General features: G+C 33.4%; 6 protein-coding genes and 2 pseudogenes across 7 annotated transcripts; 4 read left to right on the top strand and 4 right to left on the bottom strand.

The window, feature by feature from the left end:
- Positions 1–462: 462 nt before the first annotated feature.
- Positions 463–2,362, bottom strand: LOC107894463 (pectinesterase). Its single transcript, XM_016819735.1, has 2 exons — positions 1,387–2,362; positions 463–1,169 (listed from the first exon to the last, which is right to left on the bottom strand). Exons 1-2 carry the CDS (start codon positions 2,360–2,362, stop codon positions 463–465), a joined length of 1,683 nt encoding a protein of 560 aa, XP_016675224.1.
- A 4,200-nt stretch (positions 2,363–6,562) lies between these two features.
- LOC107893416 (potassium channel KAT3-like) lies at positions 6,563–18,174 on the top strand (annotated as a pseudogene).
- Positions 18,175–19,004: 830 nt separating this feature from the next.
- On the top strand, positions 19,005–23,643 carry LOC107893417 (DNA replication licensing factor MCM5). The gene is made up of 18 exons (XM_016818401.2): positions 19,005–19,400; positions 19,488–19,631; positions 19,720–19,899; positions 19,983–20,081; positions 20,165–20,301; positions 20,395–20,500; positions 20,769–20,903; positions 20,985–21,062; positions 21,262–21,366; positions 21,513–21,604; positions 21,682–21,814; positions 21,912–22,007; positions 22,206–22,297; positions 22,410–22,500; positions 22,668–22,777; positions 22,936–23,065; positions 23,146–23,247; positions 23,360–23,643. The coding sequence occupies exons 1-18, from the start codon at positions 19,110–19,112 to the stop codon at positions 23,441–23,443; spliced, it is 2,205 nt and encodes a 734-aa protein (XP_016673890.2). The 5' UTR covers positions 19,005–19,109; the 3' UTR covers positions 23,444–23,643.
- A 585-nt stretch (positions 23,644–24,228) lies between these two features.
- LOC107894464 (uncharacterized) lies at positions 24,229–27,135 on the top strand. Its single transcript, XM_041085597.1, has 9 exons — positions 24,229–24,574; positions 24,664–24,721; positions 24,820–24,928; positions 25,054–25,201; positions 25,303–25,354; positions 25,509–25,655; positions 25,749–25,860; positions 26,072–26,198; positions 26,662–27,135. Exons 1-9 carry the CDS (start codon positions 24,480–24,482, stop codon positions 27,122–27,124), a joined length of 1,311 nt encoding a protein of 436 aa, XP_040941531.1. The 5' UTR covers positions 24,229–24,479; the 3' UTR covers positions 27,125–27,135.
- Positions 27,136–27,149: 14 nt separating this feature from the next.
- LOC107893418 (ATPase 8, plasma membrane-type-like) lies at positions 27,150–31,582 on the bottom strand (annotated as a pseudogene).
- A 4,176-nt stretch (positions 31,583–35,758) lies between these two features.
- Positions 35,759–36,614, bottom strand: LOC107893420 (60S ribosomal protein L39-3). Its single transcript, XM_016818402.2, has 3 exons — positions 36,407–36,614; positions 36,123–36,226; positions 35,759–35,982 (listed from the first exon to the last, which is right to left on the bottom strand). The coding sequence occupies exons 1-3, from the start codon at positions 36,407–36,409 to the stop codon at positions 35,934–35,936; spliced, it is 156 nt and encodes a 51-aa protein (XP_016673891.1). The 5' UTR covers positions 36,410–36,614; the 3' UTR covers positions 35,759–35,933.
- Positions 36,615–39,273: 2,659 nt separating this feature from the next.
- On the top strand, positions 39,274–41,044 carry LOC107893421 (class V chitinase CHIT5). 2 transcript variants are annotated; one of them, XM_016818404.2, is made up of 3 exons: positions 39,286–39,538; positions 39,800–40,629; positions 40,759–41,044. In XM_016818404.2, the coding sequence occupies exons 2-3, from the start codon at positions 39,987–39,989 to the stop codon at positions 40,785–40,787; spliced, it is 672 nt and encodes a 223-aa protein (XP_016673893.1). In that variant the 5' UTR covers positions 39,286–39,538; positions 39,800–39,986; the 3' UTR covers positions 40,788–41,044. The 2 variants fall into 2 exon arrangements, with proteins under 2 accessions (XP_016673892.1, XP_016673893.1); XM_016818403.2 differs by having other exon boundaries at positions 39,274–40,629.
- A 1,241-nt stretch (positions 41,045–42,285) lies between these two features.
- On the bottom strand, positions 42,286–51,431 carry LOC107893422 (L-type lectin-domain containing receptor kinase I.8). Its single transcript, XM_041084820.1, has 9 exons — positions 50,213–51,431; positions 46,711–46,720; positions 44,613–44,890; positions 44,151–44,282; positions 43,895–44,073; positions 43,489–43,699; positions 43,134–43,371; positions 42,885–43,035; positions 42,286–42,798 (listed from the first exon to the last, which is right to left on the bottom strand). Exons 1-9 carry the CDS (start codon positions 51,084–51,086, stop codon positions 42,487–42,489), a joined length of 2,385 nt encoding a protein of 794 aa, XP_040940754.1. The 5' UTR covers positions 51,087–51,431; the 3' UTR covers positions 42,286–42,486.
- Positions 51,432–60,948: the final 9,517 nt, after the last annotated feature.

Raw genomic sequence — 60,948 nt, 5'->3', positions numbered from 1 at the left:
GCTATTGAAAGTTGTGGTGGGAAGTTAAAATGATCATTTTAGATATGATACTAAAAATTAAAAATAAATTAAATTAGACAATATTTAAATAATTTAATATAATTATACATAAAATATATATTTTAAATACTTTTTAATAATTAATAAATTATTTATAATTTTAATTATACATGAAATATTTTAGAATTTTAAATATAATATTCAATAATATTTAAATAATTTAATATAATGATACATAAAATATAAATTAATCCAAAATTTTAAATAGTTATACAATCAACATTAAATTTTACATCTTATTCAATGGTTGATGGCTATGCAATTTAACAATCTTTTATATATCCATGTGTGAAAAAGAATGTGGTATTATGTTTTATTTTTCCATTTGATTTTTATCATAAAGAGAACACTACAAAAGTTAATTTATCTTAATTTATCTTAATTTATTCAATTGTATGATGTTCAATATCTTAGCATGGCATTGAAAGGAATGTCAGTCAAAGGTAACCAATTTTCTTTGCTCGAAAGGAAGGATTGAATAGTGAATTTCATGGCAGTTGTCCTATTGATCTTGTGGTAACCTTTCCAGTTAACCCTTTCATTAATATTAGAACCAGGGCCATGGTTGTTGTACTCAGCATAGTAAAGAGTTTCTTCATAATTGTTTTTTTCAGGTCCTTCAAAACTTATCCATCCTTCAGGCCTAATGAAGTCTCCCAATTTAGACTCCATGATAATAGTTGTAGAGAATTTCTTCCATGGCCTTCCTAAGTATGTTGCAATTTTGAACCTATCGCTGAATAGTTTATTCTCAGGGACAATCTTGCAATTTTGGATCACGGTACCAGTGTTCTCATCAATGTAGTCCTTGCCTTGAGCTGTCACTGTGTTGAATTGATTATCCATTGGCCTCCTCACAATGATCAATGAGTTCTGGATTACGGTGGAGGAGTCACCAAATATGAAGTCAATAGTTCCAGAAATGACACAATTGCGAAAAAATTGGCGATTTACTTGATTATATAAGGTGTCTTGGTAGGCATCAATCCTACAATTGAAAAAGGCTGACTTATCTGATTGAATGCGAAGAGCCACAGCCTGGTGCTTTTCAGGACCAGCAGTGTTTTGGAATCCCATGGATTTGGCAATGAACCCATTTCCAATAGCAGCTACACCATTATGAAATCATATTATTATAAAACAATTATTATGGGAGAGAATTATGATAATTGATTGGCATGAGTTGTCTTCTACACAATTATGAAATTATAGTTTGTAATTGTATGTTACGTATATTGATTGTTTGTTATGCAAGGCCTTTTCTATTACCTAAATAATTATCCTAATTAAGCAAAAACAAGATGGTTTGAGTTATTGTAAACTTACAGAAAGTGGCAGTTTGCCAAGTGGTAATTCCGCCACCATCTTTGACACCCTTTCTACCAGTTACAATAGTTTTCCTTGGGCCGTCACCATACATGAGGATATTGGTGTATTGTTTGTCAACGGTGATGTATTCATTATAAATTCCAGCCTTGATATAGATCACATGTCGGACATTGGAGTTTTTAGGAGCAGCAACTAAAGCTGCACCAATGGTATTGAATTGGCCATTGCCATCTTTAGCCACAATAACATTTGGCTTCAAGTTGTTGTTATCAATCCTAGTCAAAAGTTGTCGATCTTTAGTTGAGAACCATGAAGGATAATTATTCCTTTCAATAGGAAGAAGTTTGCGAGCGTTAGTAATATTAAGCTGGAAGTCAAATTTGGAAAGAATGTTATGCAAATTTGTCACAATTGTCAAAGCATTTCTTGTGAGTTCACTAGCACCAATAATACCCTTTTGCATGATTTCTTTCATGTTGTTGTTGTGTTCAAAACCATCCAAGCATGATTGTTGGTATGATATACCAGCGCTTAGCCAAGTTCTAAGATCATTTATGCTGACATTGATGTTGTGCAATTCACTATCATAAACATTGGAGTATGAAGCCTTAAATGAATCAATTGCATAGTTCATCATATCTTTACAATCTTCCAAGGCCATCTTTGTGAGGCTATTGTTCTCGACCTGAATACTCAGGGAGTCAGAATAGTTGAAAAACTTATTGGTTGCTTCCTCAGCGGCCAAGATGGCTTTGGCAACGAACTCTTTAGGGCTAGTGCTATTAACAGAATTGAGAGTATGCCAACAAGATTCTTGATACAAAGTATATAAACAAAAGTTAGACACTATATTAAATTTTTTATGCAAATCGGTATTATCACCACGTTTACGATAAACTGTAACAATAGCGCTAGCGATGACTCCCACCACAAGAATAATTGAAACCACAGCTATAATCACTTTTTTCGACATATTTGTTAATTTTCTCCAACTAAATGAAAGGAATAAGGAAGTAGAAAACTTTATTCAGAAATGTAGCTTCCTTTTCCTTTACTTCGTCTTTGGTTTTATTGTTTGATGAAATTTATCATGTATGGTGGGTGGGTTTTATAGCAAGTAGGAGTCTTTAAAATTAGGGTTCTTTGCATGGAATGGAATAATGATGCCTTATCATATTGTTATAGATAAGTTACAACGCAATGGTTTTAAACAAAGCATTTAATTGTTTGGTGGTTATCATCAAATTTAAGAAGTTTGGAATTTCTCATCGTTAGAGTGACAAAATTTTGTTTGCCTTACCTTTGTGTTTAATTTGTTGTGGATGGTTTTATTTAGGCTTAATGGTATAAAAGACCTTTAAATAATTTCAAAATAATCAATTAAGTCTCTCCTAACTTTTTGCACCCAATTAAACCTTTGAACTAAATTTTTTTACTAGTGACACTTTGATCAATATTGACTATTAGAAACTAAAACAAAGTTGATGTGGTTGTTAATGGGAGTCACGTTAGCCAACAAAGGTTGACGCTAACATCGGTGGATACAAGAGGGCCGGTGGGAGCCACTGCCCCTCTAGCTTTTTAGAAATTTATATAGCACCCCTTTAAGATGAACTTTATAACATTAAACCCCCTAAAAATTTAAATTCTATCCCCCAATCCCCCAAAAAATATATATGTATACTTTAATTTTAGTCATATTTCAAATCATAAATATATATATGTATACTTTAATTATTGAATAATTCTAGGTGAAAATTAATAGTAAAAAATTATGTAGTCGATAATACTAATATAATTTTGTCCCCCTCTCCCTGAAGTCGTATTTCTAGATCCGCCACTAGATGCTAACCAACCATTTGTTGGCTGATATGGCATTCGTTAATGGTCATATTAATATTGTTATTAGTTTCTAATCGTTAATGTTGGTTAAATAGTCTTACTGGTCAAATTTGTTCAAAAAGGCAATTGTATGCAAAAACTTGGGAGTGACTTAATTGAATTTTTTTTAAATTCTTTAAGGCCTTTTATTCCACTAAAGTTTTTATTTATTAATATCTTTTGGTCTTAAAAAGGATAAAAATTCTCAAGAATCTCTATGCCTATGATAAGATGTACAAGAATTATGATTTTGCATCTTCTTGGTATTGATCATGAAAAGAAAAATATTTTTCCCGACAATTAAAACATAATCTAACACTGGACAAAAATATATAAATATAAAAAGTATATATATAAAGCCAATAATCAATATGTTAAATTTTATAAAAAATATAATATTTTAAATATATGAAAAAATAGCATGAACATAGTCAGAACATGAAATATTTTTTTCCTTTCAGTTAAACTACTATAATAAATGATGCAAATGTATGAAATGGATTTGAAACAAAATGCAACACAAACACAATAATTATTTATCACTATAATAACAACATACGATGCAACAAAAAATAATACATAATAATATAACATAAATATACCAATTATACATCAACAAATCATATCTACATAAAACAAATTATTAAAATGTAAAAATACATATTTATAAACCGTGAGAAAATAACATTACTATAAAAGAACTAACATGATACACAGGCATGCCAAAATTGAGAACATGCTTATTTGTCTGGCTTCAGATTAATTATTTAAACAAAATATAATGATTCAATTTCTAAATAAAAGAATTTAAAATTATATAGCGAATTTTCGATTGAGTTTTAATTAGTTCGATCGGTATTAACTCTTAATTGTTAAATAACTTGTCTTTGACTAATACAAAAGTTTTGACAATTTTCAAAATTACCAATTATCAATTATTGTGTTTAATTAATATAACATTTTTTATTAACAATTATTTTAAATATAAACCTTTAAAATCATTTACCCACATCAATATCTTATTTAATATATATTACAAATTATATATTAAATATTTTAACATTTTACCAAAACCCTCCCATCTTTAACCTCTAAATAGAAGAATAATATGACTCAACGTATTTGAACTCAAGTCCTCTTATATTGATAACACTATTAATACCGATTAAGTCAACGGAGTTAGCAAAACTTTTATATATTAAACAAATAGAATAGTTGACTATTCACCTTATTGGATAAAGTATTTTATGAATTTAAATAACAATTAAATATTATTTCTTAATAAAAAGTATTTATGATTTAAATCTGATTATATAATATTAATAAATGAATATTTAAATTTTAAAATAATGGAAAAAAGTCACCGTCCCTAATCCGTAGAGAGGGGTGATTATTTTTTTACAAGAAGTTGAGAAGGAAACTGCAAAATTCTACAAAACAATAGAGTCAACAATTAATTTGAAATTATAGGATTTCTAACTCCGAGAACTTAAATTTTTTTGGTTTTTTATATTTTTAAATAAATTAATATTTTATAAACTATAATTAGTAAAATATTTAATTTTATAAATAAGATTTAAATAATGTTATATCTTATTTTCAAATTTTAATTCGTTATTTTTTTATCATATGCTTGTGAAATTTAAGAGGTTAAAATATGTTATTAGGGTCCGTTTGTTTTGTAAAAAGTTTTACAAAAAATGTTTTCTATATTTTCCTGTGTTTGTTTCACAGAAAATAGTTTAGTCAACGGAAAATGACTTACAGGTCAATGTAAAATAAACTATTTTTCCTGTAACATGACTTACCATTTTGAAAAGTGTAAGTCATTTTTCGGAAAAGAGCTCATCAATCATTTTCCGGAAAAGAGCTCATCTGTAGATAATTTTATTTTTATATAAAAACTAACTTAAATCGAGCTTAATATTATTATATTGATAATAAATTTTATTTTTAAAATATTTAAAATATTATATTTTTGAATATTATTAAACATACATATTTAGTTATTTATATTTAGTAATATAATAAATTATTAATATAATAAATAAAATTCATTAAAATAATAAATTATTTAATATTTCAATTTTATTTTAATAATAAATTTTAAAAATAATAATTTTAAATAATATTATTCACATATTATTGAAAATATTCAATATTAATATTTTAATAATAAATATTTATTACAATTATAAATATATTAATAATAAATGGTTTGTAGTATAAAGGTTAAAATATGTCATAAGTCTATATACACTTCACAGATTTGTAATTTAGTCTTTGTACTTTTATTTTCAAGAATTTAGTCATTTTACTGTTCAAATTTGAAAATCATGCCCAATTGTTGACATCTTTAACTTTTTTTTTGTCAATTTTATTGATGTCACATTTTTAAATAAAAAATACTCACTTAGAAATCATGTAATTAAAAAACGACGTTGTAATGAATCTGGATTTAACATAATATTTTTAATATATGCAAAAACAATTTAAAATATAAAATTATAGATAAAAATAAATTTAATTAAATAATGAGAAAATAAGAAAATCTCAAATATATGTTTGTTAACTGAAAACAACTTTTATGAAATATTTTTAAGAAATCTACCAAATAACAGAAAATATTTTACATAGATCCCTCAAAACACCAGAAAATATTAGCTTTTCCAGAAAAGTAAATTATTTTTCAGAAATCATTTTCTGGAAGTCATTTTCAGTGAAACAAACGGAGCCTTCGTCTATAATTTGAAATTTAGTATTTATACTTTTAAAAATTGAATACTTTTATTTTTTTATTTAAAAATTATTGTCCAGTTATTATTGTTATTTGTAATTTTTGTCAGGATGTGTTAACATATTTATTTTGTGCAAATCATATACAAAGTAATATGAGGGTAATCTAATTAATATGTTGTCAAATTTTGTCATAAAATACTAACAATATTAATTAATGGACTTAAATATTTTTTAATTTTTTAAGTGTATGGACTAAATTTCAAATTTTGTCTAAATACAAATATTGCCAACATATTTTAACCAATTTAAAAACGAGGTAAAGCAAACTAATTTATTAGAATGTGAGTATTTGATATACGAGCAACATATTTTTTATTCTACAAATAATTTAAAAAAATAATATTTTAATATTTTACTCTAATTTATAGGATATTTGTTAGCTCTCACTTGTGTCACTTCTAGAGTCGTCACTTGTGGAGTCTTAAAAACTCGGGTGGTATGCGAAATATTTTTCCCTTTTGCATTACATTAATTTATGGAAAGCAATAAAATATGAATCTCAAAGTCAGAAAGCTGATTGCCACCTTTCCATAATATTGTAATGAACTTCGTCCAAGTCATTTTCTTCCTCTCCTCAGATCTTAATTATTTAAACTCCAAAACTTATCTCTTAATAAAACAAATCAACGAGCAGCTACCAAAGCCTTGTTTCGATCTCTCCAGAGTCTTAAGATGTCGCGTACAGTAATGGCGGATATAGGATCGTCTCCGTTACCGTTACTTTTTCGGCGACGATCGAGCGGTGAAATAAGGACTTTGGCCACCGTTTCGAGTAGTATCTTGCCGGCGTTTGGAACTGTCGTCGATGACGGTTACTCGCACCTCAACAAATATGTTATTGTTCCTTATGATCAGAGATACCGGTAAGTCATTAATTTCTTCTTAATTTATTCTCATATATATTGTTTCTGTTTCGATAATTAACAATACGGTAAAATAAAACCTTTTTTTTGAAAATTTCGTGTTTCTTGTTATTCTCCAAGGTTTCATGGCTTCGTTTTTTGTTTTTTGCTTTTCTAGGTTACCTCGACCGTTTCTTGCGTAAATGGTGAAATTAAAATAGTTTTGATTGAAATTAATAATTTGCAGGATTATGATGAGTTAAAAAAACATATTTGAATGATGGATTTAGATCTAGGAAACCTGTTAGTTCTTTGCAATCTGGAAAATTCTATCTTGAAAATTTAAAAACCGGTGCCAAAACTACCCGAAAACATCACAAAGTTATGTTGGAAAAAACGTAAACATACGTTCAAAAAAAGAAAAACAAAGCGTATAGATATGATATACTCAGTGTGGCTTCAAAATTAGAAATGATATACAATGCGTAGATAGTTTATAGCGTGCTTGCACACGCTGCCATTTGTATTTTTTAATGATTAAAGAATTTTATTTGTGACTCCCTCAAAAAAAATTATACAACAAATAGATTTAATTATAAATTCATATAAGAATAAAACCATACTTTATTGTTAAAAAATTATCATGCTTCGATTGAGTCTTAACTTTATTGGAATGAGCATTGTTGCTAATGCAAGAGTATGTAGATTTGAGTGTGCTGAAGCGCGTTATCCTCTTATTTAAGTATTAGGATGAGTTAGAGTAATTCTAGGCATTGTGTAAAAAAAAAAAGATTCTTGACCCTAAAAAATCATTATTCAAATTTGCCCCTTAAACTATATTCTAGCTTTTCCCTTCCATATACCTAAGTTCAAGTTCTACCATAGTACTATTTTATTGTATTAATATAAATATTAATATTTATTATTTTCTATATGAAAAGACATTTTTAATAATATCCCAATTGAATTGGTGTTCTCGTGATAATAGCTCAATTAAAATATTAATATAAGTATAGACATAAAATTTAGTATTTAATATATTATGCACAAAATATTTTAATTCCACGAATAATAAATAAATATGACATGTCCTTTTATGTAATTGTAATGACACCGTACACCCACATGTTACCTTATCAACCATATGAAGTTTTTAAACTCCCACTAGTAGGGAGTGAAATAATTTTTCATTTATATACGCTAAAATATATTATGAGTGGTTATCATTTTTAGTCTTTATTATTAAAATATATTAAAAATTAAGTTGCTTAAATTATTAATAGTGTTATTCAAATTTTGTCAACTTAACATATAATGTGGTATATGGTTAGTGAAAAATAATATAATTTTTTTTTAAGTTGATAAATTTTGAGTTGATAAAAATAATATTAATTAATAATTTAATTAAATTTTTTTAATCCAAAATATAAAAATATTTGTTTTTCAACTTTTAAAATATAATAATTAAACCTCAAATTCCATCAAAATACAGGATTAGGATCAAATTTCGACTACTATATATATGAAAATTACTTGGTCCATCGAATGGTGTTAAAAAACTCTAAAGTAAAACACAAGTATCATCATATTAATAAAAAACAATAACATCTAAATCATTATTTATAGGATTAATCATAATAAAATACAAATCCAACATAATCTAAATAATAACTTTACATAAAAACTCACGTGTAATAAAATTTAAATTAAAATAAATCTATACAAAAACTCATACATAATTTATGTGAAGTGTGAATCAAAGATGAAAACCAAAATCCTAAGAACTCAAAACTTAAGTTTGAATATCAACATCATTAGAATGCCTCGTTTATACCAATAAAAAACGATTTAAGATTGCGAAACAGTGGATCTTGTAATTAGGCTCTAGAATCTAGGCTATTAAAATACGTTCACATGCACCTCTAAGATTAATCAATTGGGTTAAATATGGCAGGGAATTGACAAGTGAGGGTTGAGTTTTTGCATTTACAGTGTATGTAGTCTTTTTATATGATCTCTGGATTTTTCAGTTTTGGAAAAAATATTTTATAGACCCGTTTTATCATATTATTTATATTTTGCGTTTTATCATATTATTTATAGTTTCTCAATTAAAATAAGATATATCATTTTTAATTTGAAAGTTTAGTTTAAATGTAGGTATAATGTGAGAAAAGAAAATGTTATGTTTTATTTTAATTAGAAGAGGTCATGAATGATGTGATGCGAAACATATATAAAATAATTTATCTAGAAAAATTTTAATTTCTTTGATAGTTGGGACTCCCGCACATGCTGCCTGCCTTGCTGTTAATTCCTCGTTCTGGCTCATAAAATTGTATTAAATCAGATTCAGTTATGTAAAAATATTATAGAAATTTTTGTACTAAAATTTATATTGTATTTTATTTTTTGTTAAAAATAGATAAATTAGTTTTATACATTAGATAAAAGAGTAATTTGATTATTTCTATTAAAATTTTTATCAATTTTTATTGTTAAAAATTGATGTGGCTAATAAAATAACCAGACAATGGCACATGGTGTGTCACATGTACCTCATATTGACGTACACGGACCAGTTTTTAATAGTACAAGTTAATGAGTTTTTTAGTAGAAAAATCAATTTGCTTTTAGATCTAATGTGTTTAAACTAATTTTTTTATTTTTTGAGTAAATAAAGTAAAATATAATCTAACTCTTACTAAAAGGACATTCATAATATTTTTACTGTTGAGCTACACTTATTTATTGATCAAATGACCTATTTGAAGCAAATTCAATTTAATTAATAAAAAATATTTTAATTTAAGTTTAAATTCAAAATTTTGATTTAATTTTATGTTATGTGAGATGAAGTAGTTAAAAAAAAAAAGAAATGTAATATGGTGCAGATAGTGTTGGTATTATACTCGGCATGGGCATCGGTATTCGAGTTAGCTTTCAACAAAACTGCAAGAGGACCGCTACTGATTGTGGATATGGTGGTGGATGTGTTCTTTGCCATCGATATCGTCCTCACCTTCTTCGTCGCTTACTTGGATAAATCAACCTATCTCCTTGTTGATGATCACAAAAAAATTGCTTTGCGGTAATTCTTTTATTCACTATCATATCTTATTTCCTTTCCTTTCAATTCGATTTTATGCTTTTATTTCTTAGAATTACTGAGGTAAAAATAATAAATAAAAGAAATTATTTAATATATTATCAGTGGAATAAGTAGGGTTAAAAGGTTATAATATTGTAATAAAATATTAAAAAATATTTAAATAAAAGAGGCTCATATCAATTTTTAAGATTACTTGTGAAAAAAAAATACTACCACTATACCAAATATTCCCCCAATATATAAACTCTTAAAATCAAAATCATCAATGAAGTATTTCAAAAAAAAAGGTAAATTCTCTAGTTGGTCACTCAACCTTTAGGTCGTTTTCATTTTGACCACCCAAAATGGAATCATTGCAATTTCAGTAGTCAACTTTTAAAACGTTTTCATTTTAGTCACCCAAGCGTTAAATCTTTAACGACGGTTGACTGTACACGCCATATCATGTTTAGATTTTCATTTTGGCCACCCAACTTCTAGGTTACTCTCATTTTGGTCACTCAAAAATATTATTTTTTAAGTATTAATCGGGGTAAAAAAATATTATGTATTAAAGTGAAAAAGGTAGAAACTAAATAAGTGCATTAAAAATTTGTCAAATTGTACTTGTTTATCCTTTCATCGAAAATTCTAAAAAAATTTTAATATTGAAATTTTAAATTTCAAAACATCAAAATCAATTAAATAAATTATTGAAAAAAATTACCCCTTGAGAGTGTCAACCAATTTGTTACTATAATATTAAAATTAGTTAAATAAATAATTAATTTAATCTCCTTATAAAATTTAAAATTTTTATTTTATGTTTCCAGATTATCCGAAATCAACTCAAATAACCCCTCTTTAATAATTATTTATGAAACTCAAATTTTGTTTGATTATATTATATTAAATCTTCTATGCTAAACTAAAAGAAAAAGAAAAGTTCTTGCACTTAATTAAATAATTTTATCTTTCATGCCAAACAAAACATATAATTTTTTTATTACTTCTTTACCCAAACGAAGAACAAGCAATTAATTAATTTATTGTAATGATTTTTCTTTACTTTTAGCTTAGTATAGAAGATCCAGGATTATATAATTAAAAATAAATTTAAAATTTGTAGATAATTATTAAATATGTTTTAATTGAGTTGATCTCAAATAATATGAAAATATAAAATAAAGACTTAAAATTTAGAAAGAGATTAAATTAATTAATTTCAACATTATGGTAACAAATCAGTTCATGTTATTAAGGGATAAAATTTTTTTGACAATTTATTTAAGGGTAAACTACACCATTAGTCACTAAACTATATGTAAGTTTTCATTTTGATCACTTAATAAGAAAAAAGTTACAATTTGATCACTGAACTATTCAAAGTTTTTATTTGAGTCGCTAAACTGTTAAGTTTTTTTTTTAAAGTTCCGCTAGTGAGTTCCAAGAGACGATTCGATTATCAGTATGGTGGATCAGTGTCCATCAACGAGTAGAAGAACATACCTTAAATATAAGTTGATTTGATGGTTAAAGTCAAAGATCAGAGAAAAACGGTTGAAGTTTGATTCACAGATACTTGAAGTCCAAAATTGTTTAATAAAAAGTTAAACTGTAGAAGAAAAGGGGAAAGAGGGCTTTCCATTGGTGCAGATAGTGCAAACAAATAAAGTAATATATAACATTGATTTTAACTATTCAGTGACTTAAATGAAAACTTTCGAATAGTTTAGTGATCAAATTGTAACTTTTTTTAGTTAAGTGACCAAAACGAAAACTAACCCATAGTTTAGTGGCTAACAATGTAGTTTACCCTTTATTTAATTGATTTTGATGTTTTGAAATTTAAAATTTTAATATTAAAAACTTTTAGAATTTTCGACAATGAGATAGTCAAGTGCAATTTAATAATTTTTAATGTATTATTTTAGTTTATACCGATTTTTCATTTTAATTCTTAACTTTTTTTATCCTGATTAATACTTAAAAAATGATTTTTTTTGGGTGGCTAAAATAAAAGTGTAAAAAACATGATGTGGCATGTATAGTTAACTGCTATTAAATATTTAAGGTTTGAGTGATTAAATGAAAATATTAAATGATAAAATTACAATAATTTTATTTTAAGTGACCAAAATAAAAACACCTTAAAAATTGAGCCACCAATTAAAAAATCTACCCAAAAAAAATCGTTGATTGATGCCTGATGAATTCATTTGACATAAGGGCATTTGGATGCCCTTCCTCCTCCTCCTTCTTCTTTTTTTTTTTTTTCAAAATAATCTATAATATAAATAAATTATATTATTCAATTTAAGAGTAAACCTATCACTTTATATTTATCCCTCGTATATTCCTTAGCAACAATACAATAAGCTAAACAATGCAGTATCAGTTACAAGTCTATCACATCTAACTCAACCCAACTATTATTTTACTTATTTTATTCTTTTATAACTCTATTCTATCACAATAAATTAAATATATTGTAAATTCTATCAAGTATATATATAATCTGCACAAACTAATGTCACTTGTATAGTACAAGATATAAATTATTTAATCTCTCATCCCTTAAAAGATTTATATACATTAGTTGTTAAAAAAAAGATTTATATATGTATGCATAGATTAATGTTGTAACATTTAAATAAAATTTGTGATTCTATTCTTCAAATATGTGACAAGAGTGTGGTTCTTTATGGATATAGCATCAACTCTACCATATCAGTTTATATTTAGAATTTTTACCGGTACTTGGCACGATGGTGAAGTTTTTGGTTTCCTCAACTAGCTTCGTCTATGGCGTCTTTGGCGTGTTAGTGAATTCTTCAAAAGGTAAAATCATGTCCAACTGAACAATTATAACATATATTATTCTAAACTACATTATCCATATAATTTATATATATATTCTGTATATAAATATTGTCTTTCAAATATATACAATATACATTTCATTTTTTTTTAATCATACACTTCTTAAATAGATATTTTATCCAAGACTCACTTAAATTCGAATAACATTTTCAATTAGGTTAGAAAAGGACACAAGGTTTAGCTACTTTTGGACAAGACTTCTTAAACTACTCGGTGTGAGTTTTCCTTTCCTTTCTTTTTCTTTTAATTCTCCGGTGTTCATCAAACCGGTTAAAGTATAGGTAATCTTTGTATTATAGTTAGATTTGTAATTTAATTCCATACTAGAGAACCAAGTAATTTAATCTTTATATGCTTAATATTGGTGCAAATGAACTATTGAACTTTTAAGATCTAAATATATATCGAGATAAAATTTATATATGTTTTGTTGAATTTTCAATATATATCACTAAAATTTAATTAGAATAGTGATTAAAATTTTGGTTTGACATTCAATGGCACGGATCTTTCTCCTTCACTCAATATTATATAATAAAAATTTGTCAACATTTAATATTTTATTATCAATTTTACTTGTTTGCACCAATAACATAGGTATAAAGATTGAATTAGTTCATTCTGAATTAGTTCATTCTATAGTATATTTAACTAAATTATAATTTTTAACTATGGCACAAAAACTGCCTAATTACTTTAACCCCATCTAACCATACATTTTACAACTAAATTTCAATCTACTAACAGGTCATAGTATTTGCGGTGCACTCAGCTGGTTGCTTCTATTACTGGCTAGCCAGACACCACAAAACACCAGCTAATACATGGATTGGAACTGCAGTTGAAGATTTTAAGCATAGAAGTGTGTGGTTATGCTACACTTATTCCATTTACTGGTCAATTGTCACTCTCACCACAGTCGGTTATGGAGATTTGCATGCAGTGAACACAGGAGAAAAGATATTTAACATGATTTATATGCTATTCAACATTGGTCTTACAGCCTACACAATCGGTAACATGACTAACCTGGTCGTTCATGCTGCTGTCAGAACCTTTGCCATGGTATTTCCCTCTTCCGCTTTCCCTGCATTTACAGACAACATTAACATAATATTAGACTATATCACTTGGGTATGGTCAGATTCTTCCAAGGTTTTTCATGTATTTGGAAGATTCTTAGATGTTATAATTCCATATTCGTGTGTAGGACACGAGTGTTAAGAAATAAATATTTTAAGGAAAATGAAGAGTCTCATCTATATAGCAATAGATTAACAGAAAAAAAGTAAGTTCATTCCGGCTCACAACTCATCACCGATATGAACTTGAAGTTTCCATCTTAGTCCTCGGAGCTCATAATGGCTTGCTTTCTTGCCTCATTTCATAGGGGGCTATAAGAGATGTGGGTTCTTTTTCTATATAAATTTAGTATCATATAATAATCCAGAAATATAAATAAAAAATAAATAAGAGGTTAATGATGATTTTATGTGGGAATCTATTAGCTTTATGCAATGCAGACTCTATAACCATAACACTACTGCTGTCATTTTTATGCAAACATATCATAAATGAGGGAATAAACTAAGATTATGTTTTGACAGAGAGATTCTCTGAATGAGTTATTGCGTTATGCAAGCAAAAATAGACTCCCAGAAGGGTTGAGAGAACAAATGATGGCACACATGCAGCTCAAGTTCAAGACAGCAGACTTACAACAAGAAGAAGTGCTACAGGACCTGCCTAAGGCTATAAGATCCAGCATTGCCCAACACCTTTTCCGTAGAACTGTCGAGAAAAGCTACCTATTCAATGGAGTCTCTGAGGACCTTGTTTCTCAACTGGTACCGATATTTCCATTTCTTTTATATGTTGTCACGCAGAGGATCCAAATTTAGAGCCTTCCATTATATCTTAGGGTGAAGCGGGACAAATTCATTTTATCCGTCTTCAATCCAACTCAGCAAACTTTAATGAAAAAAATTCACTCATCCCCAACCTTAATATATTTCAAAAAAGGAAAAAAAAACTGCCCTATGACATTGAGTCAGATCAAACTCTGATTCTAGTTGTTTTGTTCAACACACATCGGGTTAGCAATAGCATAGAGGCCAATGCCTCATCGACCTAGAAAATATCTTTCACCATGATAAAATTATATTCCAATATTAACAGTGGATGTCAGTCATGAAATGGTAATCGAAAGTTGTCCACCTTACTATCGAAAAACTATGATGATACCAAACAGCTATGGCATTTTCTGCTTTCAGGTGTCTGACATGAAAGCAGAATACTTTCCTCCAAAGGTGGAAATTATATTACAAAATGAAATACCTACAGATTTCTACATTCTAGTCTCAGGAGCAGTGGTATGTTATCATTATTTTTCGAATGTTTATGCCTACTATTTAACCTGAGATACAAAACCTAAACTTTCTGAAACTGTAGGATTTGCTCACATACAAGAACGGAACGGAACAGGTATGTCTTTTGCTAAGTGTATAACTTCATAAGGATTGCATTTATAGACTTGGAGCATAATATTCTCTATATTACTCATACTCGGGTGTAAATGTTAAATACAAGAATGTAACTAATGCGAGTATGTTCAATTCTTTTTGAAGTTTTTCCATGCCTTTCGAAGGTCATTGGAGGGTTAATGGTTATCTTGTTTAAGATGTAAAACATGAATACTTCCAGAAAAAAAGGAGAGTCAGAAAAACAAATAATATTCCTATTGACTTAGAAAAAATGTGAAGGAAACTACAATTACAGATTTTCCTTTTGCTTTTGGTCTTTCTAATGTTTCTGGAGGCGGGAGTGGGGTAGGCTCTATCAAAGTACGATTTTCTGCATGTACCAGAGATACTGTTGAAAGATGAACAAAGTGAAGGATGCTTTGTTTTAATATCAACCTGGAACTAGAAACAAAGCAAGTCAATTATCGACATCTTTTACTAATAGCCTAAAAAAATGCACATGATGAATTGCTGCATACACCATAGATCAGAAAGACAGCATATGATCATGAAGAAACATTATGATGGTTGGTCAAGAGACCCAAATGCATGTTGATAATAAGAAATTACTTTCTTGAGACCATAAGAGTGAAAAAGACATTACAGGTCATACATGTGATGTTAAAAGTAAAGCATGTTTCTTTCTTTCTTTCCATATCTTGTCTGAACTAAGTTCCTGCCTTTCCTTTTTTCAAGTTTTTGTCAAAGCTAGGAGCTGCAGATATGGCAGGAGAAATTGGCGTAATTTTCAATATTCCCCAACCTTTTACAGTGAGAACGAAGAGGCTCTCCCAGGTTGTTCGGATAAGTCATCACCATTTCAAACAAATGATTCAACCACAGGGTGAAGATGGAAAGATTATTATTGCTAACTTCATGAAGGTTTGTAAACTTCATCTCTCTCTATATATAGACAGTTTATAGTCAGGTTTACAGTATCAGGGGAAAAAAATTACAAAAGCAAAAGGGATTCAAGATGTGACCTATAAGTGAAAGCAATTTTTTAGAGGAAATCATCTACATAGGGCCTAAAGCTGTTAAAGAAAACGTTTTAGTTAAGAGATATATAAATTTGAATAAATGGTTCCATGATTAGTTTGGGGGTAAAAGTAAGCAATGAAACCTCACAACAATTCAAAGCACAATACACAGTCTTGTCACTCTTGTCCATAAATTCAAGAGTAGTTCTTTACTCTGACTCCTTTATTCACAGTACTTGCAAGGTTTAAAAGAAGATGTCCTACAGGAGATTCCTTTCCTAACAGAATTGTTGGCAGACCAGAATCAAAAGGTATATTTTCATCCTAAAGTTGAACCTATTAGAGAAATGTAAGAAGATGAGATTTTATTATGTTCCTTTGCAGCCTACGGAACAAAATGAGGAGCAACAAAACAGAGAAACATTGGAATCCCAAGATGCAAATCCAGAAGGTAAATAAAGAGCACCATCATTAAGAATGTATAATAGAAGTAAGAAATTTCAAGCATATACCATCTAGATCATATGATAAGCCCACACAATAAGTGGATGCATAGCCAAAGAACCATAAAACTGATAATTAATAGAACCTATGGTAGCTGCAACTGACTATTATAATATAATAAGCTGTCGACACATTCACTTGTTTTCCCTAGTATTATTGACTCTTGACTAGCATATTTGAGCATATGAACCAATCTGAAATTCTGAGAGGAAGATATTGAGTCTATCATATACCTTGAATGATAGAAATGATCTTAAAATGATGTCAATAGTTTTCTCTATCTAGTCAATCTAAAAGTTCAAGCTCATCGATTGCACGACAGGCTATACCTATACCGAACAATTCGTCAGATAAATCCAGATATATGTTCGTTTCATAAATCATAATATGTAGATATTTCTAACTTACTGATTCCACTGTTTTGCAGGAAGAACAGGCACTTCCAGTCTTCCTGGTGAAAGCACAATCCGGGTGATAATTCATGGGCATCATCCAAGCGAAGGAACGTCTAGTGACAGATTGGGAAAGCTCGTGTATTTGCCTGACTCACTTCAAGACCTCTTCAATCTAGCAGGTATTATAGTATGACAAGCTTCTTAAAAAGCGAACATTTGTTTACTGAACTTCTAGTTGACATGCTAACCCAATTAAAACTCATTCCTTAGAGAAGGTGATCAATAACATGACTGCATGCTGAAAGATTTGATCTTGAGGCCTCGAACATGAAGCTAACTAGCTAAACCTACTAAACCAATAGAAAACACTTCCATATCACTTCACACCATAGACTAAAAACACTTAACATATAGTATAAAAAAATTTAGAAAGCTAATTTCATTGATTCACATGATTGAAAAGTTAACAAACTTAGTAATGCAGGATACTGAATTTGGTTATATTTGGTTAATGCAGAGAAGAAATTTGGAAAGAGAGGGAGCACTATTCTTATGGCTGATGGCTCAAAAGTTGAAGAACTGAATGTTCTGAGAGAGAATGATCACTTATTCGTTGTTTAAAGATTAAAGTAAATTTTGGGTTGGTATCCACACATTGATCTGTTTAAGTGATGATGCTAAATGTCTAATAAGTTATGCGTCAATGTTAATGGTAGTATAGGGGTGTACTTATTTCCCAATATTAATCCATCTTCAGTTATTAGGTTATCCATGAAAATAACGGGAAGGTGGTCATGGAAACTATATAGAGCTTAAAATTTTCAGTATCCGTGTCATCAAGCATGTCCAAAACAGTCTATGCAGCTTACTGAAACTGTTCCTTCTCTTCCTCCAAGCTTATCTTCCACTATTCCCCTAGAGTTTTAATCAATTTTTCGAGGATGATCTCAAGAAATTAACTATATATTTATATAACACCATAAATTTTGATTCATAATTTTGATTTTGTGCATTTTTATATATCAAATTTTGACTTAATTCAATTTTCATAAATCATTTACAATATTATTAAATTAGTACCATTTTATGTAGATTTATTGTATACATAAATAATTATATTAATCAAATATAAAAATAAATATTTGTACTCATTTCTTTAAAGGTATATAATTGAATCAAAATCAAAATTTTTTTTAACAAGTAAGATTTCCATTTCATCGAATAAAGCAAATGTTTGCTACCATTTTCAACAGAAAATGCTACTAACAGCAATTAAAGACCAGACTCAACTAACCCCTACCAAAATCTTTCATGTATTCATATTCATCAAGTTTCATGCAATAAATTAATATATATTTATCAAGTTACACGTCGTATTATGTATTTATGTTTAATTGATCAGTAAAATTAATAACAACCAATTAAATTTTAAAATAAAAATTATTATTTTATTTGTATTTTTATATAAAATCTAAAAAAGAAAAATACACAATAAATTTAACTTAAAATAATATGATTTTTACTATTTTAAGTTTAGCATTTCAACAAAAATCATAGTTTGTCGGGCCTCGTGGAATGGTACAAGGAAGACAGGCCCAAGCCCATAAAATGTACTCAACATCAGCCTAATCTACATTCACGCATGTCTTATGCACGTGCTGAGGCATTTCCCCGCCAAAAACACCATACCTTTCCCGCCAAGAAGAACCCTGGTGGGTAATAAACATAGAGGGAAAAAGTGGCCTCTGAGTAAACGATATTTGCTTCTTTTTCAGCGAGAGTGAGAGAAGATAATCGAAGGGGAAAAACAAAGAAGAAACAAAATGTCGGGATGGGACGAAGGAGCCGTTTACTACAGCAATCAGGCTCAATTCACGGAAGCCTCCTCGGAAGCGGAAGCGGCTGCAGCATCCACCACGGCGAGCCGCCACTCCGTTCTCCTTAAATTCAAGGAGTTCATCAGAAATTTTGAGAAGGAGAAGAACGTGTTCCCGTACAGGGAGAGCCTCGTCAATAATCCTAAATTCCTAATGGTCCATCTTGAGGACCTTCTTTCCTTCGACTCCGATCTGCCTTCCCTCCTTCGTTCCTCTCCCTCCGATTACCTGCCTCTGGTAAAACATTCTCACGAATCTCACTATCAATTTTATCAAAATATATCCTATTAGCTTAACGTTTTTGCTTCTTAACAATTGGTGCAGTTTGAGACGGCGGCTGCGGAGGTTTTAGCGGGTTTGAAGATGAAAGTAGCAGGAGATTCAGGGGAAATGGTGGAGCCACAGACAGGCGAGGTTCAAATATTGCTTACGTCAAAGGAGGATCCGGTTTCAATGCGTTCACTCGGGGTAAGTTTGAGAGTTTGTTTGATATATTAGTATGAAATGAATGGGTTATTTTCAGTTATTGACTGATTTTTTTGTTCAATTTTCTTAGGCTCAATATATATCAAAACTAGTTAAGATATCAGGAATTACCATTGCTGCTTCAAGGATTAAAGCAAAGGCTACTTACGTGCATTTAATCTGTAAGAACTGTAAAAGTGCAAGGGCAGTTCCCTGCCGTCCAGGTCTTGGCGGGGCAATTGTTCCACGATCATGTGACCATGTTCCACAGGTTTATTCTTTAATCAAAATTTGAGTTGTTGATAATACTTATTTCATATTATAGCTTTGACAGCAGTTATGAAATGTTTGTAGCCTGGAGAAGAACCTTGCCCTATTGATCCATGGCTCATTGTTCCTGATAAGAGCAAATATGTTGATCAACAAACTTTGAAACTGCAAGAGAACCCAGAGGTAATGCTCTTGATTTTAAGAGAACAAGGTACGAAAAAAAGTTATAGAATTGACTGGATTATGCATTCATGTTGAATTTGAAGGATGTACCTACTGGTGAGCTTCCTAGAAACATGTTGCTTTCGGTGGACCGTCATTTGGTTCAAACAATTGTACCTGGCTCGAGGTTGACAATAATGGGAATTTATAGTATCTTTCAAGCTTCTAATTCATCCACCAAGTAAGTCACTTTATCTTCAATTGACTGTTTCCTGTATATCTAGTCTCATCTTTCTCTTCTAATAGGGATTTTGATTCTGTGTGATTTATGTAGCCATAAAGGCGCAGTTGCAGTTAGGCAGCCTTATATCCGGATAGTGGGAATGGAAGAGACGAATGAAGCCAGCTCTCGAGGACCTGCCACATTCACCCAAGAAGAGGTAAATATCAAAGTGATCATTAATATTGTTTTCTTAAGAAGTTGCATCCCCACTTCACTGCATCTTTTGCCATCATCATGCTTCTTTTTGCTTTTTTGTGAACTATATGCATGATCGTGCTACTGTTATGTTCCTGCTGTTGGCAACTTATTTATGAATTGAGTTGATTAATTTAACTTGTATGACTTGGGTTTTTCTGCCCAAGTACTAAACTAAAGTTACTATGGATTCCCTTTGTCATCATCGCCATGTAAATTATCATTCACAGGTAGAAGAGTTCAAAAAATTTGCCTCAAATCAAGATACATATGAAGGCATATGCTCCAAGGTTGCTCCTTCCATATTTGGTCACGAAGATGTCAAGAAGGCTGTTGCTTGTCTTCTCTTTGGAGGAGCCAGGAAAGTAAGTTTCATATCCTTAAACGTCTACCCTTCAGTATTCCTACTATCTACTGTCATCATAACTGGTTTCATTAATGCGTAGAATTTGCCGGATGGGGTGAAGCTAAGAGGTGATATTAATGTGTTGCTTCTTGGTGATCCTTCTACTGCCAAGTCACAGGTTAGTTACATATATCTTTGATGGTTGAGGTTGCTGAAATAGATTGCAATGCTTCACCATCACCTTTTGCCCTGTCTTTATTGTTCTACTTTTTATTTTAGGATATTTCTACAGGTTTTTTTAATTGAAGTTCTTTCATACTATAATTTCTAGTGCTTCTCACACAATTTGGTGCTTGTTTTATGGTTACCTTGTAAAGTTTCTCAAGTTTGTTGAGAAGACAGCTCCAATAGCTGTTTACACTTCTGGAAAGGGCTCATCAGCTGCTGGTCTTACAGCTTCAGTTATTCGAGATAGTAGCTCTGTAAGTTCTTGGTGTGCTATGGCATCTAGTGAAAAGAATTTTGTTTCACAAATTTCTTTGATTTGGAGAAAAGTTTCCTTCTTTTCCCTCTGCCCTTTTTTATGCAAAAGTTTCTCACATTTATTTATGTATCTATGAAATGTCAGCGAGAGTTTTATCTTGAAGGTGGAGCCATGGTTTTGGCAGATGGAGGTGTTGTATGTATTGATGAGTTTGATAAGATGAGACCAGAGGATAGGTAAGTTAAATTAATGTCAAAACTTGTTAGGCTTTACCATTTATGATGCTTATGAAGATTTGCTTTGTTTTGCCTAGGGTTGCTATTCATGAAGCTATGGAGCAGCAGACAATATCCATCGCCAAAGCTGGAATTACTACTGTTCTCAATTCCAGAACTTCAGTGCTTGCAGCTGCTAATCCTCCTTCAGGACGTTATGATGATCTTAAGGTCAGTAGCTGCACTTCCTGTTTCATTTTTGTCAATTTCTCAAATTTATGCTTGCTATTCCTACGAAGAAACTGAAAGAAATGTAATCACCTTGCAGACAGCACAGGATAATATCGATTTGCAGACTACAATTCTTTCAAGATTTGACTTGATCTTCATTGTAAAGGATATCAGGATGTATGACCAAGACAAGGTATTTTTGTTATTTAGCTCACCTTAGATTCCCCCTACAATGACAGCTAACTGAGAATTGTTTGTCAGAACAATTCTTGATTAAGCAGTAATTTTTCTGTTTTAATGCTACAAGGATAAAACAAAAGCTCTCACTTATAGTTTTACATGTATTACTAGCCTTTGCCAAGGGCTTTGACTTCCACTATCCTTTTTACAGACAATAGCAAGTCATATCATAAAAGTTCATGCATCAGCTCAGACAGTATCCAATGATAGTAGAACTTCTAAAGAAGAGAATTGGCTGAAAAGGTACATGTAAAATAGTCGCATTTTATTTTTAATAAATAAAATGAAGTCACCTGGCCATGTTGAATATTTATGCCATACTGAATATGCTGCTAAATTGAATCAAAATTTACAGGTATATACAATACTGTCGATCAGAATGCCATCCTCGGCTTTCAGAAGCTGCATGTGCTAAACTCCAGAGTGATTATGTTGACATCAGAAGGGTATTCTCAAACTTTAGCTAGAATTATTTTTTTCAAGTCTGAATTAAACTATCAAGGAGCCCTTACCGCCCATTATCATGAGAACTTGTGAAAGTGATTTTAAAATAATCTCAAGTTGTTTTAGTGTGCTAGCTAACATTTGTCATCAACATGGGTTACTATTGTAGGGCATGAGGCAACAAGCAAATGAGACCGGAGAGAGTGCCGCAATTCCCATCACTGTGAGGCAGCTGGAGGCCATCATAAGGTTAAGCGAGGCTCTTGCGAAAATGAAATTGTAAGTATTGGATCTAGCAAAATCAAGTTGTGAATGCTTAAAACTAAATTCGAACTGGAACTTGACTTATTTTGATAATTGGAATAATATTTAGTGGCCTGTTTTTGTATAAAAAGAATAAAGTTCTGCCCCGTTTTAACATTTAAAATGTATTTCAGGTCACATGTTGCCACTGAAGGTGATGTAGCTGAAGCATTGAGACTTTTCAAAATTTCCACCATGGATGCAGCACGTTCTGGAATAAACCAACATATTAATATCACTCCTGATATGGCCAATGAGATTAAGGTTTGTAGACATTCTTGCTGAACTTGTTCTTGTATTCTTGTGATCTTCTCTTAAGTTAACAAAATTCGGTACATGTATAGCAAGCGGAGAACCAGATAAAGAGAAGACTGGGAATCGGAAATCGCATATCAGAAAGAAGGCTGATTGATGATCTTACTAGAATGGGGATGAATGAGTCAATCGTAAGTATAGTTAAAAACCGAGTCATTGTAGGAATTTAATTTTAGTATTCTTAGCGAAGAGTTAAAAAAGTAAGCTTTGAATTTGTAACATGGTTGATGTTATAATTGGCAGGTAAGGAGAGCCATTCTAATCATGCACCAGAGAGGTGAAGTTGAATATCAACGAGAAAGGCATATTATCGTTCGTAAAGTATAAATCTTGCGGTTGTAATGTTTGGAACCGAAATTATCAGGGCAGCAGTTTAATTGCAAGATTAAGTTCCAAATTCCAGTTGTAGTGGTGGTCTTGATCATGAATGACCGGACTAACAAAAACTTGTGTAATGTTATGTTGTACGTCTCTGCAACTTGTTTTGATCTTACATTTTAATGGATTCAGTGGATGGATTGTCTCGAGACTGAATTATTTTTTTTCAACAATTAAGAAAAAAAGTAATTGAGGGCAAAAACCTGAAAAGGACAAACCAACCTCAAGATCCACCAAGGGCGGAAAGGAGCAATTCCCAAATCGGGTCGGTGTAAAGCTTTTTAAAAAATATTCATACATTTAAAAATAACTAAAATTATTTATATTATAAATGTTTTTTATTTTTTATAAATCTAAAATGCATCAATAGAATTAAATTATTGTCTTGAATGAATTTGGAGTTGTACTGAATTTAAATAATTATTTGTCCAGATTTATTTTATACTTAATTTTTAGATAGTTTTTATTAACTTTTATTTTTTAACTTTATTTAATATTTTTTGTAAGTTCTAATAATATGTAAAAAATTGAACTTTAAAACGAATAAACCTAGACACAATATGTTGACCTATTTAATTAGCTTTATTAATTCCGAAATTTAATTGGGTGAAGAAAATTTTGCTTAATTGATTTTTTTTTAAATTGTCAAAAAATATAAAATAAAAAAAAATTCACTCTTAACATCAACATTATTACATTATAATGCTTAAATCACCCAAATGACAACTCAATTAATAATTATCGAATCGAAGGAAGGAGTTCCCGTATGCACCATACTCGCTCCACCTAGTCACCTCCGCTCTGCCCTTCCAAAAGAACTACTTCTGCTTATCTCCATTTACGGGAGGCTAGAAGAGTCCACAAGTTATTCTGAAACAAGACGCAGGAGAGTCTCGTTCCATTGTCCTCTGCAAACCCACCATAGCCAATAGGACAATCATATTATCTTTACAACCCTAACCTCGTACCCCCCTCACAACAATAGATGGTTCTCTTCGATTCTTCAATATCTCCCTTAACCCACTCTGCCAAACTCTCTTCTCCCTTGCTTCTCTCTTCTCTCTCCCATCGTCCTCTCAGGTTCCTTTAATCTACTCCACTCTTTCCTTCACTTCATATTTACACTTAAACTCTAAACTTCAACGTTCTCCATTTGTTTATGGATGCAGATATGCAGTTCTTGGTGCTGGTTTTGCTGGTCTCTCCGTTGCTTGGCATTTACTCAAGGTACACTCCTTTTGCCTTGTAATTCTAAATCTTCTACCACTTCCCATTAATGGGTTTCTTTTGAACTCTCTGATTGTTGTCGCATTGCCTTTTTCCAGGAGAGTCCTAAGGATTTGAACCTGCACATTGACTTGTATGATGAAATGGGCATTGGTGGAGGCGCTTCAGGAGTCTCTGGGGGACTCCTCCACCCCTATTCTCCTAAAGGTTTTGCATCAACTCCTTTCAATGTATGCTAATTCTTTAAGCTTTGAAAAGAACCCAAGTCCTTTTTTGGCCATGTTTTGTAGCTTTTCTGCCCTGTTGAGCTTTTCAGTGAATATGCTTGGCAGTTAAGCTTCTATGGAGAGGTGCCGAGTGTTGGAAAGAATGTATGAAGCTCTTAAGCATTGCAGAACAAGCCGTTAGTTCCGAGGAGGATTTTGTTTCCTTAAGTGGTGAATTTGATCAAGATTTTGGTGGGATTTTAGACCGGAGAAGGTTTGTTTTTGTTCTTCATTTCACATGCAAATGTCTAATTTTTATCCTCTTTTTACTATATTTGCTTGTTTAAAGGCATTTCTATTAATTTGTGCTCATAGGGGCATTATAAGACCTGCCACAAACATGAAGACTTTGAATGTATTGAATGATGTAATTCCTGAACCCTTGTTAATGCAGCGCTAATTGATTTATTTATATATATGTATATGTATATATATGTTTATATATGTATGTTATATACATGTTTATATATATATGTATCATCAATTGTCTAATGTTGGGTTTTCTATCTTGGTGAAATCAGAATGCTAAGAACTGCCTTGCCAATTGCAAAATAGAGATCATTGATAAGAATGCTGCTGAAAAGCTTGTACCCCATATACATATGCCTTTCAACTTGGCTTTTTATATGCCTGAAGCTATAAATGTGAATTCTAAGTATTATCTCAATGTAAGGATAACTAGGCTTTTGTTCTTTGACATTATCTATCAGTTCCATTTTTGTGTTCTTGCTAATGTCCTTTTCTTTTTGTTATTCTACCAGGCACTCTTTTTAGCTTGTCAAAATATAGTGAAGGAATTATCTGCTTCCAGCTTTGGAAAGAAAAATCTTTGTTTGCAGAAGAAATCTGTTTACGAGCTCCGTGAATTAGAAGGTAAGCAATGCTTTCTTAGACATGGTGATGGAAAAAATGTTGAGAACAAGTTCGTACTCTGGTGGACTCCGGAGAATGGTTTTGTTTCTTTCAGGGAGGGTTATTTTTCTTTCTTGTTTTCAGCATGTTTGTACTAATATAAATGGCTATTCCATTTCATTCCAGTGAACCAAATGTGCTCTAATCTATGCTTGTATTTTTTTTTTTTTAGGAGAATATGATGCTGTGATAATATGCTTAGGTGCCAAAGCAGACTTGCTTCCGGAGCTTGCAGGGAAGCTTCCTTTGAGGACATGTAGAGGTGTTATTTTGCACTTACAACTGCCTGATAAGATAGGGTAAGGCTTCTCACTTGCATTATGAAACTTGAGGGCTGGTAATTCAGGCAATAGTTTCAGATATGAAATATGGCTTGGAGTCTTCACATGAAACTGTAGTTCCACATACAGTCAACCTCAAAATGGTTACTGAGTGTGAGTTCATGTATAGAGGATGAAACATGGCATAGCAAATGACGACTCTAGCTTACTTTGGCTTTTATAAAGCACCCCTAACCGGCTAATCCTAACCTGGATTTGGCAGCTCGGGTACTTGTGTTATAATCATGTTGAATGTATTATATATTAATAATTCGTTTTTATAGATTTTAACACATTTGAATTATTTGCATTGTATATATGTTTTAGTTATTTTTCTTGTATCATGTTCATGCCGTCTAATCATGCTGTAATTCTAAAGTTACCAACTTTAGTGATAGCCTTGGGGTTCATCCTCAAATTTCTAAAAATAATGTTCTTTCAGGGAAGATTATCCAGACCATGGACCTTCAATATTATCAGATGCATGGCTTGCTATCAAGGGGAACCGTAGTTTGTATTTGGGTTCGACATGGGAATGGAAGTCAAGAAATTCTTCATCAAATGTCTCAACAGATGAAGCTTCCGATGCTCTTCAAGAGCTTCTTCCGAAAGCATCTGCTATTTACCCTGGTATAACGAGCTGGAGTTTTGCCGGAGCAAGGGCGGGTTTAAGGGCAATGCCACCACTCACTCCTCACGGATCACTTCCGCTTTTGGGATGTGTCAACAATATTTTAGGCAATGATCTTAAATGCAAGTATTGGTTACTTGGGGGGCTCGGTTCGAGGGGATTGTTGTACCATGGTTGGCTAGGTAAGTTGACGGCGGAGGCTGTCCTCTCTTGTAATGAACAGATTATCCCTTCTGAACTAACCTCATGGAAGAATAAAGATAGTAGACCTTAACCTTTTTTTTTTTTTGAATTGTAAAGACATGAATGTTGCATAAATTATAAAAAAATTTTGATACAATAACCCCTTTAATACAATTAAAAACAACTAATCTCATTTCCCCTGCCTCTAAAAGATTAAAACAAAATATTTACAAAGCAGGGCACTTTTTTCTTTCTGATGTCGTCTTTTCTATATCACATGCTTCATATACTCCAGGTATTTGGATCAAACCAAGATTTAATTGTCTTCGGCTTCACCACTGATTCAACCTCACCCTTGTGTGTGTGGAGCTTCCTTAGCCTATCAAACCAAAGCTATGTAGAACTCTGATCATTGTTTAGGAAAAAAGACTCGTAAAATCATGCTTCTCAATAGCGATGATTGAAAAGTCAAGGGTTTAAACAGAGCGTTTGATGAACATTTAGATTTTTATTTCATTTATATTTGTTTTTCAAGCTCCCTCTATATAATTATAGATAAGAATGTTTGATTTATTTATATTCCCAAATAAACTTGTTTATGAAAGACAAACAGAATGTCAACACAATTTTAAGATTCTTTAACATATATGAATAAATAAACTAAAAATAAACAAACAAATACGTGTGTATACTATATATATATCTGTAGCTAAATTTGGATTAATTTAGATCCCTGGCTGTGGAGTGTGGACTATACCTTTCAATATCAGCGCGCTTCTTAGGCTGCTGCTGTTGAGCTAAATCAGACAATTGGAACAAGCTCATCATTGGACCAGGTTTCAGGTGGGGACGAGACGCCTTGAAGTGGACGGTAATTTGTTGTCAGTTGTACCTCAGACTCTCCCTTGAATGCAGTCTAAAATTAAGGACAAGTTTAATCAGAGACAAATACTATTTAAATAGTTTTAAAAAATGTAGATATAAACTTTATTAATAAAAAAGACAGGTGGTGTTGTTTGACCTTGCTCTGAACTACGTCTCCCCAGGCATCACCAGTCAAAGCGTAACGAATGATGAATTTGAGGACATCAAGAGGGATGTATGTGATAATGCTAAATACCCAGATCGCTCCTGCCCATTCCCATCCAATGCCTTGGATCCTGGCGAATCCCCAGTTTGCATACACAGCAAGCAGAGTCGCCACCTTTTTTACCAAGTCACAAGAATTTATTATACAATTAAGTTGGTTTCACATTAATTCAATTGAGCTATTTGACTATATATGATTATGGATTTACCAATTGTGCTAAAATGAAGGCAATGAGAAGCAAGGGACCAGGGAGCTCGATGAAAGACCAGCTCCTGGACCGTGTGACGAAGATGAGTGCTTGACTGACAGTACTGACTTGAAGGTAGAGAGCTGTAGTAAGTGCGTCCTCATTATCATTGATTGGCTTAACCCCAAAAGTCCTCTGCAAAAATCAAAGACAATGTTCATATATTTTTTGGAATTTATAGGGTAATCGTGAGTTTCAGAGTGTGATTCACTTACAGTGAAGAACTCAGTGTCATGAACAAGCCAGAAAAAGAAGACGGTAACAATAGCCATGTAGGTACCAAGGACAACCCCAGTGGCAAAGATTTCGTCTAGCTTCCATGTGTCAGGCTTCGGGGATGGCCTTACCCTGTCTTTCGAGATAGTCATAATGGTTCCATCGTTGAGGATTGCAATGACCAATACCATGAAAGGCGAGAAATCGAACTTCCAAATGAGAGCCACCAACATGAACCCCAGCACGATACGGATCGTGATCGAAACTGCGTAGATGGTGTAGTTTTTCATCCTTTGGAAGATGGATCTGCTTGTCAATACCGCGCTCACTATCACACTCAACCCTGGCTCAGTCAACACTATGTCCGAAGCACCCCTAGCCGCGTCAGTTGAATCGGCCACTGCAATGCCGATATCTGCCTTTTTAAGTGCTGGGGCATCGTTCACACCATCTCCTGTCATACCACATATATGCTTCCTTTCTTGAAGTCTTCCAACAATTTCGTACTTATGTTCTGCATACAACAAATTTTAAGTAATTTGATGAAACTACAAATAGAAAACTTATGAACTTGAGATGATTAATCTAATTACCAGGGAAGACTCCTGCAAATCCATCAGCTTTCTCAATGAGGTCATCAATAGGAATAGCAGCAATATCCTCATCCCCACACTCTCCAAGTAAGGCAGAAGAGGGATACATATCAGTTCCCATCCCAAGTCTCCGACCAGTCTCTTTGCCAATGGCGAGCTGGTCACCGGTGATCATCTTAACACTGATGCCAAGTTCAAGTGCCCGTTTAATAGTCTCAGCACTATCATGCCTAGGAGGATCAAAGAGAGGCAATAGTCCCACAAACTCCCAAGGTCCTCCAGGGCTTTCCTTTGTTTTCTCCGGAATTGTCTATGAAAAAAGACACCGTAAAATGGTTAGCCAAAATGGGCATTTTCATATGAAATCACGTAAGTATGTATTAGCATTGGGTTCATCCACCTGTCTAGCAACCCCCAAGGACCGCAGGCCACGGTTGGCATAGCCGTCGATAATACTGAGCGCCTTTTTCCTCAAGCCCCCCGTGAGCCCGCAAAGATCAATGATCTGCATCGAACCAAAATTAGGATTTTGGATATTGAGACACCACAATTGTGTAACCAAGTTTTCGGATGTTGTCTTACCTCCTCGGGAGCGCCTTTACTGCAACGATGCCACTCGCCTTTTCTGTCAGTGTAGGTAATAGCAGTGCGTTTGTCAACAGGGTTGAAGGGTAAGAAGTGTAGCTCAGTGATTCCTTCCCTTGCCTGTTTTGGGTCGCTCAACATTCCTACAATGCAAGCATCAATGGCGTCCTGGTTTTCAACCCTGGAAGCCCTGGCAGCAAGCAGCACAAGAGTGTCGACGTCCATATCATTTATAAACACCTCAACGAGATTCTTGTCTATTGTTAGCTTGTTAAGGGTTAAAGTCCCGGTCTTATCACTACACAGTATATCCATCCCTGCCATCTCTTCAATGGCAGTCATCCTCTTGGTAATGGCTCCTTGCTCTGACAAACGATGAGATCCAATAGCCATTGTTACAGACAAAACTGTAGGCATGGCAATTGGGATTCCTCCAATGAGAAGCACCAACAGGTTGTCAATACCATCTCTATAGTTCCTATGCTGGATTGGGTACATCACTATGATCTCAATCACCATTCCAATTCCAATGGAGAAGATACAAAAGTTACCAATGGATGTCAAGACCTGCAACATAATGGGTTACTATTACTTCTTACTATTACATAATGCAAGACATGATGGACATTTTTGCACTATCAGAAGTACCTGTTGGAAGTGACCAACGTTGTTGGTGTTGTCAACGAGGTGAGCTGCCTTCCCAAAGAAGCTATGAATACCGGTGGCGATGACAATGGCATCGAGCTCACCTTGTTTGCAGGTGGAACCTGAGAAGACTAAATCACCAGGATTCTTTGTAACAGGTAAGGACTCACCTGTGAGGGCGGCTTGATCGATTTTAAGTGGATCGCCTTCCAAAAGACGAGCATCTGCCGGGATAATGTCTCCTAATTTGACACTAATTATATCTCCAGGTACTAAAATTGATGCCTCTTGCTCACTCCATTTCCCATCTCTTAGCACCTACAAAGTGAACCATGATGTTGATAGAATCTCCATGACTATGACGATGAATATATATGTATGTATATATGTAGGTATAATATACCTTAGTTTTGGGTGCAAGACCAGCCATTAAAGCAGCAGCGGCATTGCCAGCACTGTTTTCTTCTATGAAACTGATTGTTGAATTAATTAAAAGCAAAGTAACGATACCAATGAAATCTGGCCAGTCAGGAGGCTTGCCTCCTCCATTGGCCAAAACAATGGCCACGATGGCGGCAGCCTCCATCACCCATGACAGTGGATTCCACATAAACCCCAAGAACTTAAGTACTTTGTTATCTTTTTTCTCTTCAAGCTTATTATGGCCAAAAATGCTTAGCCTTGTTTCACCTTCTGCTGTTGTCAAACCTTCTTTCGTGCATTTCAGCAGCTTAAAAACCTCTTCCACAGGGATATTCTCCTACAAAAAAAAAAGAAAAAAAAAAGACCCCATCAATTTATTTATTTTTTAAATGCAAAAGAAAAAAAAAAGGGTTTAAACTAGAACATGCTTACAAGATCAACACTCTCGTTTTTGATCTGCTCCAAAGAGATATCACCATCAGAAGCCATTGGATACAGACGATAAAAGACAAAAGCAACTTGTTTTTATTTCGTTTATTAGAGAAGAAAGAAGAAAACTCTTGATTCAAAGACGCTGTGTTTTCTGCCTCTTGAGCTTCTTCTTTCTTCAATGTATAACCTTAGTTTTCCCTGTCTCCCATTAGACAGGGATGGATACACAAATTAATGTGAAGAGGAGATCAGTTGTTTTTTTCTGTTTATGCTCAGAAGGATAGGAATGTTTATTGGTTGGAAATTTGCTTTCTTTATAAATAACTTGAAAACAAGACACAAAAAGGTAAATGAGAGAGAGAGAGCTAGTAATGAGGTTGAAATGAAGCTGGGTTGTTCATGTTGAAAAACCCTGTGGTCTGCCATAAGTCTCGGTGTTTTTAGGTTTGTGGTTAGCTGTTTTATTAGAGTATATCTTTATACCGTCCCCCCATTTTGTTTTTTTTGAAACGTAAAATGGTTTTCAATGGTTTATGGGAAGAACAAGTGTCAACTCCATTTTTCCTTTGGTGTTGGAGGGATGAGGATGATACCATTGACATCTTTTTTTAGCGACAGCCGCTAAAAGAAGTAAAAGAAAAGTCAAAACAATAACCGCAAATCTAAACGAATGGTGGCTTTTTATAAGGTTAGGCAATCTATTGGATACAAAATTCTTTTTTGGTTAAATTTATTTGGTTTAAAATAGATAAATGATATTTTTAAATAGGGTTAATATATCGTTTAACATTGAGTTTGGTTTTAACGTTTATTTCGGTACTTAAATCAAAAAACATCGTGCAATTCAATCAATATTTAACACGTATGTTGTAGTAAAAAAAATATAGGTACTTAATTGGGAGAAAAAAAGCTCAGATACTAATATTGAAGCCAAACTTAAATATTTAATTGGGGTCAAAATAAGCTTAAGTATCAAATTGGAAAACCTCAAGTATTAAATTGAACATTGAAGATAAATTCAGGTACCTAAGTTCTAGTAAAAAAACATACGGGCTTAATTGGGACAAAAAATACTCAAGTGCTAAATTGAATATTGAAACTAAACTTAGGTACTTAATTTGGGTCAAAACAAACTCAAGTATCAAATTGAAAAAAACTCAGATACCAAATTAAAAATTGAAGCCCAATTTAGGTACCAAATTGAGAAAAAAAAACTCACATAGCTAGTTCTAGTAAAAAAAAACATAGGTGCTTAATTGGACAAAAAATGCTAAGTTACTAAATTGAACATTAAAGCTAGACTTAGGTACTTAATTCGGTACAAACAAACTCAAGTATTAAATTGAATATTGAAGCTAAATTTAAATATCAAATTGAAAAAGAAACTTAAGATACCAAATTAAAAATTAAAGCTAATTTCAGATCCCAAATGATATATTAACCATTTTAAATATTTATTCAAACTCAATTAAACACCCAAACTCAATATTGAAATTATTCTAACATAGTCCAATATGAATAAAAAATGGAAATAATTTATTGAAAAAAATTTATTAAGTTAAGTTTAGTTAATTGGGTTGTTCACTTAGAATTCGTTTGATTGAAATTGTTTTCCAAATTACAGTTTAATCCTTTTTTTTTTTTTTGGTTTAATTTAGAAATTAAACCTATCAAAGTGACCATTCATCCCTCGCTACCACTTTATACAAATCTATCAATTTAAGAAAGGATTATATGAAATAGTAATATTATCTATTTTCAATAGTTTAATGTTATGTTAGCGATTTCATATTATATTTCAAGATTTTTATTTAGATTTGATTTTTTCAGGGTGGAAATGTTAAAATTTAGGATGAAAATACTGATGTAATATTAAACTATTGAAAAAGAGATACATATGACGTAACATCATTATTTTATACAATCGTTTCTCAATTCAATTAACAAAATAAAATGCAATAAAAACGGAAAGACATCGGTAAAATAAAGAATATTTACCAACTAAAAGGGGTAGTTATACGATGTGACCATGTGTTGCTATTTTTGTGTTTTATAAATTATATTTTTTATATAATTATTAGTATATTAATAAAAAAATTTAATTGATGATTTAACTTTTAAAGTATATTTATTTTTTAAATTTTGGTATTTGATTCTTTTTTGTTTTAATTTGATATTTAAAGTATAAATCAGTTCTCAATTTGGTAACTAAAGTATGCCTTTGTTATATTTTTTAACTCCATCTTGAACCGATAGCCAATCACAAACCTCCACGTAACAACTTTTATGTAAAAAAAAAATATTATTCAATGTATATTCACATTAAAAATATGAAAAATAAAATAAATATATACAAAATTCAAACTAAAATATATAAAATCTAGAAAAATTATATAATTTATAAAAATAAAATTCACAAGAAATTAGTTGAAATTAATAATATTATTAAAAAATGTAAAAGAAAATTGTAAATATTATAAAAAATTGTAAAGATATTTAAAAATAATTCTTTTATAAAATTCTAAGAAAACATTTGAATTTCAAGTTTTATTTTACAATTACTTGAAATTTAAATATCTTTTTAAAATTTTTATAATAATTTTTAATTATATATTATTTTTACTTTTTAAAATTTATAATTATATATTCTAGAGTTTTAAAACTTTTATATATTATATTTTTAATCAATATAATATATATAATAATAAAAAAATAAAAAAAGACACACTTGATCGACATCAATCAATTGTCCTTCAGAGACAGTCAATGATAAATCAAAGCCAATAATAGCCAATAATACTTTTTAATATTTAAATTTAATTTTAAACAAATTTAATTTTAAACAAATTTAATTGTCATGTGACAGTTTTCATTGATGAAAGCAAACCACATGTCACTTTTCTGTAGACCAAAGTGGTCTAATAAACTTTTTTAACAGCAATTACAAAATGGATCAAAAATAAAAATAAAATTGACACTTTTTAATACTAAATTAAAAAAATAAATTTAAATATCAAAATGAAAAAAATAAGTATAGCTAAGGGCTAAATCATAAATCAAGCCTAATAAAAAAACCTTCAATTGAGATTAATTATTCCAATTCAATGACAATTCAATTAATTTAGTAGTGATGAGTTTTGACAACAACTTCGAAGGTTCATTGGCACTTCAAATTCAACCTTTCCCTAAAGGTTCATTGGCACTACAAATTCAACTAGTATCAACTAAACAACTCATTTTTCCCCATCCTACAAGTCCATAAGTTCCTTTAAAACATTATAAACATTTTCTACCATCTCTTAAAACAGACATCATAACCATCATGTCATGTAACCAATTACGTCATACCCATGATCTATGTACTATCAATCTTTGCTAAAGCTCAGTCATTTGCACAACTTGGGTCCTATGAGATATCTTGCTAAAGCTCAGTCATTTGCACAACTTGGGTCCTATGAGATATCTGCCTCATTCTCCAACTATACAAACTATTTAACTGATATGCTACTCCAACTCTTTTCGAGACCCATATCCGACTACATGATTAAGGCAATACGACAATCCATAGACCCTTCAAATACAAAAACATAACCATGTCGGACACATCCATATCCAACATTCTACAAACTACAACATACTCTCCTTTGCGTAGGAACACAAAAAGCATTTGCACTTTCAAGAAAACTTCACGATCATCTTAAATAAAAATGACAGTCTACAAACCATTAATAGAAGATTCAAAGCTCTCTTCCTATTTTAAACCAAATTCCCACTCTCCCTATTGCCTCCAATAACTCTTTTAATGCAGCAAGGCATGTCACTCAGAAAAACAAAGCTAAACAGAATCAGTTATCACTATTACTACCCAGTGTTGTCAAGGGCAGAAAGTGCAGTCTAGGCGCTAGAACCCTTATATTGGCTCAAGCACAAGGTGCAAAAGAAAGCACTAGCCTTTGTAATGTAAAGCACAACATATACATGTGAGTTTTGTATGTGTGTATACACATGTATATATGTACATAAAGGCTAAGACAAAATAAACTTCAAAACGTGGTATAATTTATCTGCATGTACTTTTTTATTATTAGTCAATAACCATGATTTCCTTACTGTCAATGTCTATAGTTGAATACTAAAATATTGAGAAGTATAGAGTTCAATAATGTGAAAAAAATAAAAGAAATTAAAGAGAACTTCAATTAGGTGGGTTTTTATTATGCCTATTCCCTCACAAAAAAGCACGCCGGACATGTGTGCCTGATTAAACAGGACCAAAAGGGGCTAAGGCATTTTTATTGTCTAGTAAGGTGCAAGGTGCAAGCACACTTAGATGAAACCTCGACCCACTACTATTACCTAACAATTTCAAGTTCATTGCTACAGAACAACAACATGATTAAGATTCAGATAAACTCAACAAGGTCCTCCCCAAGCACATAAAGATCATCAAAAAGTAGAATTCAATACCAAGCAACCAAACGAAGATAATGAGAATAAGGAACTGAAAGTGGAATATAAAATAATTGAAATATTGCCAAAAATCTCATCAAAATCTTTAATTTAAGAATCCTTCATCCTTGGTAGTTTCCTATATTAAACCCCACACCAAAATGTCTGCAAATAAACTTGGGAAAAAAGAAAAGCTTGAACCCAACTAAGCTCATGGTGCTTAGAACCCTAGCTTGGTGCGGCGCCAATGCCTACGCTTCGCATTGTACCTGAAATCCAAAAACCCAAAAAAATTCCAAGGAAATTATCAATAAATTATCAATAAATTATCTGAAAATATCTTAAGAATGAAACCAAAACAATAACTTCTAAGCAAATTTGAGCGAAAAATGAAGAAAAATGTATTGACCTGATGGTGTTATCAGTGCGCATACGGATCCAGTAAGGGATGGGCCTATTCTGCCTCATCTTCTTGGCCAACTTCTTCTTGATCATGAAAGTCTTGTGTGAAGGCTGCCATGTCAAAATAAACAAATTCAAAAGATCAGATAGGTTACTTTCAAAACTCAACTTTGTTTACATATAATGGGAGGTAGCCAACCATTTTTGCACAAAGAAAAAAAAAACAGAGCAATTAAAGCTTGAAATGAATGAATCGATTCAAGGAAGATGGGAAAGAGAAGAGGAGATTACCATGGTTGGCGGTGAATTGGAGCTTTGGAAGGAATGCGGCGCTAAGGAGAATGAAAGCGGTTCACGTAATAAACTAGTGCTCCAACTGGGATTTTAGGGTTTACCTTATTTTTATTGAGCCTTTCATGGATTGTTGATGGTTTTCCGCTCAAACATGGCTGGGTTTCTTCTATCATTATTTGGGCCTTTCCAATAGGATTTTTTTTATCTGAAAGTTATATGCTCTACCAATTCATAGGTTAAGTTATTTATTTAAGTTCGAAAGTTTATTCTAAATTTAAGAAAGTTTAAGTAAAAATATTACATTAAAAATGTATTTGTATAAAAAATTAAGCTATTTTAAAAATATGACTTGAGCTTGGGTTCAAACTTTTGACGCCCATATACCTAGACCAGTCAGATTTGTTTTTTAAACTTTTACTATAATATATTATATAATTTATAATACAAAAAAATTAAAATGATAGTAATATATAGTTAAAAAATGTAAAGATATATATAATTTTAATAAATGAGAAATATATAACTATTAATATTAAATTTAAAATGATATAAATAATTTTTTAAAAAATAAAAATAATGAGTAAACCTAAAATAATTTAGGGTTATTTATAAATATGGACGTGCATGGGCAACAATTTAAGCTCATATATCGAGTTAAGATGAACTTAAATAAACATAAAATATATTAATATTATGTTTTAGTCCGATTCTTCACATAAATGGATTTATTTATAATCATAAACTTTCAATATTAATAGCTAAAAAATTAATTAGAATACTGTATCATGTGAAAAAATATTATTTAAAAAATGATTCTTTTAAAAATTTAAATAGCTCAAGTTGGTCGTCAAAATTTTGTTATTTCAAAGGAATGCAGCATCATATCCAACACGATAGGACACGACACTTTATTCCCTTGAGAACACGATAAATCTTGGTTTCCAAAAATTTATACCCCGAAAATTGCAAAAGGATGTCCAATTATTTAGTCCAACGAAAAACCGAAACCCAGCACGGTAAGGCACGATTCTTCGAATTTCTAAACGTTGAACATTGCTTTGCTTTAGGATTGAGAAAATATGTGTGAAATTCAAAAGGGACGTTTGATTACTTTGAACAAATGAAAAATTGCAACCCAGCACGATAGGGCACAATTCTCTGAATTGCCAAGCATCGAGCATTTCCTTTGTTCTAAAGAAAATTTTTAAAGACATGGGTGAAATTCAGAAGGATTATTCAATCGTTTCGAACAAACAGAAAATTGCAACCCAGCACGGTAGGGCACGATTCTCCGAATTGCCAAACATCGAATATTGCCTTTGTTTTAAGGAATACCAACTTGAAATGTACTAAATTGACTTAAAATAAAATGGAATAATTAATTCTAAAGAGTTAGAAATTATAAAGTGATATTTGTTAATCCGAAAGGAAATAAAAACACAAGATAATGTACATGTACGAGATACTATGATGGATGAATAAAGATAAGATAATTCGTTTAATCAACTAACAAGATAACAATCAAATTCCACCAATTCTAAAAAATATTATCAATTTCCTAATCATGGATGAAGAATAATCAATATGATGGCAATAATATATATAACCTAATACAACATATTCAAATGCAAAAATGCAAAACAAAATGAAAGTTAAAGAAAAATATTTGTGTATAAGATAAATTTAAAAGGATGAATATATAATATATATTATATGAATTGTTAAACTAGACAATTTTTACAGAAACAAGATAAAGGAATACATGTAACCATTAAAATATATGTTATAGAATGAATATTTAAATCGAATGATATATGAAATGTTAAAGAATATCGGTTTAAAATTGACAACTTATATATAATAAAGGAAAATTAAAAAACGTGCAAAGATAATAAAAGCATATATAATAATTTTAAGAACATATTAAATTTACAAATTATATATATATATATGTAAATAAATTTAGAATAAAGGGAAAATGCATACGAGATTAAATTAGTTTTGTTATATACGCACAAATATATACAAAAGTATTTGAATGAGATACTATATAATATATTAAAATAATGTAATACAAAAAATTTCGAAACAATAATTTTATAAGCACAAAATGAATTTTAAAACAACAATTTAGTCATTAAAATAATATATGTACAAATATACACAAAATATTAGATGAAACATTATACAAAAATATTAAAATAACATACAAAACGAACTTCAAAATAATTATGCAAAATGATTATGCAGATGAAAACAAAGCGAAATAATTAAAATAGATTAACAAATATACCTAGATTTATCATAATATATTAATATTTCTAAATAGAAAACTCAACTTAATCACACTGTGTACACAAGCATATAGAAATATGTAAACAAAATATTTTACGTAATGCTAAAATAATATAATGCAAAATTTCCAAGCAATGATCCTTTTAAACCAGGTAAAAATTATTAAAGTAGTTTTTTTCTTAAAAAAAAATTATTAAGTGAATACCCTTAAAATAATGCATTATATAAATGGGAAACTTAATAAAAATAAATCTAAAATGAAGGGGACAATTTACAAATAAAATAAACGGATGGAATCAAAATAAGGATCAGTACAAAACACGCGCAAATGCTCAAGGATTAAAGCTGGAAATACTCCAGACCTTAAAACGCAACACTTAGGAGCGGGCTGAGATGAAATAACACACAAACTTTTAGGGGAAATCAAAAAATAAATAAGATGCTAATAGGGGTCAGCTGAAATGTAGCGCGAAAGGGAGGAGTTAACCGTGCAAATTTTCCACTTGAAGCAGATCACCCTACCCCTAAACGCCACCGTTTCATTCTCCTTACAAAACCAAATAAAAAAAAACCTAAAACTATCATTCAGCCACTCTAAACAAATCAAAAGAAAAAATAAGAAAAAACAGAAACTGAAATCTCTCCCCCCTTATTCATTCGGCTAAAGCATGAACCCTTTGCCCAGCCACCATACGCTACCGTAACCAATAATTGGTGATGAGCTAAACCCGTTCTAGGCCGATTGGGGCCACGTATGCCGATTTTAACCCCGAAATTCCCTCTTAAACTTCGATTTAGACAAAGAAGATGAGGATTTCGAAGACACTCTCAATGGTAAGTCTTTTTATTATTATTATACTGGAAACGCATGCAAACAAAGAAGAAAACGAAACAGACTTGAGATGAGAGAAAAAATCAGACGTTAGAAATCACCTTTTCTTTTTTTATCACTCCTTTTTTTTGTTGTATTTCAATATCAGTGTCCAAAAAAAAAATTGTTTGTTTGAGGCTATTTTTATAGCCAAATACAATCTTTAGTTTTCTATTATTTTTTGCTTCCTGCTTCTCTGCTTTCTTCTTGTTTTTGTTTTGCAGGCCTAGGGGTCAACGGCTGGTGGCAGAGGAGTTGGCGGTGTCAGAGGAGCGGCGGCAGAGGGTGGTTGAAGACCTAAGGTGAGGAGAGGCTAGGTTTTTGTTAAGGTTTTGGGCTAGGGTGAGTTGGGCTTATTGGGTTTGTGAGGCCCGGGCAGGATTGGGATTATACACTAATAACCCAACTGACATGTCGAACCTTGAGGCTTTCTTCAAAGAATGGCGTGAGGCTGTTGAGAGCGAAGATTCGGCTTCTAGCAAGCCTCCCCTTCTTTTAAGCGCTGCTGTTTATTTCGCTTCAAGCTTTTTCTTAGATCTGCCTAGAACATACCCTACTGATGCCATTGCAAGATGCCTTGATTTTGTAAATCCTATGTGCTTTGATTACCATGGAAGTTGGGACACTTCAGTCACTGGTGAACATGCTCTACTCTACGACAAAACTAGCAATATAAGCACAAGTTATGGTATACCATCATGGATTGAAGCTGGTGTCCCTCCAAAGAAGCTGGTTATGGGGATACCATTTTATGGAAAATCGTGGGAACTGAAACACCCCAAAAACCATGGGATCGGAGCGCCTGCTAATGGTGTTGGGCCGGGAAACAATGGCATAATGTTGTACAGTGATATTGTAAAATACAATGATGAACACTATGCCCATGTAGTGTATGACGGAGATACTGTATCGGAATATTCGTACTCGGGAACCGATTGGATCGGTTATGATGGAACAGTGGAAAAGAAGGTTGAGTATGCTAAGACTCAGAACCTTGGGGGTTACTTCTTTTGGGCCCTTGGATATGACATGAACTGGACACTTTCAGGAATTGGTAGGTTTTCATCACAGTGCTGTTTCCATTTGAATACTATAACCTTTTTCAATGGAGTTTCAAGTACTTCACTAATCTGTATATATTTACTGCTAGGCTAAGTCTGTTATGTTTTTATGTGTTTGACAGCATCAAATACATGGGAACGAATGCACTAGAAGCCACCTGAACCTGGAAATCGTATCAAATATTCGCAATTTATTCTGGAGCTTTCATGGACATTTATTCATTTGAACGCAGCTGGAGCCTTATAAAACTGTTTCCTTTTTTCTTTTATGCTTGTTTTCACGTGTCGCAAATAAACTTTGATTCTGCATGTTCTGGACATGCAAAGTGTATATGATGAAAGATAGAAATGGATTATTTCCTATTATTTCTTGATCGAAATAAATGAAAGTAAAAAAGTTTAGAGTTACAAGTGTCATGTAATATTCATCAATTAGTCTTTATGTTTCTCTTTCACAAATGCCATGTTTTATTAATAAAAAATTCTATTGAGAAAAAAAGTTTTATTAATAAATTTTTTTATGGCTCTTGTTTCATAAAGGATCGGAGGGTCAAAATGAGATGTTATACGATTAATTCCATACATTTAATGACTGTAGTATTCTTTTTTTGAGATATCAAAAAATATATAATGTGAGTAAATATGGAACTTGTAGCACTCTAAATTTGATTGTCGTTTCCGAACATGTGATGTTGTCGAAACAACTCAAGCTACTATAGCATTTATAAACTCAATTACTTTGTTTCATCAATTTACGAAATTACATGAGTTAATATCAAAGTTAGAATTCAAATTCAAACTCAAATACTAAATTTTAAATTTATGTCTCGAGACAAGAATCTCTATGTTTCGAGACAAGTCATAAATTATTTTGAGATTTTTAGCTTCCAAGTTAGTATGTCATGAGACACTACTAAATAAATGTCTAACTTAAAAATTGACTGCTTCGAAAATTTTAATTAAATTTCCATCCATCCATAGAAAATAGATGTCAACAGGGGATATTATAGAAAATGTATATATGCAACAACCTCCAATTTATAAGCAACAAGTTTAGAGGTAAAAACCTTGCAACAACCTCCAGTTTATAAGCAACACGTTTAGAGGTAAAAACCTTGCGTGTAAATTTCATGAGGCACTTTACAGGTTAAAGCAATCTTTAAGGGCTATATCAAATGATGGTACCGTTATTTTCATTATCTCGATCAAATGCATCGATGTTTGTTCAATTCACAAATGATGTTACATTTGTGATGATATAATCATATCAGGAGACAATGAAACCACAATTGATAAGTTTGTTCATAGTCTTTATATATATATTTTAAGGATATTGAGTTGTTACATTTTTCTTCAAAGTTCAGTACGGTACTGATTTTAACATCACTAGCTGTTGGTATGGGGTTCATACCTTCTTTCTTGCTGACGGTGTGGTTTGGACTTGGAGTCGAGGGCTTTGGTTCCTTATTTCTCTGTTTTCATGGTGATTGCATAGCGGAAAATATACGTTGTTGAAGAAAATATGAAAATCTTTGAATATTGTAAAGAAAGAGGAAAATATCCTGACGTGTAACAAAGTTGGAGTTTTGAATGGACATGCAGCTTTCATATGCAAAAAAAGGAAAACCCAGACTCAATATAAGGTCAGTTATTTATTCCAACTTCAGCTTGTAATGAAAATTTTCTTCTTTTCCTTTTCTTTTTGGCTTGAAAAACAATCACCATTAAAGCTATAGATTCAACAACTTGCTCCAATCTTTAATATCTATATTTGCATGATCAAAGGTTGGTAAAAAAAAAAAAAACATAATCCTTTTACATAAATGTTTCCCAAATGCATAAGCTGTCAGTCATCGAGGTTCCACTTGGGTTATCGAGGCATCGTTAACAGAAAAAACTTTCTTCCTCCCAATGTCTATACTTTCCTTCCTTTCGTATCTTGTTATTGAATATGCAGGCTGCTTAGGTACAGAGATTGCAACACTGTTTTCGTTCTTGAGAATCGTAAAAACTTTCACCATTGACGGCCTATCTGCAGGATTTTCCTGCACACATAGTAGGGCCAATTGCATACATCTAATGAGCTTACATGACGAAGAGGAATCATCCAGTGATGCATCGAAAAACTCTGCCTCTCGACCTTGTTTCCACAATTCGTATGCCTGGATATTATCATTCAACATTATACATTTTCCAAAATTCGTACTGCAAAATGGAGAAGAAAAAAAAGTGTCTCAAAGTTACTTACATATTCAAGAAGATTCAAGTTTTCATGGCATCCATACAGACTGGAATTCCTCTTGCCACTGATAATTTGCAGAAGTAGAACTCCGAAACTATAAACGTCATACTTGGTTGAGTATATTCCTTTCCTAACGTATTCCGGAGGAACATAGCCACTGCATTGAATCAATGAATTAATAACTATGTATAGATTCAATGGAAAAGATGGAAAACAATCGGATATGTATCATTTCAGACCGTCTGATACACTTACTATGTCCCAACAATTCTGCCGGTGTTTGCTTCAAGTTCATCCTTCTTGAAAAACTTAGCCATCCCGAAATCTGATATCTTTGGGTTCATTTCATAATCTAATAAGATATTGCTCGCCTTTATGTCACGATGAATTATAGTGTAATTTGAGTATTCTTGGAGATATAGAAGCCCTTGAGTAATGCCTTCGATTATCGAGACTCGTCTTCTCCAATCTAACTGCTGCCTTTTAAAGGGATCTGCCTCGGTTAAGTGCATGAACAATGTGTCATTTTTGCTTAAGAAATTTATGAAATAACATGCCATAAAAATGTACTTAACACTCATACTAAGTTGAAAAAATTAAGCATTGTTACCATAGAGGTAGAAATCCAAGCTTTTGTTTGGCATGAACTCGTAAACCAGCAATTTTTCTTCCTTCTCAGTACAAATTCCCAGAACTCGAACTAGATTCACATGTTGAAGCCTAGCTGTAAGAGTGACCTCATTCTTGAACTCCTCGAACCCTTGATTCGAGCTTTTCGAGAGCCTCTTCACGGCTATTTCCAGTCCGTTTGGTAACTTTCCCTGTTATAGTCCACAATCCACATTGCAGTTAGTAGTTTTAAAAACCAAACAAAGGTATGATAAACGATTAATCCTTTGAATGTACTTGGAATTTCAGAACCTCCTGCAGGTAAGCGGCAAACGTGTGGTTCTTCAAACACATTATACATTGCCACAAAGTCCCCGGAAGTGGCTAATAGAGTAATAGTACCTTACCTTGTAAACAGGTCCATATCCACCTTCTCCGAGCTTATTATCATTTGAAAAGTTATTAGTGGCAGCTTTAATGCTAGAGAAACTGAAAACTTGGAGATTAGGATCATCATTTTCATGCCTTTTTTCAGCTGATATTTTGGTTATCCAAAAAACCAACATTTTCAATGCACAACAAAGCCCTGCAGTTGAAACCTTGTCGAGTCAATGTTCGATAACTGTTTGGAATCATTGCAGATTCTCACATGTCCAATCTTACCTTGTGATTTGAATATTTTCTTTTGCAGGTAACAGATGATAGCTATCATCAGGAAAACCATTGCAGCAACTGTAACCGAAACAATAACCAATAATCGATGTTTCTTTGGCTGACTGCTGCCTATTCCACAAGCTGCGGAACATCGATACATTATTCATTACGTTAATTACAGTTCAATGTTTTGTAAAGATTTCAGAATTTTAGCAAACTTAAGCTCTTTTCTTTAATCTTTTAGCATGCAAACATGGCATAATAATGACAAGACACCTATGTGGCATATTGTCCAACTGAAATGCCGTAAAAGAGACAAAAAGAAATGACAGGTAATGTATTTTTCCAAGTCAAATATACCAAATAGAGGCAAGAAATAATGCTAGTTGAAGTCTTTTTCCAAGCCAATGTTTGAAAATTCAGTATTTTCAGAAAATTTTGATATGTTCTATAGGGAGAGAACCATCTTACCAGCTTGTGAAAGCACCCAATTATCGTCATTGGAAAGTTGAAAGGCATTGTAACCAAGTAGACCCTTTACCTTGGCATAAGAAACCTTAGCTTTAATGGCTTCCACATCATCGAAATTGATCCAATTCGACCCGATTTTGCAAATATTCACCACATAAGTAGAATTATACACAGCTTCAACGCCATAACCATAATTTAGAATGAATGATTTGATTGACTTATACCCCATTGAACCATCAATGGTGACAGCCGGCCCTGAAGCTGCTGAATCAATCCCACTGTTGTTGAAAAGTCAACAAAGGTAGGAAGCAACTTGTTAAAAAGGTTGAGCAAGTTGCACCGAATGTTGAAAAGTTGAATGGGATAATTGCAATTTTGGTCCCTAATTTTTTAGGCCATTTGCAAGTTAGTCCCTGAACCTCAACTATAAATAGGCCTTTTCATTTTTCATTTCAACCATCCCAACCAATCTTTCTCTCTTAGTTTTCTCTCTTCTCCCATTTGAGAATTCTTAAGGAATTCTATTTGTTTGTAATATTTTGGAGATAGTAAAGTTATCATCTGGTGTTAGTGCCCGAGGACGTAGGTATAATTTACCGAACCTCGTTAAAACTCTTGTGTTCTTTTTTGTCCTATTTTTCTTTCAATATTTGAGGGTATAATAGTAGTATTTAATTGTGCTATTAAATTACTATAGAAGGGATATTCTGACTAAGGAAAGACTTGGTATTTAAGAGATCATTGTGATCCACCTCTCTTCCCTGGGAATTGAACTTTGTGTGATTTTTTAGTACAATAATTTACACGCTTCCGACCCTATTGGAACAACAAGTGGTATCAAGAGCCGAAGGTTAATCGTAGTATGCTCTGTGGTTGCAGTTTAAACTGATCTTCCACATCAGAAAAGATTTCCTTAGGTATATTGAAAGATTATGGAGAAAACGGTCGGTGTAGGAGCTTCAACATCGTCCATGTGGACAAGACCGACAATTGCAAATGCAAGATTGGCCGTGGAGATCTTTGATGGCACGGGCCATTTTGGTATGTGGCAAAGTGAGGTTCTAGATGCCCTTTTTCAGCAGGGTCTAGACATTGCCATTGATGAAGAGAAACCAGATGATGTACAGGAGAAAGATTGGAAGGCGATCAATCGGTTGGCATGTGGCACAATTCGATCATGCCTTTCTCGAGAGCAGAGGTATGCTTTTTCAAAGGAGACTTCTGCAAATAAGTTGTGGGTGGCACTTGAAGAAAATTTTTTGAAGAAAAACAGTCAAAATAAGCTCCACTTGAAGAAAAGACTGTTTCGCTTCACATACGTCCCAAGTACCACAATGAATGATCACATCACCAAATTTAATCAGTTAGTCACTGATTTGCTGAATATGGATGAGACATTCAAAGATGAAGATTTGGCTTTGATGCTGTTGGGGTCACTTCCTGAGGAGTTTGAGTTCCTAGAAACTACTCTACTTCATGGCAGGAGTGATATATCTCTGAGCGAAGTCTGTGCGGCCTTATACAGTTATGAACAGAGAAAGAAGGACAAACAGAAAAACTCAATCAGAGATACAAAAGCTTTAGTAGTCCGAGGTCGTTCATACACTCGGAAGAAAACTCAAAAGGGGAGATCAAAGTCAAAGTCCAGACTCGGGAAAGATGAATGTGCTTTTTGTCATGAGAAAGGCCACTGGAAGAAAAATTGTCCAAAGCTGAAGAATAAGGGAAAAGCTGCTGTAGATGCTTGTGTTGCTAAGCATGATACTAGTGACTCTGAACTATCACTGGTTGCATCATCATCGTCATTCCATTCAGATGAGTGGATATTGGATTCGGGTTGTACCTATCATATGTCCCCTAACCGGGAGTGGTTCTCTGATTTAGTAGAACTAAATGGAGGAGTTGTTTATATGGGCAATGACAATGCCTGTAAAACTGTTGGGATAGGTTCAATCCAATTAAAGAATCAAGATGGATCAACCAGAGTTCTGACTGATGTTCGGTACGTGCCCAGTTTGAAGAAAAATCTCATCTCATTGGGAGCCTTGGAATCCAATGGTTTAGTTATTACTATGAGAGATGGGATTTTGAAAGTGACATTTGGCGCACTTGTAATATTGAAGGGCATCAGGAAAAATAACTTGTATTACTACCAAGGTAGTACAGTTATTGGAGCAGTCGCTACAGCTTCCGGTAACAAAGACTTGGACTCAATGCAGTTGTGGCATATGAAGTTGGGACATGCCAGCGAAAAATCCTTGCAAATTCTGGCAAAGCAAGGATTGTTGAAAGGTGCAAAGGCTTGCAAATTAAAATTTTGTGAGCACTGTGTTCTGGGAAAGCAAAAGAGAGTGAAATTCGGCACTGCTATCCATAATACAAAAGGTATTTTGGAATACATTCACTCAGATGTGTGGGGGCCTTCTAAAACACCTTCGTTGGGAGGAAAACACTACTTTGTTACTTTTGTTGATGACTTTTCCAGAAGAGTTTGGGTGTATACCATGAAAACTAAAGATGAAGTGCTTGGAGTTTTTCTTAAATGGAAAACTATGATCGAAAACCAGATTGGCAAGAAAATCAAGCGGCTTAGGATGGACAATGGAGGGGAATATAAAAGTGATCCGTTCTTCGATGTGTGCCAAGAGTATGGTATTGTTCGACACTTCACAGTTAGGGATACACCACAACAGAATGGAGTGGCAGAGCGTATGAATCGAACATTGCTGGAGAAAGTTCGATGTATGTTGTCCAATGCTGGGTTGGGCAAGCAATTTTGGGCTGAGGCTGTGACATACGCTGGCCATCTTGTTAATCGTTTGCCATCATCTGCATTAGAAAGAAAAACTCCTATGGAGGTATGGTCTGGAAAACCGGCTACAGATTATGATTCCTTACATGTGTTTGGATCCACTGCATATTACCATGTGAAGGAGTCAAAGTTAGATCCGAGGGCAAAGAAAGCTCTCTTTATGGGAATCACTTCTGGAGTGAAGGGATTTCGTCTTTGGTGCTTAAGCACAAAGAAAATGATCTGTAGCAGAGATGTTACCTTTGATGAATCTGCCACATTGAAAAGGTAGCAGATAAAGATATTCAGACGAGCAATACTCCACAGCAGGTGGAGTGTACTCCAAAACAGGTGGAGTTTGAGCAGATGGGGATTTGCCCAGTTAATAAGTCTAATTCTCCAGCCACAATGGAGGAATTAGAGGTTGAAGAGGTTCTGACCCAAGAACCACTAAGTACACCAGAACCAGTTGCAGTTGCAAGGCCACGGAGAGAAATTCGTAAACCTGCTCGATTTACTGATATGGTGGCCTACGCCCTTCCCGTTGTTGATGATATTCCTATCACTTATCAAGAAGCAATGCAAAGCTTAGAAAGTGATAAATGGAAAAGCGCCATGGATGAAGAAATGCAGTCTCTCCTGAAGAATAATACTTGGGAGTTGGCGCAATTACCGAAAGGTAAAAGGGCAATCGGATGCAAGTGGGTATTCGCAAAGAAAGATGGATCTCCTAGCAAGAAGGATATTCGCTACAAGGCAAGATTGGTAGCTAAAGGCTACGCTCAGAAGGAGGGAATTGACTACAATGATGTATTTTCCCCTGTTGTGAAGCATTCCTCCATTAGAATTTTGTTGGCCTTGGTAGCACAGTTGAATTTGGAGCTAGCTCAACTTGATGTTAAGACGGCTTTCTTGCATGGTGAGTTAGAAGAGGAGATCTATATGACTCAGCCAGAAGGATACACAGATGCTGGTGGTAGAAATTGGGTTTGTAAGCTTAACAAATCGCTATATGGATTGAAGCAATCCCCGAGGCAGTGGTACAAGCGATTTGATAGCTTTATGAGAAGGCAGAAGTACACAAGTAGCAAATATGACAATTGTGTGTATTTGCAGAAGCTGCATGACGGATCTTTCATTTATCTACTCTTGTATGTTGATGATATGTTAATCGCTTCAAAGAGCCAAAATGAGATAGATAAGCTGAAGGCTCAGTTGAATCAAGAGTTCGAGATGAAAGATCTAGGTGAGGCCAAGAAGATTCTCGGCATGGAGATAAGTAGAGATAGACAGAGAGGCAAGCTTTGTTTGAATCAGAAGCAATATCTGAAAAAGGTATTATAATGTTTTGGTGTAAATGAAAACACAAAACATGTAAGTACCCCACTTGCTTCTCATTTGAAACTTAGTGCTCAATTATCTCCGAAAACTGAAGAAGAAAGAGAATATATGGCAAAAGTCCCATATGCTAATGCAATTGGGAGTTTGATGTATGCGATGGTGTGTACGAGGCCTGACATTTCACAAGCTGTTGGAGTTGTGAGCAGGTATATGCATGATCCTGGAAAAGGACATTGGCAAGCTGTGAAATGGATTCTACGGTATCTTCGAAAAACCGTAGATGTTGGTTTAATTTTTGAACATGATGAAACACTTGGTCAGTTTGTAGTTGGATATGTTGATTCCGACTTTGCTGGTGATTTAGATAAACGTCGTTCAACTACGGGGTATCTGTTTACTCTTGCGATAGCCCCAGTGAGTTGGAAGTCTACCTTACAGTCTACAGTAGCTGTGTCTACTACAGAGGCAGAATATATGGCAGTTACAGAAGCTGTTAAGGAGGCTATTTGGCTTAATGGATTATTGAAAGACTTGGGAGTTGTTCAAAGTCACATTAGTCTATATTGTGACAGTCAGAGTGCTATTCATTTAGCGAAAAATCAAGTCTATCATTCAAGAACCAAGCATATCGACGTAAGATATCACTTTGTGCGGGAAGTCTTTGAAAAAGGAAAAATTCTACTTCAGAAGATTCCGACAGCAGATAATCCCGCAGATATGATGACCAAGGTGGTAACAACAATCAAGTTTAATCATTGTTTGAACTTGATTAACATCCTGAGAATTTGAGCACCTTTAGGTGTATGGCGCTCGAGAGCGCATTTAGAGGCACTACAAAAGATAGCTTTATCGAATTTGGGGAGTTGAAGGAAGTATGTGAAGATGTGATTATCCTAATCAAATCTTCAAGGTGGAGATTGTTGAAAAGTCAACAAAGGTAGGAAGCAACTTGTTAAAAAGGTTGAGCAAGTTGCACCGAATGTTGAAAAGTTGAATGGGATAATTGCAATTTTGGTCCCTAATTTTTTAGGCCATTTGCAAGTTAGTCCCTGAACCTCAACAATAAATAGGCCTTTTCATTTTTCATTTCAACCATCCCAACCAATCTTTCTCTCTTAGTTTTCTCTCTTCTCCCATTTGAGAATTCTTAAGGAATTCTATTTGTTTGTAATATTTTGGAGATAGTAAAGTTATCATCTGGTGTTAGTGCCCGAGGACGTAGGTATAATTTACCGAACCTCGTTAAAACTCTTGTGTTCTTTTTTGTCCTATTTTTCTTTCAATATTTGAGGGTATAATAGTAGTATTTAATTGTGCTATTAAATTACTATAGAAGGGATATTCTGACTAAGGAAAGACTTGGTATTTAAGAGATCATTGTGATCCACCTCTCTTCCCTGGGAATTGAACTTTGTGTGATTTTTTAGTACAATAATTTACACGCTTCCGACCCTATTGGAACAACAACTGTCACCAGAGTTAACAAGCATCCATCCATAGCCATGGTAAGGCAAACCTAAAACTAGCTTATCAGCAGGGAATCCTCTCTTTAACCATTCCTTTATACCATCATCAGTGTTGGCCCTTCCTAATGGGTCATATAAAGCAGCATGAAAACCAGTAAACCTATCTAATGTTGGCACATAGTAGTCATATGCCTCAATATTTACCCAATCTAGGTTTAGCTTTGTAGACTCAATAGGATAACTCACTGAGTTGACAATCGGCAAGCGATTAGCCGACATAGTTAATAGCAACTGTGTCTTACCGGAGTTTCTTGACTCGGATGCTACCTCAGCTCGCCACTCGTCTAAGAAAGTACCAAAACTGTTCATATTGATGCTATTCCTAGGCTCAACTCCATAAAGGTCTAAACCATGAACACCATAAAACCTGGCTGTTTTGATTGAAGATTCAATGAAAGATTTTCGATGAGAAGTTTCGTTAACCATCAAAGAAAAGGTGGTAGACTCAGTTCTTCCAACCCAAATGGACAAAATAGTAGTAATGGATGGATTCTTTAATTTTACAGTGCTGGTGAAGTTAGAGAAATGTTGTTCATTTGAGGAGTTGATAAAGAGCTGATAGGAGGTTGAGTTTACAAAAGCAAAAGCGCAAAAAAGATGGGTGAAAAAAGCAGAGTTTATATCAGAAACTGGAAGGGAAGCGCTAGAGTCCCAGTAACCAGCTTTGATCCATGTTTGTGAGACTGAGCTTTGCAGGTTCAATGAGACAAACAGCAAGAGGAAGAAGAAGAAGAAAAAAATGGGTTTATTAGAAGCCATTGAAAAATCAATCTCTTGCCTAGAAACGTGAAAGTTGTATAATATGTAAAGCAACATCAACGCGTCTAGATTACGTCAAGATTACGTAAGTAAACTATCGTTCTTTGTACTGTTAGTGGGAAACATTTATTTTGTTCTCGGAGAAAACTGGAACTCTATTCAATTGTGTAAACAAAAGAGGAAACTTCCTTGACCGTAACAAAGTTGGATTTGTAGAGACAAAGAGAGATTGGACTGGATCATTGGAGAAGGTGGAAATTTAAATCAAATTAAAGGACCATCACTTTTGTTGAACTTGAACAGTAGGTTGTGAGAGAAAGAGCAAAAAAAGAGGAAATTCTCATCTGCCATCACCAATGCATTGGGTTTCTTTCACAATGGAGCAAGATTTCGATTAGCACTTCCCCACAGATGAAAATAGAAAGTGTACGAGTATATAGTAAAGGTGGGTCACTTTCAAGGCTAACCAATTTCAGAGTTGACTATTGACTAATGAAGCCATCGATTGCCAGATCCACATAAAGCGGGACCACCTTTCTTTCCGTGCTCACACCGTCTTCTATTTCTCCATGTGAATATCATCATCAAAATGCTTTGGAATGACCAAAAGATTTACACAAATTGAATTTCAGAGTTGACGTGTTATTACATTTCTGATAATTTGAATTACTATATGATTTACACAAATTGATCCGATCAGCCTGAGCCAGAACTTCATCATCCAAGGGCTATGGTTTTAAGGAGCAAAAACAACAGCAAAGACGTTGCTCAAATGATATGTGTTACAGTTTAGTACGGAACCATGTTGCAAAATGAGTATACGTAGTTAAAACTCTTCTTCTATCATTCAATTTTTAATATTAGTGAATTTTTCTTTCTTTAAATAAATGTAGTTGAAATTCCTATTGTAAAATTTGTATTTGTATTTTTTCTTTTCTTATTATTTTACAATTGTTCTATTGTCGACATCTCTATAATAACAATATGTATTTTATTTCTTTAAAAATACAACATATATTGTCAAACTAATGCCAAATACAACCAAACCTTTAACTACTCCCACTAATAACCTTGTAACTTGCAAAACTTCGCTTGCATATAAGTTGATTATGTCAATTAGCACTTAAACACATCAAAACGAAAGCAAACCAAATTCATTCTTAACTAAATGAAATTACAAGGAACTAAACAAAAGACTAGTATGCAAACTAGATAGAATGTGCATGCACCAAAGTTTTAGCACCTTGACGATTGGGTCCGGGTGCTGAACGTCATAATTGAACCGTATTATCTAACAACAAATTTCTAATTTATTTAATTTCATGCTAGATTTAATACTATTTTATCATAAAACTTTAATCCAATTAATTATTATCGATAATCTTTCCATAAATGAACATCACATTAAACCTCTTATTATATGATTACCTAACTAATTAAGTAGATTAATGTTCTTTACAATCATACTCATCCACTGAATTTACTTATACACGTATTTTGAAAAATTGGATTCTGCTTAATTACAAATTCACAAGGATTCTGGAACAAATTCTGGAACAAATTCACAAGGATTCTGGAACTAAGTAGCCTATAAGGGCGCCGCTTTATATGCATGATACTGGAACAAAGAAGTCCACAAGGATTCCGCGAGATCTGCCTTGGTCCCTTCCCACACTTTCCATAAGAGCCTTGGATCTTGCACTTAAGGCAAACCACTCATAAGTTCAAATGAACTTAATGAGATTCCATACATCAATTATTAAATGATAACATATTAACATTATTAATATTACGAGTAATAGGAAGTAATGCACATAAATAACTCCTTGAGTTTCATGTAAGCTCATGAAATTTTGCTAGTGTGGTCGACGCCTATATGTTCTTCTTGAACACATCACTGGCAAACATATCGGGGCAGATTTGGACATAACCTTACTTTTTTTATCAACCCCCTTTTGAGACTTGTCTTGTCAAGCTTCAACTCAGACTTTTTTTTTTTTACTTTCCTGGTTTGGCTCATCAAAAGATAGCCATGAAAACAGATGCACAAATCTTCGTCTATTCTTGGCAGACTTGCAATCGTTTCGTCAGAATGGCGGATCCTTACCCTCATTTCCTTCATTCCACGTCGAATCCAAAATCTACTTGCTGTATTATCCAGTCGTCCACTTCCTTATAACTTGTGCATATACCATTTTTTGAGGGAAAACCCATTTACTACCATCCTCGTATATGGTCTTCGAATATAAGATTGGGCGGATATTTAAGTACTACGTTTTTCTTGGGAAATTGTACTTGTAAGATAGTCCCACTAGACGTTCCATCTTCAAGATAGTCCAAATAGATATTCTCTTAATCAGATAGTCTATCTTCTCATTGGATTGTATAAGACGAATTTCCCATTTATAAGATAGTCCTTAGCGGACTTCCTAATGCTAGATAGTCCTAATGGACATCCTTTTCATTCGATACTCCTTGATGGACTTTACAAAGCAGTTAGTCCTTGGCGGACATTCCACATAAGATAGTTATTAGCGGATTTCCATTTTGTGGCGACCTCTTTGCCAATAAACAGTTAGAAATAAAATCTAGAAAACTATCTCATTTTCTCATAATCAATGCTAGCTTGCTCATTACCTCTAGTGAACTCTTAATGGCGGATACATACTTGCAATCACTCAGAAGGAAAATCTCTTTTTCCGTGTCTATCCATGTACAAGACGCTTTCACACATTCCTCTTGTCTTCGTATCTTGGCGGAGCCTCTCATCCGCAGCTTGCTAGCGCTTCGTATGCACCATAACTATTATGGTGGACTTTCCATCACTCAAGTTATGTAGTGGTTTTCATGTATATGCCCTAATGAGTTTCCCTGTTTACTATCTTGGTGGACTTCATTCTTGCCATGAGGGCGAATTTGTTCTCCACTGGATCATGCCATGGCTAGCTGTGGACTTTCGACTTCGAAAAGTCAATAAACCATTTTCATGGTGTCACTTTGTAGAGCTATCAAATCTTTTTCTAGGATGTTGCTCCATAGAGCTAGCAGATCATTTCCATGATGCCGCTCCGTAGATCCAATACACCATTTATCCAACCAACCTCTTCAATTCTTCCTGTTAATTTGAACACCTAAATGTTCACCCACAAGGCCGACCAATATCATATTTCAATGACTTTTATTCTCATTCAATCCGCTCATTCCTCCATTACGTCAATTTTTCTATCTTTAACTGACCCACCAAATAATTCTCTCCATACTTCACATTTATAATCATCCATAACACACACATCATTACAACCAATATTACTTATTCATATCATCATGGAGTACGCCACATATCAATTTATCGATACATAATTCTATTATGCAATCCAAAGAACATACTTGTAAACATTCATGTAATTTCATAACTTTATGCATGCTTAACTTTCTCATTCAACCACAATCTTATTCAACCATAAAACTCAAACTGAACTCAGAGTAGAACATTCAAGTAGCACAACAACTAGAATAGCTCCCAAAATAGTGGAGTACAGAAACTCAGCTGCTAACCTTCATCCTTGCTGATGGACACTAAACTAACTATAAATATGACAAGCACACCTATCGAACAATAGTATAGCTATGGTGAGTAGAAAATATCGTATCCACGAAGACTAAAAGTACTAGTAATTATCATCTTCCTATTATTTAGCCGACAAATTGGAGTGATTGTGTTTTAAGCTAAAATTACTAAACTAATTTAACTAAGAATGCAACAGAGAGTGAAATAAGAAAATAATCGAAGATAACCAATGAGGTAGACAATACCCAGGAATCTACCTCTTAATATAAATTTGAATTAAACAATTTATTCACTTGTGTCTTGATCCATAAAAATCCCTAAATTATGTTAATATCTCTTTCGAGAGTAAGAATAACTGACTCTAGGTTGATTAATTAAAAATCTCTTTCTAATTAAAACTCCTATTGTCTGATTACCTCGATCTATGGATTTTCCTATTAGATTTGACTCTAATTCGATAAATTTATGTCGTCCTATTTCTAGGATTGCATGCAACTCCATTTAATTATGTTAGATCTACTCTTAAATAGGGACTTTTGCTCTATTGAAATAAGCACATTAAACATTAATTAATATCGAATATTAAAACAAGAAATAAGCATACATAATTGAGAACAAAAATAAAGTATTTATCGCATAAAAAAAATTAAATAATAGGATTCATCATAGGTTTCATCTTCCCTAGGTATCTAGGGGATTAGTTCATAATCTTGAATGAAAACATCTTAAAGTTAGAAAAACCATAAGACATAAAGAAACTCAATAAAACTTTGAAAGAAATTAAAAGGAGGCATTCAATCTTGATGGAGATCCGCTTCCGAGTTGGCTCCGATGGTGTTCTTCGAGTGTTTTCTTTTATCTTCTCTGATTGTCGCCTTATGTTTTTTTCTAATGGGTCTATAAAGACTTTAGAATGCTCAAAAAGCCTAAAAATTATATTTTTCCGCGTATTTGGGAAGCAGGGTATGAAATCGACATGGGCTGACACATGGGCGTGTGCCTAGCCTGTGTGGAAATGCCCAGGCTGTGTGACTCCTGAAAACAACTCTATTTGTCTGATTTTGGCTCGTTTTTCGCTCCTTTCGCTCTCAAATGCTTTCCTAAGTATAGAAACATAAATTGAAAGGATTAGGAGCATAAATTCACTAATTTGCATAATTAATCAGCCAAAAATGCATTAAGAATAAGATTAAAATAGGTTACTTTTATAACTTATCATTCGCCAGCTTAGTTTTTTTCAAATGTAAGAGCTTCTTTCGTCCTGGCAACTAAGCACAACAATCAATATACCAATTAAATAGAAGGTATTCAAGCTTTAAAACCCATAATCCAGAAACATGCATAAGTTTTTCAAAAACCTCAGAAATCCTTAACTTCTCTTTTTCTCAAATCCACGAATACAGAAAGATTAAGAAACTTACCAGCTCATTGAATTCTCTATTTTCCATACTCAAACCTCATGATCAATGTCCCATGCAGAGCTTTTCTAAACTTTTATTTTGAATTTTTTTTAATACAAAGCATCTCACGTTTTCTTTAATTCATGTTTTTTTAAGGCTAAATTCTTTTTATAATTTAAATTTGTTAGAATAGATTTTCTTAGATTTACAAATTTATTTTAAAATAATAATCTATTTTAAAAGTAATTAATTAAATATGTAGGTCTATTAAAGAATACAGTTATTTTTTAAAAATAATTTTATTAATTAAATCCATCACAAGTCCGATACAAAATCTGTCATTATTTATAATTTCAATACTTGTGACAGAAATTTTCCTCACAAAAGGTTGTTGAGAAATAATGTTAGGGATAAGAAGTCAGTAGTTAATTAGTTATTTAATAGAGATAGATGTTAACTAACTTGACAGTTGATAACAACCTTAGCTAACTAACTAACTACTGACTTCTTATCCCTAACATGCCCCGAGCTTGTTCCTTCCTCTCCCATCACTAACATTCCACTGGTTAACACTCGAAGTTGACTTCGAAACTTGCTGAAAGAATTTGCTGCTAACGGTTTAGTCAGTATGTCTGCAACCTGGTCCTGACTTGGTACATGACCCACCTGAAACAGACCTTGAGCAACTTTCTCCCTCACAAAGAAGAGATCCAATTCAACGTGTTTAAACTTCGAGTACAACACTGGATTTCCTGCTACTGCCACAGCTGCTGAACTATCACACCATACAAGAGCTTTGCCGCAAAGAGAAACTCCTAGTTCAGTTAATAGTGATTGAATCTCATATCATCTCAGCAATAACATGGGCGAGGCTTCTGTATTCAGCTTCAGCAGTCGACCGTGAGACGACCTGCTGCTCCAGGAGATTGGACTCCCTCCAAGAAAGACGCAGTAACCAGATGTGGACCGGCGATCATTAATGTCAGACCCACAGCTGGCATCAGAAAATCCTTCAAGCAAGAGCTTCGAGTTCTTTGTAAAATGTAACCCATGATCCAAAGTCCTATGCAAATAACGCAAGATTCTCTTGACTGCTTTGAAGTGCACATCCAAAGGGTTGTGCATAAACTGGCACACTTTGTTAACTGCAAAAGCAATATCGGGTCTAGTAATAACCACGAACTGCAACGCCCCAACAATGCTCCTGTATAAAGAAGCATTTTCAACAGGTTGTCCTTCAGTGGTTGACAATTGACATGTCGTGATCATAGGTGTAGGTGTAGCTTTAGACTCCTCCACAGAAGCCCTTCGCAACAGATCCAGTATATACTTTCGTTGGCTAAGAAAAATACCAGTGGTGGTGTACTGGACTTCGATACCAAGAAAGTAGTTAAGTCAACTTGCTGCTAACGAAAGTATATACTGGATCTATTGCGAAGGGCTTCTATGGAGGGGTCTAAAGCTACACCTACGCCTATGATCACGACATGTCAATTGTCAGCCACTGAAGGACAACCTGTTGAAAATGCTTCTTTATACAGGAGCATTGTTGGGGCGTTGCAGTATGTGGTTATTACCAGACCCAATATTGCTTTTGCAGTTAACAAAGTGTGCCAGTTTATGCACAACCCTTTGGACGTGCACTTCAAAGCAGTCAAAAGAATCTTGCGTTATTTGCATGTGTTGCGCGGAAGCGTGTGAAAGAGTAAAATTATTGTACTGAAAAATCACACTAAGTTCAATTCCCAGGAAAGAGAGGTGGATCACGAGGATCGCTTACATACCAGATCTTTCCTAGCCAGAATATCCCTCTATCGTAATTTAATAGCACAATAAATCACTACAATGACACTTGCAAAATATGCAGAACAAAAATAAAGAACACTAGAATTTTAACGAGGTTCAGCAAATTTTGCCTACGTCCTCAGGCACTACCAAATATATTTCACTCCAAAAATACAAGTGAAAGTTTACAAATAGGGAGAGAGAACAATTGCCTTAAGTAGAGAATGGCAAGTGTGGGATGAAGAAAGTAAGAAATGGTTAGGCCTATTTATAGTTGAGGTTCAAGGATCAACTTGCAATGTCCCTATACAATTAGGGACCAAAATTGCAATTATCCCATGCCAACTTTTAACCCAACTTGCCAACCAATTTTACTTTCTACTTTCGGTGCCCACCCTTTTTGACTTTTCAAACAATGGGTGGGTTCCAATAATCTCCACCTTGAAGATTTGATTAGGATAATCTTATCTTCACACAATTCTTTCTGCCTTTGACAACAATACTTGATAGTGCCTTCTTCAACTGTTAAACTTGCAGGATATTAATCAAGTTCAAACAATGTTCGAACTTGGTTGCTGTTACCACCTTAGTCATCATATCTGCGGGATTATTTGCAGTCTTGATCTTCTGAAGACAAATTTTCCCCTCTTCAATAATTTCCCGCACAAAATGGAATCGTACGTCGATATGTTTTGTACGTGCATGATAGACTTGATTCTTTGCTAAATGAATAGCACTTTGACTATCACAATACACGTTAATATGCTCCTGAACCAACCCCAAGGTTTTAGCCATACCTTGTAACCAAATAGCCTCCTTTACAGCCTCTGTTACAGCCATGTACTCGGCTTCTGTGGTTGACAATGCAACTGTAGACTGTAGTGTAGACTTCCAACTTATTGGTCCTCCAGCAAGTGTAAACACATAACCGGTGGTTGATCTTCGCTTGTCCAAATCACCGGCATAGTCAGAATCAACGTACCCAATAACACCTTTACCAAGTGTATTATCCTGCTTGAACAGTAATCCAACATCCACGGTCTTCTGAATATACCGTAGAATCCATTTCACAGCTTGCCAATGTCCTTTTCCAGGATTATGCATATACCTGCTCACTATACTAACTGCCTGTGAAATGTCGGGTCTTGTACACACCATTGCATACATCAAGCTACCCACTGCATTAGAATACGGAACTTGCAACATGTATTCTCGTTCTGTATTCGTCGAAGGAGATAGTTGTGCAGAAAGCTTGAAATGAGAAGCCAACGGGGTACTTACAGGTTTGGTCTGCTCGTTCATGCCAAACTGCTGTAGTACTTTCTTCAAATACTGCTTCTGAGACAAGCTAACTCTGCCATGAGCTCTATCTCTACATATTTCCATGCCAAGAATCTTCTTAGCTTCACCTAGATCTTTCATCTCAAACTCGAGATTGAGTTGAGTCTTCAATCTCTCAATCTCAACTTTGCTCTTAGATGCTATTAGCATATCATCAACATATAAGAGCAAGTATATGAAAGTTCTTTCTTGTAGCTTCTGAAAATATACGCAATGATCAAATTTACTTCTTGTGTACCTTTGCCCTTTCATGAACTGATCAAATCGCTTGTACCACTGCCTCGGAGATTGTTTCAATCCATAAAGCGACTTTGTCAGTTTGCAAACCCAATTTTCTTTATCAGCAACATTGAATCCATCAGGCTGAGTCATATAGATTTCCTCTTCCAAATCACCGTGTAAAAATGCTGTCTTCACATCAAGCTGAACTAGTTCAAGATCGTATTGCGCAACCAAGGCTAGCAAAATTCGAATAGACGAATGCTTCACAACTGGAGAAAACACTTCATTGTAGTCTATTCCTTCTTTCTGAGCGTAACCCTTTGCTACCAATCTAGCCTTGTATCGAATTTCATTTTTACCAGGAAATCCTTCCTTCTTTACATATACCCATTTGCATCCAATTGCCTTCTTTCCCTTGGGCAGTCTCACCAACTCCCAAGTCCTATTTTTATGAAGAGACTGCATTTCTTCATTCATAGCTTGCTTCCACTTTACACCATCAGAGTTACTTATTGCTTCTGTGTAAGTGGAAGGAACATCATCATCTGCAATTGGAAGTGCATAGGCCACCATATCGTCAAAGCGAGCAGGCTTACGAATCTCTCTTCTTGGCCTCCTATATGCAATTGAATCTTGTTGCTGTAGAAGTTCTTGGGTCGAAACTTCTTCATCATTTGTTCTTTCAATATTAGCTGGATCATCATTAACCTTTTCAAACTCCACCTGCTGCAAAGTACTACTGGTTTTGTCATCCTTTTGTGAATCCTCGTTCTTCATCATGGTTGATTCATCAAAAGTTACATCTCTACTGAAAACAATCTTCCTTGTATCAGGACACCAGAGACGGTATCCTTTTACACCACTAGTTATACCCATGAATAATGCTTTCTTTGCTCTTGGGTCTAACTTAGATTCTTTTACATGATAATATGCAGTGGAACCAAAAACATGTAAAGAATCATAATCAGTAGCAGGTTTACCAGTCCACATCTCCATAGGAGTTTTTCCATTTATTGCAGCTGATGGCAATCGGTTAATTAGATGGCACGCATATGTAACTGCCTCAGCCCAAAATTCCTTGCCCAATCCAGCATTGGACAACATACATCGAACTTTCTCCAGTATAGTCCGATTCATGCGTTCTGCCACCCCATTCTGCTGTGGTGTATCTCGAACAGTGAAGTGTCGCACAATGCCCTCATCTTGACATACTTGTAGAAATGGATCATTTTTGTACTCAGTACCATTATCTGATCGAAGTCGTTTGACCTTTCGACCTGTCTGAGTCTCCACCATCTTCTTCCACTTCAGAAATGCATCCAAAACTTCATTTTTTCTTTTCATTAGATACACCCATACTTTTCTTGAATAATCATCAAGAAAAGTGACAAAATAGTGCATACCTCCCAAAGAAGCCACTTTGGTAGGTCCCCACACATCACTGTGAACATAGTCCAGAATTCCTTTCGTATTGTGAATTGCTGAACCAAATTTTACCCTCGTCTGCTTGCCCAGAACACAATGTTCACAGAATTCCAATTTGCAAGAATTTGCACCTTTCAACAAGCCTTGCTTCGCCAAAGTCTGCAAAGCTTTTTCACCA

The sequence above is a fragment of the Gossypium hirsutum genome, chromosome A13 (assembly GCF_007990345.1).
Source record: "Gossypium hirsutum isolate 1008001.06 chromosome A13, Gossypium_hirsutum_v2.1, whole genome shotgun sequence".
Taxonomy (NCBI): domain Eukaryota; kingdom Viridiplantae; phylum Streptophyta; class Magnoliopsida; order Malvales; family Malvaceae; genus Gossypium; species Gossypium hirsutum.
This window is presented reverse-complemented; position numbering and strand designations above follow the sequence as displayed.

What these genes read in the sequence shown, in the direction of transcription:
- LOC107894463 (XM_016819735.1), bottom strand. Translation starts at nt 2,362, where the DNA reads ATGTCGAAAAAAGTGATTATAGCTGTGGTTTCAATTATTCTTGTGGTG. An exon ending in TTGGCAAACTGCCACTTTCT is followed by an intron (nt 1,170 to 1,386) that starts GTAAGTTTACAA and finishes ATAATGGTGTAG; the next exon opens with CTGCTATTGGAAATGGGTTC.
- LOC107893417 (XM_016818401.2), top strand. Translation starts at nt 19,110, where the DNA reads ATGTCGGGATGGGACGAAGGAGCCGTTTACTACAGCAATCAGGCTCAA. An exon ending in CATGTGACCATGTTCCACAG is followed by an intron (nt 19,900 to 19,982) that starts GTTTATTCTTTA and finishes AAATGTTTGTAG; the next exon opens with CCTGGAGAAGAACCTTGCCC. An exon ending in GAAGAGAATTGGCTGAAAAG is followed by an intron (nt 22,298 to 22,409) that starts GTACATGTAAAA and finishes CAAAATTTACAG; the next exon opens with GTATATACAATACTGTCGAT.
- LOC107894464 (XM_041085597.1), top strand. Translation starts at nt 24,480, where the DNA reads ATGGTTCTCTTCGATTCTTCAATATCTCCCTTAACCCACTCTGCCAAA. An exon ending in CTCTCCCATCGTCCTCTCAG is followed by an intron (nt 24,575 to 24,663) that starts GTTCCTTTAATC and finishes TTATGGATGCAG; the next exon opens with ATATGCAGTTCTTGGTGCTG. An exon ending in ATTCTAAGTATTATCTCAAT is followed by an intron (nt 25,656 to 25,748) that starts GTAAGGATAACT and finishes TTATTCTACCAG; the next exon opens with GCACTCTTTTTAGCTTGTCA.
- LOC107893420 (XM_016818402.2), bottom strand. An exon ending in CGCACTGATAACACCATCAG is followed by an intron (nt 35,983 to 36,122) that starts GTCAATACATTT and finishes TTTGGATTTCAG; the next exon opens with GTACAATGCGAAGCGTAGGC.
- LOC107893421 (XM_016818403.2), top strand. Translation starts at nt 39,987, where the DNA reads ATGTCGAACCTTGAGGCTTTCTTCAAAGAATGGCGTGAGGCTGTTGAG. An exon ending in CTGGACACTTTCAGGAATTG is followed by an intron (nt 40,630 to 40,758) that starts GTAGGTTTTCAT and finishes TGTGTTTGACAG; the next exon opens with CATCAAATACATGGGAACGA.
- LOC107893422 (XM_041084820.1), bottom strand. Translation starts at nt 51,086, where the DNA reads ATGTTGCTTTACATATTATACAACTTTCACGTTTCTAGGCAAGAGATT. An exon ending in TTGGGTGCTTTCACAAGCTG is followed by an intron (nt 44,283 to 44,612) that starts GTAAGATGGTTC and finishes GATGTTCCGCAG; the next exon opens with CTTGTGGAATAGGCAGCAGT. An exon ending in GAAAATATTCAAATCACAAG is followed by an intron (nt 44,074 to 44,150) that starts GTAAGATTGGAC and finishes TTTCAACTGCAG; the next exon opens with GGCTTTGTTGTGCATTGAAA.